General features: G+C 40.8%; 3 protein-coding genes across 6 annotated transcripts; 2 read left to right on the top strand and 1 right to left on the bottom strand.

Annotated features, from left to right (window-relative positions):
• Positions 1-267: 267 nt before the first annotated feature.
• On the top strand, positions 268-17,508 carry METTL9 (methyltransferase like 9). 2 transcript variants are annotated; one of them, XM_051782834.1, is made up of 5 exons: positions 268-728; positions 4,786-4,976; positions 7,149-7,358; positions 7,801-7,985; positions 16,861-17,508. In XM_051782834.1, the coding sequence occupies exons 1-5, from the start codon at positions 555-557 to the stop codon at positions 17,064-17,066; spliced, it is 966 nt and encodes a 321-aa protein (XP_051638794.1). In that variant the 5' UTR covers positions 268-554; the 3' UTR covers positions 17,067-17,508. The 2 variants fall into 2 exon arrangements, with proteins under 2 accessions (XP_051638794.1, XP_051638796.1); XM_051782836.1 differs by having other exon boundaries at positions 421-728; positions 16,864-17,508.
• On the bottom strand, positions 10,740-16,086 carry IGSF6 (immunoglobulin superfamily member 6). Of its 3 annotated transcripts, XM_051782855.1 has the most exons (6): positions 15,985-16,086; positions 14,579-14,929; positions 13,572-13,678; positions 12,908-12,961; positions 12,173-12,256; positions 10,740-11,815 (listed from the first exon to the last, which is right to left on the bottom strand). In XM_051782855.1, the coding sequence occupies exons 1-6, from the start codon at positions 16,049-16,051 to the stop codon at positions 11,777-11,779; spliced, it is 702 nt and encodes a 233-aa protein (XP_051638815.1). In that variant the 5' UTR covers positions 16,052-16,086; the 3' UTR covers positions 10,740-11,776. The 3 variants fall into 3 exon arrangements, with proteins under 3 accessions (XP_051638815.1, XP_051638806.1, XP_051638825.1); XM_051782846.1 differs by lacking the exon at positions 10,740-11,815 and having other exon boundaries at positions 11,855-12,256; XM_051782865.1 differs by lacking the exons at positions 10,740-11,815; positions 12,908-12,961 and having other exon boundaries at positions 11,855-12,256.
• A 4,857-nt stretch (positions 17,509-22,365) lies between the features above and the next one.
• Positions 22,366-58,205, top strand: OTOA (otoancorin). Its single transcript, XM_051782632.1, has 29 exons — positions 22,366-22,542; positions 22,870-22,898; positions 22,990-23,020; positions 23,114-23,141; positions 24,007-24,094; positions 24,973-25,104; positions 26,439-26,674; positions 26,857-26,960; positions 29,236-29,342; positions 29,789-29,928; positions 31,510-31,633; positions 31,998-32,213; positions 32,709-32,876; positions 33,192-33,332; positions 33,908-33,963; positions 34,344-34,461; positions 34,968-35,041; positions 35,617-35,752; positions 36,641-36,831; positions 38,264-38,357; positions 39,483-39,612; positions 42,019-42,206; positions 45,901-46,056; positions 47,462-47,604; positions 48,009-48,145; positions 49,122-49,219; positions 51,057-51,252; positions 52,418-52,507; positions 53,074-58,205. The coding sequence occupies exons 1-28, from the start codon at positions 22,464-22,466 to the stop codon at positions 52,483-52,485; spliced, it is 3,408 nt and encodes a 1,135-aa protein (XP_051638592.1). The 5' UTR covers positions 22,366-22,463; the 3' UTR covers positions 52,486-52,507; positions 53,074-58,205.
• The last annotated feature ends 565 nt before the right edge of the window (positions 58,206-58,770 follow it).

The raw sequence follows: 58,770 nt of genomic DNA, 5'->3' as shown, positions 1-58,770 counted from the left end.
TGGCACTCAGTGCCATGGTCTGGCTGACACGGTGGTGTTCGGACACAGGTTGGACTCGATGGTCCCGGAGCTCTCTTCCGACCGAATGGGTTCGGTGTTCCCGTGACTCCCTCTGCCCCGGCTCGGGGGGTCCCTGTCCCTCAGCCCCGCTCCCGCCGGGCCGCTCTGCGCAGGCGCACCGGGGTGACAGGGCGGCGCCGGGCACGTGCGCGAACCCCGCCAAGGGGCCGCCGCCGCCCGCGGTGCCCGGGGCGGGGAGGAGGGAGTGGCCCGGCCGAGCCTCCGCCGCCGCCAGCCCGCCCGGCCCCGCCCTGCCCGCTCCGGCTCGAAGGCGGCCCCGCCCGCCCGGCCATTGGCGAGGGAGGGAGAGAGAGAGAGGGAGGGAGCGGGTGCGCGCCAGGCCCCGGCGTGTCGCAGCGAAGGCGTCCGGGCGGGCCCCGCTGCCGCGGCGGCGCGTTCCGCGCGGAGCGTGTGCGCGGGCCCCGAGCGGAGCCGCCGCTGCCATGGAGCGGGGGGGCGGCGGCGCCGCGCGGGGCTGAGCGCGCCCCTTCCCCATGAGACGGTGGCTGTGCTGGCTGGGCTGCTACACCCTGCTCCTGTGGGTGCTCAGGAGGACGATGTGGGCTGGCCCTGCCCGCTACCTGCGGAGCCCTTTATCCAGGTCCCTCTACGTGAATATGATGGGCAGCCACCGCCAGCCAGCCCCGGGCGCCAGGGAGAATCACCAGGTACAGCCCCGGCGGCGGCCGGGCCGCCCTGCCCACCCCTGCCTCCCCTCAGCGCGGCGGGCGGGGGCGGCACAGGGACCCCCCGCCCCCGGGGAGCGCCGCGGGGCAGGGCCGGGGGTCCGGCGGGAGGGAGCGGCGGCGGGAGCGGGGACCCCGGTGCGGGCTGAGGGGGCTCCGGGCCGGGCAGCGCAGACAAAGAGAGGGAACTGCTCGGCGCTCCGGTGAGAAAGTTGCCGTGTGCCCCCCGTGTGGGACGCGCCCCGGGGCCCGCCGGCGGGGCGGGACCGGCGCTGCGGGGCCGCGGGGGGTCGGGGAGAGCCCGGCAGGGGAGCAGCGGTGGGTCGGGGCCAGAGCTGCTCCCGGGGGACTGCGGCCCCGGTGAGTGGATGTACCCCCGGTGAGTGGATGTACATCCCAGTGTGTGGGTGTACCCCCGGTGAGTGGATGTACATCCCAGTGTATGGATGTACCCCCCGGTCTGTCCCGCTGAGCCCCGTCAGAGGCTTCCGCGAAGTCTGCAGGTGGTGGTGTTGAGGGGGGTGGGTTTCTAATCACAGGGATGTTTGTCATCAGTACCGGTGTCTCTAGAGGAAAACAAAGTAGGGAACTGCAAAGCTCTCAGAGGCCTTGGAGCAGTAGGAGGTGGCAAACTGGGAATGAGTTATTGCAATGTGATCCGGCTGCAATAAAAGGTTAGGTGCTATATTTGGGCAGTGTAGGCACATGGGTCAGTACCTTGTGGAGAAGTCAGGGGCTATACCCTAGCAATTAAATGGTTGTGTGATAGATTTCATTTGGAATATATTCAAACCTGTTCTACATTTTGGCAAAATGCAACTGAAAATCTGAGAGGAGTTAGAGGGGCTAATAAAAACTTATTGGGGAAGGGAGATGGCAGCTTAATGTAGGTAATATATGCAGAACTGAGCTAACGAAGAAGACACAGCATGAACACTTGAGGACTGCTGTACAAAGGGTTTATTATGGTTATGCACCATAATTCTTCAAGCTGATCCATTACTACAGGTTCTTAATGCTCAGGGTGGGCATTGACATCCAGAATCTTACTGCTGAGGGAATGTATCACTGGGGTTTAATACATGTGTGGTTCATTCAGTGCATAAATACAAAGAGAAGTAGAATTTAGGTTTATGGAAAAAAACCTTCCTTCTGGCGAACAAAGAAAATCTGAGTCTTTTGTGTTGTTAAAAATTACTAGGAAGACAAGTCATCCAGGGAAATGTGTTATGGAGGTGATCATGTCATTCACAGGTAGATGGTCTGCAGTGGATAATCTCCATTTCTGATTTATTTGATCTAGATTTAAAATTTAGAGTATTGATTTTTTAGTACATTTAGTAAGATTTACGATTAGTGAGTTTGTGGGGTTACTCATAAGTAAGGATTGCAGCTTGAGACCCCTGGAACTTTGACTCTGCAATTTTACTGACTTAATTAGTTTTATGCGGATTATCTAAAAGAACTTGTTTGTCCTTTTACTAATATTAGGCAAGAGTTGTAAGAATTATAACTTTTATTATAACAAAAGTCTTAACACAACAGTCTGAAAAGATATGAGAGATTGATACTTTGTGTCATGAAACTAGTGGCCTTTCATATACTGTACATGAATGAAAACAAAAGCACTTTCTGTTCTGAGGAGATAGTTCCAGAGTTAAGCTCTTTTTCACCAGTTTTTTCATTTGAAATTTGTATTGGTTTTACCTTTTTTTTTTTTTTACTTACAGTTTGCTGTAATTTCTGTTACTTGTTAGGGTTGTATAGGTATTTGTCAATAACCTTATTGGCAAGATTAACCATGGAGAATTGTAGAATCATTGAATTCTTAAGGTTGGAAAAGAACTCCAAGATCATCAAGTTCAACCTTTGACCGAGTACCACCATGGCCACTAAACCATATCAAAATTAGAGGAAATCTGTGAATAAAGCCTAATTTCTGGAAAAAAGGTTATGTTAGGTGTCACCATCATCCTTCTGCCAGTGGTTATGTCAATATTTAGAGTTTTAAAGACCAGAATTGCAGGACTGTTGTTTTTCAGTGGAACTACAGGTGTCAGCTCAGTGCAGAAGTCCAGGCTGTATGAGCTCAGGTGCAGCATGTGTGTAGTCCTATTTCTTATGGAACAGAGCCTGTGTTTCCCAAAGCTTTGATAGCTGAGTGTGTTTTCTTCTGGATTGAAAATGGCAACACGTTGCAAAAGGCAAATCGTCTGAGCCACACCAAACCTGTTCAGTGTAGTGAGGCAGCGGCCTCATGAGTGCACCTGATGCACATCCCAGCCTGCTCTGCAGCTCCTTGGGATTGCTTGCTCCTGCCAGGCTCTTGAAATTTGCTTCTGAAGATGAATGGACAGAGTACCCAGGCTGCTGCTTTAGTGGTTTTTCATGACCCACTAAGGATTCCTTTTGGGAATCACTGGACTGTGCTGATTCATTTATCTAGTGCTGCACTGCAGTGAGAAAACACCTAAAGTGGTAAATCAGCACTCTGGGGGATCCCTGTGCCAGGTTCCATCATGTGGTACAGACTTGCTCAAAATCTGTGTTTTAGAGGAAAGGAGCACTCACTTGTGCTCTCTACAAGTGTGTTTGAAAGCACAGTCAAGAGGCTCATTCTGCCAGAAGTGCACCCATTATCCAGGTGGTTTTCAAAGTAAACCTGAGCAGGCACATGTTTGCTCCTCAGCTGAAGGGTCTGAACATCCCTTGCTACTTTGGGCCAGTGTTTGATGGAGCCCCTGTTCATGGATCTGGCACAATGACCTTGGTGCAGCTCCCTGCTCCCCTCTGCTTGCTGGCACTGCTGCTGTGAAGCAGCAGACACTGGAATAAGAATCCTGCCCCATTATTATTTGCATTACAGTAATGACTGGAAGTCCCACTGTGCTGAATGCTGTGTAAACCTGCATTAAGTGAACGTTCCTCTCCCAACAAGGCAAACAAATGTGAAGGGATCAGGATATGAGCACACATCTTCACAGTGCCTTAGGTGTTAAATCTAAGTTTTAGATTTAACTGGAGTTCCCCCAGCTGATTGTTTCTGCCCTTCCATGTGTATTTTTTCCAGGGTTCTGTTCAAACTCTCCATTTCTCTTTCGGATACTCACAACTCCCTGTCTGCACAATGAACTCTTACAGCCACATTAAGGAACATTATTGCAAGATCCAAGGGGGAGATAAGATGGTGTTGGCTGTAGGGAATAATTCTTGATTATAAGAAAAGAGACACAATGCCATTCTACAAGAAGGACTGACAATAACTCCACAGAAGTGTAGGAGAGTGAGAAATAATAGTGACCTTCCTAATTAAAATTGCATTTGAAACTTTAATAACTTTTGAATGTCAAGCTGAGGGGGCTTTAAGCTTGGCATTGCAACCTAGCAATGAGCAGCCTTTTGAATTTTATTATCAGTGCTGACATTCCAGAATGTTGCAGCATTGGAGGGGTTTGCTGGAGGTGCAAAAGGTGACCATGAGGGTCCTAAAATGTCAGAATTTCTGCAGGTTTGCCTTGTTTTGCAAGGTTTTAAAGAAGGAGTTTCATAGATAAAATTGTTTGAAAGACTTGTGGATTTGCTTGGTAAGTGAAAAACATAGTTCAGCTGTAAGACATACAAGCTGTGGTCTAATGTATATATTGGATTCTTCTTTCCTTGAAAAATATTTGAAGTGCACTTGCTGATCTCTCTTCAGAGGATGCCTAGGGAAAAGTCCTGCTTCATACTATTTTATCAGAGTGATGCTGTTCCCTAGAGGAGCTGTGTTTGCTTTCTAGGGAATTTATTTTATAGATTTCTTCAAAGTACAGGGTAACGATTAGGACAAAAATTAAAAGCAGTATTTTTTAGCAAGTAATTGGTCCTCCCTTCATTACAATTCTGAATTAATTTAATCCTGAAGTTTGTTGAGAAATCTGTAGCAAAAACTAAATTTTTATATTTAGGAAAATTGATACTAGATTTCCATGTATTAATTTTAACTACTTCTGGTTTTATCTTGCCGAACCTTTTAATGGTCCTTTATCTCTTTCTCCAGTGGTATGTCTGCAACACAGAACAGTTGTCTGAATCCCTTCAGCCCATTTTTGTCCAGAGTTACCTTGACCAAGGAACACAGATCTTCTTAAACAACAGCATTGAGAAGTCAGGCTGGCTGTTTATCCAGCTCTACCACTCCATTGTGTCCTCCAGTTTTAGCCTTTTTATGTCTAGAACATCTATCAATGGGTAAGTGAAAAGTTAATCTGGGGTAAATTACATACAGTTTGGATTTAGAGTTTTCAAATGTTCAGCCCTACCCCTTGATCTGTCAGCTTTTCAACGTGTGTACCTTTCCCTTTGTGGTCTCTCAGATGTGAAATGCCCTCTGTGCTCTTCATGCCCAGCCCTCTTAGCTGATGAACACCATGTCCAGGGGGGGCACAGGGGAGGTAATTGCAATTAATAAAAGACAGAGGACTCTAATTGTATTTTATAACAATTACTTGTATTAATTTCCCTCTGCTTTCTTCCCTTCCCACCTTGCCCTTTCCCTACTGCCGTGTTTGTATCAGTTGCTGTTGGGATTGTCCTTGGTGGTGGGTGTATCCAGTCAGTTCTGGATTGCACCTGAAACTTTTTCCTGGAGAGTGTGTGCATGCCCACTGCGAATCATGGCAGATTTCTGAACAGTGCAAAGTTGGCCAAGTGTTGAGTCTGGTGGCATTAATGTGGAATTCTGTCCTTTCTCTTGTTCTGTAAAACCATTCCACCTCAGTTTGTGTGAAAGCTGGACTTGAACAGATAACTTCTGATGCAGCACGTTTGACTGATGAAACATCAGGAAAGCAGGAAAACATAAGTTGATAAAACAATATTTTCTTATTCTTATTGCATCAGTCTCTCTTGTGGCTGAAGGGGAGTTTGGCTGTTCATGGGTGATTTAGGATTTTTTCCAAAGAAGTCAGTGCCTTTTTTTGCTTATGTCACCCCACTCAGACACATTTCACAGCTTATCTGTTATGAAGAATGCATTTTGTTACATTTAGGCAATTTCTCCACCATCCTCACCTCTGCACCTACTACATACTTCTGCACAGTCTGATATGATAGGAGCTGTCTGCTAAGGCTAGAAAAATAGACTTTTTTCTTATTTTCTACCCAGATGACTTTATGAGCTTCCCTGTGGTGTTCTTAGTTATGTGTAGCTTTATATAAAGGTTCCTTTGGTCTCTTCTTTCCTCTTCCATTTTTTTTTTCAAAGGCTCTTCAGGGCTTTGAATAACACCTCATAATGCTGTTAGGAATAATAGCTATGAGCCAATTATACAGTGTGGACTGACACAAGTGTGCTGCAAGGGGGCTCTACTTAAATTGGATGTGGTCTGTTTATTTTTATACATTTGATATCCTGCTTTAGTTTCTTCTATATGACTTTGCCTACTCTAACCTTTTTGTTGTTAGTTTCTTTGCTTTTTAGTAGAGTCAGTCTTTCCTAGGCCACCTCCTTTTCACAATTTTAATTCTTTGATTCTTTATATCTTTGTTTACCTTTTTTTTGTTTGCTTTTTTTCTCTGTTCATTGTCTTTAAGTTTAACCTGCTACCCAACAGTAGTTTAAAGAATGGTATTTATCTACCTGCAGTCTATTACTGACCAATTCTTTTTCCTCTCCTTGTTCTTGTAACTGTTTCATCATCTGAATTCTGCTCTGACAGCTGAAAGGTGTCACTGTGGAGTCTTCAAACAGTTGTGGGCGGGGATGTCATTGACTTGATCCATAAGGAATCCAACTGTCACCTCTACCCAATTCCTTAATGAGTTGCCTATTTTCTATTCCATGGCTTTTCATGTTGATCTGCAGCTAGCAGCAAAAGCATTGTAGAATAGAATTAAAAAAACCTCTTTTGCCCCTCCAGCAGTGTTACCCCCATCCTTTCTTTAAGTTTGTTCCCTGGCTTCCCTCCTAGTTCCACATCCTATTCCTTATTCATGGTGCATACGTCTGTGTCTGCAGCCATTTTATTTTCTCTGTTACTTCTCTTTTTTTTTTAAGGTTGGTGGCAGAGATTCAAAACTGCAAATGTAACAAATAAGGTTCAGCCTTTATCTCTTCTTCTCTTTCTCCCCCCCCTCCTCTTTTTTTTTAATGTGATCATTTCCTTGAGCTGCACCCCATGAGCTCTTCCTTACTTAATCAAATTCCTCCTGAAGTCTTAACCACTGTAACTGCATGTGGCTGAGTGTTTGATCTCTGACAAGTGCAAGGCAAGTTGAACTGGATTTAAAATTTATCTGAGCAGTGACCTTGTCTACTATTATGTTTGACTGTTTCCTGCCAAAGCACATTGTAAATTCCTTCATTGTCTGTCCTGTTAAAGTTTGTACAGAATTGGTCATTTCTCGTTTTTTACATTTCAGGCTGCTGGGAAGGGGCTCAATGTTTGTGTTCTCCCCAGAACAATTTCAAAGACTGCTTAAAATAAATCCCGACTGGAAATCCCACAGACTTCTTGATTTAGGGGCTGGGGATGGAGAAGTCACTAAAGTCATGAGTCCTCACTTTGAAGAAATCTATGCCACTGAACTGTCTGAAACGATGATATGGCAGCTTCAGAAGAAGAAATACAGGTATGGCACCAAATACTTCCTACATCCTTTATATCAGACATTACAGCAAAGTAATCTATTTGTAATATTTAATGAATGTTCAGTATTTTCACTCAGTTCTTTCATTGATTGCTATGGAAAAGGTTAATCTGTACAAAAGCAGGAAAACAAACACATCTGATGCTCCCTCTTACCAGTGGTGGTTTTGGTGTCCTTTATTGCCTGATGATTGTAAGGCAGTATAAAGGTTCACAGGGCTGGATATATAGCCATGCTGATCATTGATTTAGTTTTCTTTTCCAAAAGGCCAGAAGGGATCATGTCTGTCTCTTCTCATTGCCTCAGTGGCTGACCTTACCTGCACTGCCAGCACATCCATAGGGAATTTTGTCTTCAGTGGTTCTCTCTGAACTCAGCTGGTTTTGTTTAACAGACTATATCTCTTTCTCTTTCCTTTTTTTAGGGTGCTTGGTGTAAATGAATGGCAAAACACAGGATTTCAGTATGATGTTATCAGCTGTTTGAATTTGCTGGATCGCTGTGATCAACCACTGACTCTATTAAAGGATATTAGAAGTGTAGTGGAGCCAACCAAAGGCAGGGTCATTCTAGCACTGGTTCTGCCATTTCACCCCTATGTGGAAAATGGTAAGTACACAGATTAACAGTTACTTAGGCAACTAAAGAAAACTTCTGTAGGATATAGTATTTCAAATTAAATGTTTAATAAATAACATGCTCCTATTTTATTTTTTTTGTTTTACAAATAACTTGTACGGGGCATATTCAGAAGTATGAAATCATAGGTAAATAGGCCACATGATGTAAGCTGCTTACTTAATTCACCAGCATAATTGTTGGCACCAACAAAAAGCTTAAATACTGAAGTCACAGATCCTGTTCTGCAAGTTGCCACATTTCAGCTCTGTTGGAGTAATATGGGAAAACTGGTCTCTGATTAGGGCCTTTTAGCTAGAGGTAATCCCAGTTGTCTCTAGTGACCCACTGAGCAAACCCATCAGAACTGTCTAATGCTGAATAAAGCAGTTAGGACAAACTGTTTCAAGTGTTCCAGGTGAATCCCACCTAAAAATTCATTGGGAGAGAACGATCACTTTCCAACATGAACTCTCAAAGTAAAATATAGGCCCCTCCTAATACAAAGTATTGACCACTGTTAGTATTGTATTCATTGTGCTAGTAACAGGCATTAAAAAGTAAAATTCAGTGCCAGGACTCCATTATTTCCCCTAGTTACATTTTAAAGAAATACATGAGAGAGTTTCAAATGAACCTCTCCTTGTGACTAACCTTCAAAAGAGACCCGAAAATCTTCTTTGCATGCCTGTGATTGTGGATTTTGGTGGAGGCACCCTAAAGGTGGTTTGAATTCCAGAAGGCTGGTGTTCATCAGTCATTGTTTGGACTCTGGTTCTTCTTGAGTATTAAGACTTGTCTGTGGGAAGGCATGGATGCCCAGAAAATACAGAACTAATAATGTTCTGGCAATCACAAATGCATCAAACTGAATCTGCTGTTCTCTTTTTATATGTCAGGGGTATTTTGGTGGGAGAAGGGAGAAAAAACTTTTAAGTATAAAAAACAGTGCCATCAGATTAAGAAATACTATATGAAGAATACTATAAGTATTTAAGCTAATAATTTTGTAACTATTCTGAAAAGTAGTGTGTCTTATATTGGATTGAGGGGGTTCACTTATGCACCTGTACAGTATTTCAGGCATATTTGGGTACAACCTGTTGTTCCTGTCACGTGGAACAATATGACTTCCTTTTGTAGAAATTCTTTAAAATTCTAAATACCAGCAGTGTCCTTCTAGTGTTTCACGGGCATATTAGAAGCAGAAACTGAGAAATACTTTGGGTGGCTGTTTTGTTTGTGTGCCTTCAAAGCTTCAAAACACAATAGGGTTTTGCAATCACTACTGCACCCTGCACCTACTTCTCTGCATGTTGTTGGGTAACCCTGTGGCAGATCATGTACAACTCCCTGGCTCAACAGGGAGTGCTAAGGAAGAAACTATTCCAAGTCCCCTTGTATCCTACACTGGGAGGAGAATAGTGGTAAAATTTATAAATCCCAAGGGATTGGAAACCTGTTCTGTGATTGTTGAGCTTAGTCATTCCTACTTATTGAAAGCTGAAATACTCTTGTAAGATGTTTTGTAAACCAAAGTCATCATTTTATTCGTGGTGGTGACTTGTAGCAGATTAGTCACTTTGCTTAAGGCAGTTTTATTCCTTTAATATGTTCTGAAGCTTAAAAACATACTCAGTTTGTCTGTTTGCCGCTATTGTGGATATGGGCCCATATACACAATGCAAGTTAGCACAGACAAAAGTTACTGTCATTCCACAGATGCTTTCCCACTTAAGATCTATTTAACTGTAGTCTAAAAAAACAAGACACTGAACTGCCAAACTGTCTTCATGATGTACAAACAATTGTAGAATTTCAATATTTTCACTGAGCTGTTTTACTAGATGCATTTTAAAAAAATACAGGTATGTACATATGCTTTATATTTAATAATATTATACTTGGAACATTCAAAGAGGAGAGAATTTCATGGCTCAAGCAACTTCTTGTAGCAGCTAATTAAAAACAGCTTGGACCCTCATAGAGAACCATGAATTTTGTAGAGGGAGAACAAATTGAGAGGAGTTGGGGCAGGTAAGGTGCTTGGTCAGTGTATAAATCCATTTCTAGAAATGCAGAATTATTTTAATCAAAACGAGATATTTGGGTTATTACATGTAGTGTAATGGGATGGTAATGGTGGAAACTGTCTGTGTGAATCACATAAAACTTGCTTTAATAGAACAAAGCAAGGTGGAGGAGGAAGTAAAATACAGATCTGTGCTTACTGTTTCTGGAATTACAGTGACACCTAGAGTCCAGAGCAGCTTCATTGTAAATTCTCCCTGTGCCTTCTCAGCCTTATTTTCAACATGCAGAACAGCAGTAATGCAATTATTGCACATGTCTAAATTTGTCAGGAAAGCCTGGTGAATCAGAAGGTTTTAGACTAGTCACATAAGAACAAGTATTACAGCTTTACAGTTTTGACAGGTATCTCAGAGGGTCGTATAAGAATCCTTTGTATTTCCTAATATAGACATAATATTTACATAAAAAGTGATTACTACATAATATATGACTAGACTGGTTGAAGTTTCTCTAAAATAAAATGTCAGAGATCCCACACTTCAGAAGTAGTGAACACTACCAGCCTGGAAGTGTGAAATTTTCTTGTTGAACACATCAATGTCCTTGTGATTGATTGACAGGAATGAGAAGGCAAAGGCATGTTTTCCATCTTCCTGAAATATTTGCTATTAAATGGAGCTGGAAACACACAGTACTGTGGGAGATGGACCCTTGCTTTGTCTCAGTTGTCAGTTCTCATCTCGCTGAAGTGAGAAATCCACTTCATTCGTTAAACAAAGCCTTGCTTTATTTAAATTATGATAAAAGATGCAGCTGTTCCTTAGCAGGGAGAATGCCTGATCATATCAGATATCCTGTAGAAGTGCTGATTTTGTAGATTGGCTGGGTAGTAACTGCTAAAGAAGAAAAGGTACTATAAAAAAAGAAAAAAGTATCCTGCCTTTGACTGAGTAGCACAGTTCTGTTTTGTGCTTGTGTCCATATTGAACAGGCACAGAAAGGCAAAACTTGGTGCTCCAGGTAATCCTGACTTTGGATGGTGGGACTGGAAGAGGGAGATTTTTTGTCTAGCAAGTGAATTTTAGTATTGGAGAAGTAACCTTTCCACAATGACCGCTACTTTCCTTTCCTGGATAGCCTAGGAAGAAACTCCCATCCCAAATGAGCTTTACCATGATAGTACATGTGTTTATATAGTCATTTTTTTCTGCTTGCCTGTCTAACACAGGGTTTGCTCTGTTTAAGCTCTTGTTAAGGCTCTGCAGCTGTTGGTCTGTATATTTTACATCAATAACTATCACATTAACAGGACTAAACCCAGAGTTTCACCTATGAAACGAGTTTATTTTCTGTTGCTGTCAATTATCATACATCTTTCACAAGTGCTCGATTCATGTAAAAGGAATACATATAAGTTTATGTAAAAAGAAAACAAAGACACAGAATTAAATCTAAACTGAAAAAGGAGACTTTTCTGAAGCATCAGCAGTTGTCTTATGAGAGATGAACTCTTTTTTCCCCACGTTTTTCACTCCTGCAGAATGGACAATGGAATGTGTAACACAGGTGTAATGCACAGTGCCCTTGGGTTTGGTGATCTGTGTAGAAAATTCTCTCAAGAAAACCTTGCAGGGCAGTGTTCTTCACCTTCCTTTACAGCAAAGGAGGTCTGTGAAGAAGCTTCACTTCTTCACCTGCCCCTTTGCTTGCATAACAAACACCGAACAAATCTGAACTGCTGCACGTGCTCATCTGTTCTGGTAAACAGTGTCAGCTTCCAAGTCATCCTGAAGGAAAAATGCAGAAGTATTTCCTTACTGATGTGGATTTTTTTAATATAAAGGCAGAATTTCTTTTTTGAGGCAAACTCCATCTTGGCAAAATACAAATTTATGGCAGTTTCATTTTTAAATGTCTATGCATATATTTTATAAAGTATATATTATCATATATATGTATATATAAAAGTATATGTATGGTCATTTAGAATGCTTTATAGTGTCTTTGACTGTTTTACAGAATTCTTTTTTTGACCTTTATCAACTTGAAAAAAGAAAAGTCTATTTCCAGAGGACATAGAAATGGTATACTCTTAAAAAATCTTGGTTCCCTATAAATTTTGTTATTGGTGGGTAGCTACTTACAGGCTGTTGGCAGTGCTCAGCAAACCCCTGCTTTTGAAGTTCTTGGGCTATTGCTTGAAAAACTTTTCGTCCACTATTTATTTTCTGCAAATTATTAAAAGTATTTTATATTATTGCAACATTTTAAGTTGTGGGAAACATCTTTTTCTAGCTTTGATAGTCCTGCCTTTTTACCTGACTATATCTTTTGGAACATTACAAATAACACTCTACAAGCATATGGTTTGGCAGGCAGAAGAGTTTTAAATTACATGACTATTGCATTACTTAACATAGGTAAGGAAAGGAAAGATATGTAAGAAAACATACCTTCTTTAATGGGTATTTAAATGTATGGCTTCAGGTTTTTATTCAAGGATAAGTGGTAACAGAGATTCTTAATAGATTTGTTTTTAATACTTCTTTAAACAGACCATTTAAAGAAACAAAAAATTAATAGCAACACCTGTTATTTTCAGAAGTTTGAACAAAATTTACTTAAAGCCTCTGTGGTAGATGTGGCCTTTACACAGATTAACTTTATCATGTGTCCAGTGTGTTAAAAATAAATCAATTAATTAGTTAAATATAAGCTCATAAGTAGTTTTGTACAAATCTAAAGTGAAGCCTTAACAGCTTTGAATGTCTCTTTAACAGAATCATCAATTAATCACAAATTTGATGCCCAGTATACTTTAAAAAGACAGAAAAAAGAAGCTCTGAATGACAGACAGGGCAAAGGAAGTGGTAACATACACAGTTCTCTGTTCTTTGGTCTTTTCCACTTTTCTTCAGCAGCTTTGGTTTTAACTGGAGGGAAAATAAAAAACAAAACAGAAGAAGAGAAGCAAGGGGAACAGTTAAAAGTGTTGCCCTTCTACAGTGTCAGTTTGTAGATGAGTCATTCATTAGATCTGTTTATGTCATTGTAAAAATCAGAAGTTTTCACACGTGTGAAGCCTTTTTCAGCTTCTGGAAGTAGATACTGCAAATATTTTTGCTTTGAGTACAGTGGGACCTGCCTGAGACACAACTTGATTTTGACAGGAAATTTAAATTATTTTCCTTTTACTGGAAATTAATCCAGGGGATTGATGACTTAAAATGGTAATTCCTAGTTTTGGTTTTTGAGTGTGTTGATAATCTCCTGATTAATACTCTCAGGATAATTTTAACTTCAGAATACCTTTTCTTTTAGACACTTTACTGAAAAAAGAAAATGTGGTTGCTGTTGAGTCCAGTTATGTGCCACACAAGAGTTCCTAAATGTGTGCAGCACATGAACTTCAACCAACTACCTCTTTAAAACAACTATAAAAGTTATGAAATCCAGGAAGGTGTTTTTAATCTCCTTATGGAGATGTTAAAACTGCACAGATTTGCAAAATGAACAAAATGAGAAATACCACTCTGAGCCTACCTTGTAGACCACAAAGAAGGTGAACACAGTGGAGCTGTACACAAACAGCAAGGATGAGATGATGATCAGGAAGGTAAAGGCGAGTTTTCCATTGCTGTGCTGCTCTCCTGCTCCATTATGAACAGTGAGTGTTAGAATAAAGGACAGTTCTTCTGATTAATGTCATTTTCTTAAGATTCTGCATTCCACCCCCCTTCCTCTGAGCAGTTAAAAAACCTGATACTCATCAATATTTTTCTGGTTCATTTTTGGTCTAAATTCCTTCATGAGATCATTTTCCTTTTGTTTCCCCAGATGTTTGCAAGGGCAGTGGAGACCTGTTAGTTTTGATTATGAACCCTTTCTTTAGGGGTAGAGAGAGAATGGAATCCAGTTACCTCTGAGTAAAGCTCACAGACTTCTGTTCTGGAATTAAATTAGATAGAGGAAGGAACACAGAAAGCAATAATCCAGCTAGGTGTTTCTTTTTTTTTCTCTTTCTATATTTTAGCATGTAAAAGTGAAATGTACTTATTGAAGTCTCATCATTTTCTTAACCAGAAGGCAAGTGATACAAAGGTTTAGAACTAAAACCTTTGTCTCAAGTTGGGACAGTGAATCCCCAGGTCAGCCCCTGGTCTCTGTTGCACGTACGTCTTCTGAATATCCGTGTCTCTACTTCTCATTTTTCTGTTGACACTTCCTTTCTGATTGCCATTAAAACCTTTATGTAAGAGGCTGTAGAGTATGGTTAGACAGCAGCAGAACAAAACTTCTTCCTTTTGTGGAGTTCTAGCCATTTGCATCCTGTGACAGAACAGTCTAATTAGCAAACGAGGCTGAGATGCTTATTTGTAGAATGCCTTTGGTTTTACTATTAACATTTTAATATAGTCACACTACTCCTAATGGGTTTGTTGGTATTTCCATCTTAAATGTCATTCTTGAAAGTATAAATAGAAAGAGTGTTTAGAAAAGATAATTTATTTCTTCTAAGAAGCTTTGTTAAGAAGGAGTGAACAACTGACCTGTTTTCATTAGTACTGTTCCATCTCCTGTTTGTTTGGAACGGGGCGAATCTGAATCTGAGAAGGCAATTCCACAGATATAAACACCATTGTCTTCTACAGTCAGGTCTTTGATCTCAAGTGAAGTGTTGCTTTCTGATAAATGTACTTTGTACTTCTGGTGGTCTTTGCACGCAGGAGTACACAAATCCTGATGTGTGTGAGTTAAAAAGCGAAACCACAGAACGTCAGGTCGGGCCGGGGAACATCCAGAGGCAGAAAAAGCACATGTTAGGACCACGCTGCTCACGGGGGAGTCAACTTCCTGAAATCTGGGTTGTGTTACAGTGACTTGGCAGTTGTCTGTAACACCTGTTGAGAGGGAACAATTGGTGATGTGAGGGACAGTTAAAAAGCAAGGTACAATCTATGGTACAGAGCAGTTCTGCAGGGGTTTCTCTCTCTGCTATTCCTGATCCGAGTCAAGTAAGGCAACCTGATGGCAGGCAGTGGAAATGTCATAAATTGGAGCATTTATAATTTAGCAACTTCATAACATTGATTAGAATTCACAATAGTTCCTAGACATTCTGCCACTTCATCACATGTATTGACTCTGGATTTCTGAGGATAATAATAGTACTTGTTAGTTCTGACATTTAAAGATGTGTGCAGAGAAAACAGGAAGGTTATCAGAGAATTCTAATTAAGGAACTGAAAGGTAAAGTTCAATATGACTGGTCTGGGAGATTTTTTTAAGTCCTTATTGAAATCCATAATGTAAATACTGTTTCAGTATATTTAAATTTTATTCAGATAATTGGCATAGTTATTTAAACTATGGAATTAAGATTATTGCTCTGAAAATGAAGGTAGTAGCTTAATAGCATCCTTTTCCACTTGCAAAAAATAACAACTTAGAAGAAAAATAAACAGAAGTCTCTTAGTCCTGTTCATATACAATTTCTAAGCCTGTCCATGGTGAGCAGTCAGCATTGGCCCTTCATCATTTTGCTCACCAAATCCAAGCAGATTCAGTGTCTGTGACTTTCACGGGAATAAAATGAAACACTCGTTCTGTGTCAGATCAACATCAGAGCCTGCTGAGCTTCCCAAACCCTGCTCCCAAACAAACACAGTTGCACTGAGCTCAGGCTGCTGCTGGAGTGTTGTGAGCAGGGAAGGGCAGTAAGAATTGACTCAGAAATCACAGCTTACATGAGCATTTCAGACTTCTGGAAGAAAAAGCATTTGCTAGGAGTTGTTTAACTTGGAAGTTGTGTGAAGGTAGTAGAAGTTAACTTGATTCACAGAACTTTTCACTGCTCTTATTTTATAGCTCTGTTACAAATCATCACCACAAAATTCTCAGTCTTGTTTAACTGCTGTTACATGACAAAATGTAAGAAACTTAAAAGAAGTCTTACCAGCACCGTACAGAATCCAGTCAAACGCCAGCACTAGCACATTTTTTAGTTTGTTCAAAGGTGCCATTTCTTGTATCTCTCTGGAGATGATTCTACTTGAAGGAAGAGGAACTTAGGAAATGTTTGGAGTTGCAGAACTGTCTGAATCACAAGATGTAGAACTTCCTGTTTAGAAGGGTGTTTACTACTGCATTTAGTAAACTGGTTAAAAGTACAGAACCAACCAGAAAGCTTTTGGGTTTTGTGCATGACATTGCTTGGAAAATGAGGGAAGAATTTTAAGTTTTGAACTTCAGAGAGTCGTACCTATAATCCTTCAGATAATTTCACTGGATAGAACAAGTAGCATGTTTTCCAGCATGATGCAAGGTGCTTGGCTTTTTTATAGCTATGACCCTCAGCAGCCTTTACTGTGTCAGCTGGTAGGTGGCCAGTGGAGGCACAAAGATTCTGTAGCCATCCACTGTCATGTGGAGGAAGCTTCACAGCAAGTCATCATTTTCAACTTGCTGATTCTATTTACTGTAATTATCTGCAGCCACCTTTGGCCAGACAGTGGGCATAAAGAATGTTATAAACATGGAAAATAGCTTTATTAAATTGTCTGTCCATGTCTGCTGAACACCAGCCTCAGTAGTGGAAGGTACCTTTTACCCACTCTTGGCACTGCAAGTTAAAAATGTAACAAAAGATAACCTTGAGAAACTGCTGCTTTTGTACACTAGGAAAAAACTTGAACTGATCTTGCAACACGTCTGCAAGTGACTTGTCAGCCTCCTGTGGGGAGTGGCATGGAATATAATCAGTGTAATTATGCTTTCTGTAAGAAAAGGAAGTTTGCTTTATAACTGAAACAAAACTGTTCTGTTTCCTCAGTAGGTGGCAAGTGGGAAAAGCCCTCAGAAGTTCTGGAAATCAAAGGGCAGACTTGGGAAGAGCAGGTGAATAGCCTGCCAGAAGTTTTCAGTAAAGCTGGTTTTGCCATAGAGGCTTTCACCAGACTGCCATACCTGTGTGAAGGTGACATGTACAATGACTACTACGTGCTGGATGATGCTGTCTTCGTCCTCAAGCCAGTGTAAGGTGTCTGAAGTAAACCTCCAGAATCTAACCCAAGGAGCAGCCTCTGAAAGAGGGTTTTGATTTTATGGTTACTTAAAGGGAGGGAATTTTTGGGATTGCCATGCTAAATGAATACCGTGTAAGAAATTTAAAGGCCAAAATACTAATGTATTTCTTTGTAGTGTGATTGGGGGGGGGGGAAAGGTTGTTTTTTAAACAGACTCCTCCATTGAGAATTTCTTTTTTACTTGCTCTTAAACCAACAATGCATTCTGCAATCCAGCAGCAATGGGGGATATTTTTTTATATTTACCTGCAACAGGGATCAGATCCAAACAAAAGCAATATTCCTAATAATGGTGAAACTGATACAGTGTGAACTGTTAAAAAAATCAAGCGAAATCTGGCAATAAAGTTATCCATTCAGTTCAAGCCTTGTTGAATAAAAACTGTTAAAATGGATATTCTTCCATGCTAAGTTACTTTCTTACTGTCATTCTTCACGTTTTTAATCATGCTAATAAACTTTTTTGAGATGACTTTTGCATTAACTTTTGTGTTCATTTTTGTAACCACAGCCACACTTACCTGCAGCAACTGCTCTTTGTGTTGAGAATCAAGTTTGCAGCAGCAGCACCACCTTGCATTTGTTTAAACAGCATTTGATTATTTTTTGAAGGGATAACAGTCCACAAAAAATGTATCACTTTTGGTTGGGTTTCCTTCATGTTCTCTCAAGGCCTCATAAATTCTCATTGCTTTTGCATATGCCATCTTCCAGCTAAAGGGGTTACGATAGAACTTGCCAAAACTGCACTTTAAAATGATGGGTTTAATAAGAAGCTCTCTGAGCAAATTGTTCCCAAATGTTTTCAGCTCAAAAAACTTGCAGGCAGTTTCTTGCAAATTTTGTGAGTCTGTCTACCTCTGAGGATCAGGCCCTGGGGACTTGATTGGGAGGGTTTTGCTAGCTTGAGACATTTTCTTCAGGAGCACTAAACAAATGCTATTTTTTTAACATGTCTTGTTTTAAAAAACTGTTTAAAGTGGATAATTTCTGGCAGTTGGGATATAACCTTTAAAACAACAAGCAGCAGCAGAAATAGTACAGAGCTGGCAGCAGTATGTCTTGCAGTGCTTGGGCTATAAGTGTGAGAGAGCAGAGAAACCTCAGCTTTTATATCATCTGGTAAGTAAAGTAAGAACTAATTTATATTGCTTTTGAAGTCTAAAAAAGTTGTGTGTTGGGGTTGTTATAATTACTGGTGATCTTATGCCAGGTGGGATGCCATGAGTGTGTCATTTTAGGTTTGCCTTGGGCTGGCTTTGTCTGATGGTTAATGATTTCTGTTGCCAATTTATGAGCCTTTTATTCTCAATCATCTTTGTGGAGTAGTTGGTATTCTGTAGGATAGGGTGAGGGGGTTTTCAACAGTAATTCAGACTCAGTATTATTCTCATTTCAGGATGATGCTGTTGAATTTTTGCACATAGTACAATGAGATTTGTCTGTTGGGAAAATGAGCTATGTATGCTCTGGAGTGAATCCATTAATTTATCTTCTGTTCATCTTGTAATCACCTAGTAGTGGGAAAATGTTTTTTAATGTGTAATGAATTTAGCTTAAAGTAGCAAATACGTATTAAGACTTCTTAAAAGGTACTTAAGTGTTTTAATCCCACTGGTTAAAAATCACACAAGGGACTGCATTTCATGTCTCTCATCTTTTAGTCCTGTCACTTAAAACTTCAGTTTGTAACAGCTTTGAGAAGTTTTGGGACAGAAGGTGCAATGTAAATAGTAGGTTTTTGTTTTATTCTTTCTTATGGTCTACTTTGTTCACTCTATTTAAACAAGTATTCTTACACTTGAGATGGGGAATTAAAACACGAGCAGTAATGGAGAAAAGCTTTCTACGAGTAAGCCTAAATTCAGCAGGGTTAAAAACCTGCTTGGTCCTGTTGAATAAACAGAATAACTCTGAGGGGACTGTACCTACACCCGAATTTCTAAAGCCAGAGTTCCTTGTGAGGGAAGGAGAGCAGTGCAGCTCATTGTGTCAGGAAAGGGGCTTCCTTCTCCTTTCAGGCCTTGAGGGAGCGTTTGATGATCGCAGTTAATACCTGCTCACAGCCCGTGCAAAGAAACTCGAGTCCAGTAGTTCATTAAATTCCCCAAAATACTTTAAAACGTCATCTAAGGGGACAAGTGTTGCAATTCCAGTGTCCAAATTCATTACTCCCAGGTTTGGAGGTCCTGCCTTGTCCCTCTGCTGTTCCTCTCCTGCTGTGGGAGACAAGTGTGCGAGTTGTCCTTTGGTGGTGGTCTCACTAATGTGTGGTGTCTTGCCCTGGAGAGTAACTAAACTGTGTGTTCTGTCAAGGTGGCACTGGATGTGTTGCATCACAGGAAGAAGATGCTGTGCAAGGGTGTGATTTAGCCAGAAACTTTCAACACAAAGAACAACTTCGTCTCACGAAACCACAGCCCCCTTCTGCTGGGTGACCCCAGGTCAGTTCATGTTCTGCTCTGAGGAGCCCAGGGCCCCCTGCCCGTGCTTGGGGTGGGGAGATGAGGGGAGCAGGGCAGCACCAGCCCAGCCCTGGGTATCCCCACACAGCTCCTTGAGGTCTCTTCATCTCTGGAGGGGAAACAACCTCTCCTGCCTGCCGTGGGAGTCCCTGGCCCTCTGAGCCCCCCACAGAGGAGGTTTTTCCCCTCCCCTCTGGCTGAAGGCCGGTGCTGCTGGGCAGACACCTGGGGCGGTGCTGGCCCCTGTCCCTGCCCCTGCTCTCAGGGTCCCTGCCTGGAGCCGCCCAGCTCTTGGCACTGCTGGGAAGGAGGCGCACACAGCAGAGGCAGGTAAAGTGCTCCGGGGTCCTGGCTCTCCCCAAGAACCCACAGTCTCCTTCTCTTCTGCCCTCCTCTCTCTCCTTTTCCAGTCTGGACCCCTTGTGGGTTCCCTCACTGCATGTGGGGCTTTTTGTCAGAGGTGCTGAGAGCCCGGGTGCAGGGGTGGGCACTGGCAGTGCAAGGGTTTATCAGCAAGACTTGTGATTATGAGGTCAGCTTTCTGGTTATCCAGCTTCAGATAAGACAGCAACTGCATTGGAGAGGGTGATAAAATGTCTAGGATTTCTGTACATGGGAGAGCGGCTGTTTAGGGAGCAAGAGGAGAAGGCGGTCTGGGAGCTCCTTAAGGGTGACTCGTCAGAGATCTGATCACAGCATATGCAAGGAACAATCTCTGGGGAAATGCTGGATAGGATCTGCAAGAGATCCCCACAGAGCGATTTGGGATTGTCTGAAAGCCGCAGTGAACTGCAAACAGACTTAGTTTCACTGACAAAAGGAACTATTTCCCACAGATTGTCTTGCCAAGCAGGGCTGTTTCACAGCAGACTTTTTCCTGCACCTGCTGATTTGTCTGCCTGAATTAGTCAGGATGAAAAAGGCCTTTCCTTAGTATTTTATCTCTTTATATATTGAGTTATAATTGAAATACACTCCCGATTGAAGTGAATGAATTGGAATAAACAAATGAGGACTGACATTGGAAGCATGATTTAAACTATGCAGAGTAATCAAACCTAACTGCAAAATTAATAGGGCAGAGGCAGAAACAAATACAAGTAAGTTCATTGTGTAGGAAACCAGATATATCTGAATGAGAGACATGTACTGTGGTGCTCCCAAAAGAATAGCTGAAAAGGGTTTCAGTGTGTGTAAAAACAAGACAGAGGCGATAGTTCTTAAAGTCTAATGTTTAAATTTTTCATCATCTGTCAGTTTGAGTCACTTCTCTTACAAGACTGGAGTTAAGTATTTGCAACAGACTGAAGTATTGCTGGAGGCTGTTGAAAGAGGTTTTCATAAAAGAGCACCTTGATACATGAGATTAAACAATCCAAGAAAGGAGTTCGTATTTATCAAATGTTCAGATCTGTAACTCAAGCTGTGGCAGAGAACTTTGAAAAAAAAAAAAAAAAAAGAGAGCGAGAATGGATCCAAACTCAGCAACAAAAGGAAATGCAGAAATTCAGTGTGTTGCAGATAAACCTTTGAAATGAGGGAAAGGGAGAGAAAACCTAACAAAGTCATCTCAGGGTCAGAGCCAAGTTGGCCAGTGGGGCCCTCTGTGTCATTTGTTAAAATCAGTGACTAATCCCAGCTAAGGAGCCATGATCTGTGGAGTAGAGCATCATCCAATATCAGATTAATCAGTGGTTTTACCTGTGGGGGTGGTGACTCAGGGCTGAGCCGAGGGACAGGCTGAGGGTGCAGAGGCAGAAGATCCTCTCTGCAGTAGCTCAGTACCTTGTGGATTAAAGCAACTCACGGGCAGAGGGGATGTGGCTGCAGAAACTCCTGTGAGTGAGACCTGCTCAGTCTCAGCTTCCTTTCCATCCTGTGGCATTACTGCAGTGTGGATCCTTGTCCTGCAGGAACTAGACCCAAAGCAACATATTCATTTTGTTTAGGACAACTGTGAGACTGCCAGTTTGTGACACCCCAGTGAAAAGCTCTGGGTGTCCCCTTACTGCCCTTCCAGCTTATTTGTCTTTCAGAGATCTTTCTGCCACACAGCACAGAGCAGCAGGGATGGCAAGAGCTACTAAACCATCTACTTCTGTAAAACTGTGTCCGGGGTGATGGTGGGACATTGATGGTACACGTCTCCTGAGTGCAAGGACTACAGCTTTGATCCATCTAAATGAAGTGACATGGTCTTGCACTCAAATGTGTCACTCTCCCTCTGCTTCAAAAGAGCAGAAGGACAGTCTCTCCCTTTTTGCAGAGCTCTGGCAGCAGGGAAGGGGAGCTTTCCTTCCCCCTCCCTGCCTGGAGCACCCTGCAGTGACCAGGGGCAGGGACAGGGCCAGACCCCCCACCCTGTGAGTTCAGAGAGCTGCAGATGGAGGTCCCAGACCTGTCTGCAGGGATGGTGCAGGCACAGCCTGATGAGCTGGGAAAGGCTTAGGCTTGGAGCTTCATTATTTCCATTTTCACTCCCTCTATTTCTCTTCTATTTTATCTGATTTTAAAAGGATTTGTTTTCTTGCTTTAACAAACCTGCATTGAAGTAGTATTTAGCTGGAGTGTGACTTACTAAATAAATGGTGCTACCAGGAAGAAAATTAAACAAACCACTTGGTAAAAGGGAAATAAATCTGGCTGCACCTCCACACTTGGCATGTGTTTGCATAAAATATATCTCTATCCTGGAAAAAGATCTAAATTAAAAACTTGGGAGCAAACACTTTCGGAACGTTCTGATCTCTATCTGTACTCCACAGCATAGGCTGTCTCTGATTTATAGCTATGAAAGTTTGGGGTGAATATTGCCTTTTGACTCTGTTCTTTCTATTTTTCTTTTCAATCCAAATGTCTTTTGATTCTAATAAACACCAGAAGAAATGTCCAGACTTTTGAAGATATGTTTCTTGTTGATATCAGTGAATCATGCTGAGATTATTCACAGTCAGACCTCTGAAGGTAAGACCAGAATTCCTGTCTGAGGAGTGTATCTTGGGTGGAAAAAGCTGTGTAATAAATTAGGTGCAGCACTGTTTAGTAACTAGGACCAATTCAAATTCATGGAGCTATGCCACAAAGAATTTCACCAAGACTGATTATTATTTAATAGCCTTTTATTTTCACTGCTTTTCTGTAAATTAATTTGTTCAAAACCGTATTAAATGCTTGTAAATAAATTATAAATGTATATATAGTTTTGATCGCTGCATACAATACTTGTCCTTTTGTGTAACACAAATGATAAAACATTAAATTAACTTCTAGTAATGGGATAATCTCTTACAGATTTGCCTCCATTATTACACAAAGCTCTGGTAAGTATTTTTATTTGATCTTTCTATTAAAATTTTATATTATAATCTAAAAATAATAATTTATTACATATGTTTACAATTTTTTCCATAGGAGGAAATAATAACTGGGAAATATCTGAATGGTAATGTACAAAGTTGTTCCCACTTACACTTTTAAAATTAATTAAAACTCAATATCTCACCGTAACTTTTTATGTTCCATTTTTCATGTGCAGCCCTCCTTGATATACTTAATTTTCAAAGGTAATGTATTACTCTCAACAGCTTGATTTTTCAGTATTATCTTGCACTTCAGATATGATCTGTTTCATTTCCAGAGAAACTGGGACATTATGGATAGAATGACATTGCCACATATGATTACTTTGATTTAGATCTCCTGGGAGGAGCATTTCCTCTTAACACGGAAAAAGCTGTTTTTCACAAAAGAGGAAAAAAACCCCAACATGCACAGAATGAGGCTGAGGATAAATACCTGCTGCAGTTTTCAAAGTTCTGATAATTAACTTTGTTCATATGTGTCAGAATGGCTGCTTAAGGAAATTGAGTGCAGTTCCAGCTTTCTGTCCACCTCCCTCTTTCAGTCCTAATCCCTCCATCCTCCAGCTCCTGGTGCCTTTTGAATTATTTGCTAATTTTGTCTAAATTGGAAAGAGCTGTATAAGCCTCAAAAGCCATTCCACTCCTACATATTTTGAGAAAATCAGTGGCTGTGTAAAGAAGACACTGAAATTAATGACTCTGCTGAGGGAAAGGCAGCAGACCTTCCTGCCTGGGCTTTCTACAAGCAGAGAACAGGTGTAAGGGGTGCCAGGAAGCACATCCTGGAGATGGTACTAATGGCAGCACCCTGGAAAATTGAGATTATTGTGGGTCTTTGTGGAATTAGATGAAAAAAAACATAACTAATTAGTTCCATTCTTCATTGAACCATGTATTTTCATTGCATTAAATAGATCAACTATTACTCTGGTTAGGCCAAAAAGCTGAATACTCGTCTCATTATGGTGTTAGTAGCACTGCTTGTTTTTCTTTTTCACTCTTGTAATGTGCTATTTTCCATGTTATATTATTTTACTGGCATTTTTGGTCCTGTTTTCTGTTACAGTTCCAATGTCTGGACAGCAGATATGCTTACAAAAGTCATGGCATATTTTCATGCCCAGGAAGTTATGTTTACTCTTAGCAGCCTCCAGGTTTGTGACATTTAAAATGCATGAAAATTTTTATTCAAAAAGGAATTTAAAAAGCAACTTATCTCTGTAGCCAAAACTAGGCAGTCAATAATAGAGGTAACTAACACATCTAGAGTCTAGCAGCTAAATAAGAATAGGGTTTTTGGTCATCTTTTCCCCCTAAGATTGCAGGAGTATGCAGGGCAGAAATAATAATAACAATCTTTTTGCTTTTCCTCTGTCAGTATTTGTTGGTGGCAGTGCAAGTTAAGCAAAGGCAGCAATGAACTGCAACACAAATTCCAAACCAATTCTGAAATAATTCTGTCAGGAATTAGAAGGGATTTTACTCCAATCTGCTGCTAATGAGCCTTACAGAGCTTTCTGTTCCAACGTTATGATTCCCCTTGGATTTTTCAAAACAGACATGAGATTGTTAACTGGTAATGCAGGTTGATGTGAGAGAGAATATTTTTGGATTATGACCTGCTACAGACTTTTCCTCCCATCTAATTGCACATTTCCTTCCCTTTTTAAAGTAATAATAATACGCACACGTACCTGATTTTTTTTTTTTTAGCTCTTTAAAACTTTCATTTTCCCAACTCTGCTGTGTGAGGCAGAAAAGCTTTATTACTCTTGTTTTATGAAGTGAGAAACTGAGGCATCTTTGTTAAAAGGGTCCTTGGAGAGGACTTGTTCATGAAGCCAAGAATAGGGTTTGAAAATAACTGTCTTTCAGAATACATTTACATTATTTTTGTTTCCAGTTTGTGTGGAGAATAGTTAAGACAGTACAGGAGCTAAGCACTTAGTTCTCCTTGAGCACTTGAGTAAAAGGTGTCCCTAGAACAACAGTATGAGTTCCATATATATTACACTTATTTTCTGTACTTCAGATGTCCATACAAAGTTACCTGAAGAACCTTTTATACCAGCCTAGGCAACTACTGTCTGAATTTCAACAACTTGATCAGCAGCAGTTCCAAACTGCAATGAAGTATCTCTTCAACAGCAAGAAGGAGCATCTTGTAAGTCCCTTTGTGCTTGTGGAAAGGAAAAGCTGCAGTCAGTGGTTTGGATAAATGGGAGAGGGACAGACTGGGGGGCTCACAGGGGACACTGTGCAGTTATTTACCTGGCTCAGATTAGATTCCAGGAGCCCCTCTCCTTAGGTTAGACTTCATTTAATTCTTATTGTCTAAAAGTCTGCTGCCAAGTGCAAGTCATCCTTTGGATTTTTCACTGTCATCAGTAGAGAGAAACAGATCTCCAGAGAATGAATCATCTTCCTACTCTAATATCTAAGGTAGGTATGACCAGTTATTCTCAGGGAGTATGTTCTTCTTAAAAGTGACTGGAAAGAGAGCCAAGATGACTAAAGAAGGTGAAATTAGTAATTTTGTTAATTAATTATAGGAACATGTGAGCAAACTTTCGACATTTTGGAGGGGAGGCAGCATGACAGGATTTGCTGGTCTCTGTGGTGTGTTCCTGTGTGATCCATCTGAAAAGCCTCGCTCAGAGTCAGTGGGTGCCTCCCAGGGAGGATTGTCCCTGCAGAGGGGATCTCCAGTGCAGGTGGGATCACAGCCTGAGGTGTGAGAGCACTTGGATCTTCCCTGCTGCCCCTGGAAGGGCCTCCAGCCTGGGCATCGCTGAGGGGGTGGAGATTGACCTGGGAGAAAGGGAAAGCTCGTCCTCAGACACATGAGGTGACTGCCCAGAGCAAACACTGTATAATCCACTGTTCAAACAGTGGAGGGGCAGCTCCTGCTGCCAAAGCACACGGATCAGGTGTGCACTGAGCACTGGGAGCCAGGGCAGCAGAGCATGAGCCCTGTCAATAAACTGTAAATCACCAGGACTGTCAGCTCTGAACAGGCTGTCCTAGACACGTGACTTGTGAGGTGGCACCTGTGCTCAGGGAATCCCCAGAGTACTGTCTGACATTGCCCCATCTTCTGGAAGGGGTGTTTGCAGTAACAGCTGCAAGAGATACTGCATGGAAAAGGTCTGTTCTAGAGATGTCTATATATTAAATTATGCATGAAATGATACCTATTCAATTCCAATATCCCTTTATTTTTCAAGTAACTAATTCTTTCATGGGAACACACACTATAATTTCAGCCATTTCGGTTATTTTTCTGTTTTTCATTTTGATTTTATAAAAAAAACTCAAGCTGGTCTCTGCCCAATGCCAGAAAGGAATTATCTGAAGTAATGCAAATGGAGTGTTTTGCAGGAATTTTTCATGTGAACAGCACCATATTCTTTGTGGAATGGTCTCTGTCAGGCCTCAAAATGAACAATGTATTGAATTAATCAACGAGATGTTCTTATAACCCTTTGTTGCTTGCAGGAAACGGGAACTATTATTCTTGATTGGGATGAGACTAGAGAGAGAATTTTTCAAAGCCCAGGAGTAAACAGGACCTTGTTCCTTGTAACACTGGATAAATGCTTCCTGGCTCTGAGTGCTTTGGACTGTGTGGATATCCTAAGCCAGGTTTTGCACGTGTCAGCGGTGAACTATCTCCAACCTGATGTCATTGGGAGCCTCCCAGACATTCTGCTGGAGGATGCTTTCAGAAACCTGTAAGTCATTTGTTTTTCAGACACAATTAATATTATGTCATATTTGCTGGTCTCAGTCTGTTTTCCAGATACAGCTTCCTGCTTATGTGTTGCTGGTTATAAAATAATTTTTCCAGGTGGGTTTTTTTTTAAAAATAAAGAGTTAACTCATTAGTGAACTAACATGCCCTTGTGTCACTTAGATCATCATTATTCAAGGACCTCTATGACAAAACCTCAGCAAATACTCAGAGAGCTCTGTATGGCTGGATGAAGCAGATTCTACAGAAATCCTATAACAGGAGTGGTATGTTATGTACAAAGTATTTTCTCTTGCTTATCATAAAAAGGTCAGCAAAGGCCTATCCACTGTATTGAATTGTTTCCCAAATTTAACATGTCTGTTTAAGAGTAGCTGTCTAGAATACCTTTTCTTCAGAATACAGTAAATGTAATATATTTGTTACTCATGACAAATAGTTCCCCAAAGATGTTTGTTCTTGTAGAATAGAATCATTCAATTGTTAATGTTGGAAAAGACCTCTAAGATCATTGAGTCCAACCAATGGACTCTTCATCTCTTCTGCACAGAGCTATATTCAGTCTTTTTCTGGTACTCTGATCTTTTCTCTCTGTGCTTTTTCTAAGACTGAAATAGGATACAGTGGTCAGGTGCTCTGCCAAGGTGTGTTGTTCACTTCTGAACATCTATTCAGACTACAAAAACAGCTCTGGCTCAGGACACATTAGCCAATGCACTGCTTAAAAACAGAAGAAATGCAGGATGTTGTGAAAGCACATGGCACTGACTTGGTCAGAAAAGGGACTAGATAAAAACACAGTTAATTCATTCTGATTGTATGCATTTTACCACATCTGTTTGCCTGGTTAATGTGCCTTGAACGGCTGTGCCACAGCTGTGCCAGCACAGGACAGGCTTCACGAGGGGGCTCTGCAGCAGCACTGAACCATCAGAGCCACTGCCTGGCTTTCACTGAACATCCCAGCAGAGCTGTCCTGTGAGCATTTTAGACTTCTGGATGTGTGCATTCATCCCCTTTCCCTGGAAATCAAGGGCAAAATGCCCGTTTGCTTCAGTGGAGCTAAATTTGTCCCCTGGGTCTTCAGCTGTTTCAAAATATTGGGGGAAACCCATTAAGTCATAGAGAGGAAGTTGATGACACTGCTGTGTGGTGGTGTTACTGCCAGGGCATTGCTGGGGAAGCAAAGATGCAGAACTTGCCTGGTGATACTCAGCAGTCCTGGGAAAATCCCTCAGTGTCACCTTGGATTGTGTGTGGAGCATTAGTGAACCCTCAGGGTGTGGGAGATCACCCAGGGAGGGGCTGAGAGTGCCTCTCTTACCTCCTGGTTGCTGCTTCCCTGCCAAAAGCAGTGCAGGTGTGGTCAATCCACACCACAGGCCACAGCACAGAGGGCAGGACAGCAGAAGAGTCCTGCAATAGTGTGATTTGTTCACTTTCTGTGTGGGTAGCACTGGGACCACCTGGGAAAGGGGTCATTTCTGGGGGATCACACCTACCACAGTTGGTACCTGCAGCTCTGTTCTGCTAAAGGCCACAGGCAACGTCCTTAAATTGTGCTTGTTTTTCTTTAACTCTTCTGTCATGTCTTTCAACTCCTGTAATATCCCTGGTAATGGGAGGTGATATGCCTTTAAAAAACAGAGGCCTGACAGGTCTGCTGGGAGCATCATCTTGTCTCAGTTAAGGAGCTTAGATCTGTGTTTTCAAAAAAAGCACTAAATGGGGTCCTTCAGCTTCTGATAGATAAAGGGTGATGTTTTTTCAGATACTGAAAACTCTTCAAAGTGCCCTGATGATTTTATTCTAACAGAGTTGTGAGTATCAGCACTGCCAAGGAATGTGTTCAGAGGTATCACACGCTGAGCCATCCAAATTATGATACCTTGGAGAAAACAGTCTGTGGCTCAGAGTCCATAAATACTTTATTTCTCAGGGATATTTGGATCTTGACTTCATTTACAATCCTTGGGAGAATGTTACTAAATGAGTGCCATTTTTTTAACTGTTATGCAGTATTCTGTATTTTTTGCCAACCTATTTCCATAGAGGTATTTGAACCATTTTTCATTTTCTCTGTTATTGCTATTGCATATTGCTGAAATAAATGGCATCATCAATAATAATATGTGATATATAAAGTGTTACAAAGTATCATGCCTTCCTGATGTTCTTAAATAATATAATTGATTAGGGAAACTGAATTTAAAAAATACTGCTCCATATTTAATATTACTGGTTAAATTTTTCCTGTCCCACACTTTATCCATTTTCTATTTCGACAACATAAAACATTAATGTTTTTGTACAAGAAAATCTGAGACATTTGAAACACTATTTCATTTTCATTAAAAAATGTATGGGCTCATAAAAATGTGGGGCTAAAATGTAGCCAACAGAGGGAACCTGACTCTCTCTGCTTTTAGGATTTTTCAGATTGTTTTTGATTGTTTACCAGTAACAATATACTGGGTACAATATCTTTGAAAAGCAATAACTTTCTTAACATTGTAGTAAGTATTTATTTGTACAAAACAGACTTCAATGAATCAACTTCTTGGGTCAGTGCAGAAAGCTTATGGATTTTGGGAAGATTCATGGTCCATCTCCCATTAGAAGAAATTCTGAAAATTAGTCTCAGTGAAGTAAGTAACAAAGTGTGGTTGGATATGTCAATACAAAGTGATGTCAGCTACAAACAATATGAACACAAATGCAAACTAAAACATGAAAAAACTTTATATATTTTAATTAAAGAGAAAATACAAATGTATTATTTACAAATATTCTTTTATGTTTGGAATTTTAAAGTGCCTATAATTAATATATAATTATTTATCTGTATCAGTATTATGTGGCTTCTGCTGAAAGAGATCAATGATAGAAGCCCTCAGATTATTTGACAGTTTGGCAGAGAATTGCTCAAATCGCTCACTCAGCTTTGTCTTCAAAAATACCATGTTATCCAAATCTATCTTCTTCCTTTCTCTGCAACATGAATGGGGTCAATTAATTTAGTGTGTCAAACACAGATTTTATTGGATGCAATTGTTTCACAATGCTGCTGCATGGTTCTGTTTGTGCTGGTCAGATCAGACTGTTCATTAGCTACGACAACGCCACAAAGCAGCTGGACACAGTGTATGATATCACACCAGAGCTTGCACAGGCTTTCCTGGAGAGGATAAACTCGTCAGGATTTGATATGAGGAACACTTCAACCATCTACAGGCAAGACTGCTTTTTTTTTTTCTTTTATGGCTGTGTGTGGATGGAACGAATAAGTAAGGAGAAAAGAGAGGAGCAATAAGCAATATGGCACAGCTTTTCCCTTCCAGCAGGAAAATCTAGGCTGAAATCCAGCCCTGTTTAGCAACAGTGAAGAATTGCTACTTTATGATTTTTTGGAGGTGTGCCTAATTAGCTAATGCTTTGTCTCCTGCTGCACAGTGAGGAGATGCCTGTAGTATTAGTAGGAAGACGACAGCAGTATTTTTGGGAGCCGTCACATCATACAGTGCAGCAGTAAAACAAACTGAGATAGCAGGACATGAGTTGTCTTGGCTGTTTGGATCACAGAAGGTGGAGTTGTTCTGTGGAAATCATGTTACAGTTAGGACTGAAGGAGGAAATCTGCAGTCCTCCAGAACTGCAGGTGGTTTTTAATTGACATGGTTGTCACCAGAGAGGCCACAAAGTGAGGAGCTGTAAAGCCTGCCCTGCTGTCCTCTTTGTCCTGCAGGGCAGACATGAGCTATGCCTAAGTATGGGTGACTGTTAGGTGTGTAAGCAGGAAACTGCATTTTCAGGGCTGTCAAACCAGCACTGAACTAACTTTAATAAAAAACCAAAACAAACTGCTCTTACTCACAAAGAGGCAGAGAGTGTGAGCTGCTGCGAGGAAGCGCCGTGCTCCACATTTACATTCACACTGTCAGATCAGTGGATGTATTTAGTCCCAAGACACCACTGTCTGAAGTTATTTGTAGTCTCCTTGGGGGATACCTTGGAGTTTTAAACTAATGGAGAATATGCTTTATGGCTTCAGAGCTCCTGTCGTTGCTGCAGTGGAGCTCTGGCTTCCCTGAAGCATTGCTCACTGTCGGGGGTGTAAGCGAGAGGAGAATTATGCCCACGCTCTAAATTTCAGCGTCAGAAATCTTAGAAATGATTTTGTCACTCACAAGAGCTGCCACGTTCTCACAGAGGAGGGAAATGTCATGCTCCATAATCCTTAATATATTCCATTTTTACAACACACTTAGTTTATATTACTCATTTTAACCATACCGATGATTTAAATGCACTTTTACTTTTAAGAAGTAGTGTTATTCATTGTTGCTAATCCCAAAGGAGATGAAGAGCTCTTGGTGGGTATGCAGTAATGCATTGGAAGGTAATTATTTGTTATAAAAATGCTCTTACAGATGTTTCTTTGATTTGTATGTTGGTTTGATGATGTCCCATGAATTCAGATGGGCTGCTCAAGCAATATATTGTTATATCTCTAGCAGGTTGTTATTGAGGGAATAAAGGAAATAAAAGCCTTTCTGTGCTGCAGAATTTCACTGAGTTTGTGATAGTACTGCAGCAGTGTCCAGTGTTGATTTGGACATTATGGCCCAAACTCTACCTATGCCTCTTTGAATTGCTAAAAAATGGACTGCTGCAGAAAAACTGGGCTTTTGCCACATCTTCGAGGTTCTTGTTCTGTGTAAATTATGAAAGCAAAGACTAAGATTTTGCAGGGACCCTTTCCTAAGGGTCACACCTCCTATGTCAGAAGTCAGCTAATGTGTCTCTTCTCCATAGGCTGGGTTTATTGGTTTGCTTTTATGATGACCTGGAACAGATGGATGCAGCTGTGGCCCGGGCTTTACTTCACCAAATGATTAAATGCAATCAACTGAGAGGTTTCCAGGCTGAGGTTCACAAGGTGGGTGTGGTATTTATTCTTCTTGCTTAACCTAACTCTGAAAACAGAGGAGGAGGGACTTTCTTCTTGAATAAGAGAAAAAAAGAGTGAAAAATCACTGTGATCTAAGAAATAAGGGAAAATAGTTCTCAAGGATGCAAAGAATAGAAGTCCATTTTAGGTGCTCATTCTTTTGTCATTCTATTTCCTGCTGCTCCATATTCCTTTCACAACTGTGGTTCTATTTTTGAAATTTTATGAAGTGTGTGCTCACTGAATATTTGCCAGTGACTATTCCAGAGACTCCAGTTAGTGTTTTGGGTGATAGTGGAAATTGGTTCTTGGCAGGTTTTTATTTCCCATCTGCTCTTTTTGTTTGCTTTAGCTCAAATCCCAACTCCTGAACATTGCCATGCAAAACCAGACATTGAATGATACCCTTGGATCTCTGTCAGATGCTGTGGTCGGACTAACTTCAAGTCAGCTGGAATCTCTGTCACCTGAAGCAGTGCATAATGCTATTGCAACATTAAACCAAGTCTCTGGCTGGGCAAAGAGCCAAGTTATGATTTTATCCAGTAAATACCTCTCTTATGAAAAGGTACCTTGTGATAACAGCTTTCCTACCTCCTGTTTTTAAAAATGAAATGGCTTTTTCTCAACAATAACCATAGATTTTGAAAAGTTAGTGGTCTGAAAAATGTGTTTAAATCAAATAAAAACATCCAAGACTGTACCTCCCAAAGTAATTTTCTAGTGTAACAGAGAGAAGGAATGTTTGTATTTGGCAGTTGTGTATGTTATTTTGTGTATGTCACTGCCCTAAGCAGAATTTGCATGATCAGAGATCCCAGACTGTATATTCAAATACATAGTAATGGAAGGAATCAGGGTCCTGCCAAAGTTTCAGAAAAAGGACCTTCTGGGAAACTTCACACATTTGCTCTCTGGACAGACACAGAAAGTGCATCCCCAGGCAAGAAATGTATTAAGTGTTTGACAGTAATAGTTTTGATTTATTTATTGACTTCTGCTTTTAAATATATCTGCTGTCCTCCAGCCAGAAAACTTCCTGTTTGTGCTGTTCTCTCTGCAGGTGTTATCATTCCATAATGTCAGTCAAATGGGTGCTTTGGTAACAGGCATCAGCACCCAGTCCCTGTACAGCATGAACCCAGGGGAGCTCTCCCAGCTTATTCGAGGCACAACATCCCAGCACTTGTCTGACTTATCTCCTGCCCAACAACAAGGGATCCTCAGGAAGGTGATGATGAACTCCAGTGTATAGCAGGTTCTCTCTGCACAAGAGCACAGTCACCAGCTATGCAGAGCATGATTTAAAATGTTGCCACCGAATGTGTGCTTTAGCTCAGAGGTTAACATTTCCAGAGGATTTCTTCTGAACACCACGTGTGTTTGGAAGGCTCTCTCTTGCTTATTTCCGTTGCATTTTTAATACTGTCATGTTTTTCCTTTATCCTCTTAAGAGAAATATTACACAGAATAGAAAGAAGGGCAAATCCTGTAAATCTAAGCATCAGTTCTGAAATGCCATGTATTTCTGTGTTCCTCTTTTTAGATAGCTGCATCTGGAGATTTTTCTTCATCAGTCAAAGAGATACAAGGAGCTTTCTTTAAAGAAGTATCTCTTTCTGGTTTATGGAAGCAGACTGGATATAGTTCTTCAGCAATGAAAGAAAAAGAACTAAGAAGAAGCCAGGTAAAAATTCTTATGCAGTTCCCATTCCCCTGCAATTTAGTATGATGGAAGAACTGGAAAAGAAACACAGGTGAAAGGAAGGAACTGCCTCAAATATATCTTGACATAAACAACCAGAGGGATTTCAGAGCCTAGGCAGCATTATGAAACAAAGCTATGGAAAGGGAAGCATTAATATGCTGAGTTTAAGTCCCCAAGATTCTGCCATGTAAATTTTCTCTTTCCAGTACTGTATAATAGACATTTGCATATACAGTCAGCTCTTTGACTCTGTCCAGAGAGATGAAAGTTTGGATCAGATCATCTCCAGAGGTCCCCTCAAACCCAAGTTATTCAGTGTCTGTGGGCCATGGCCAGGTTTAACATCATCCCATAACACCAGTCAGCCATGTCTTGCCTTGTGAAGAAGAAATTCAGCACTGGATGCCAAACCTCTTGTGGTTGGCCAGGCTGGATCATAAAAGTGCCTGTAGAGTACATAAGAGAGCTAAGAGTACATAAACCTTGCAGTAGTCATTGTGTCTTACAACTGGATTAACTAAACTTAACTTTAAGTATGGTGGGTTTTATTTCAGGCTTTGTATCTGTATGAATTACTGTCTAAGAAAAACTATCCTGTTGACCTTCTAAGGTATGGATTATAGTCTCCTTTGAAATGGGGTTTTAAGACTAATGTTGTCATAAGAGCAACTTCAAGGTAAACCATGCGTGGTTATTTTGTACTGTCCTAAGTTTAGTCATTCCTGGATACCACAGGATAATTCACCTTCCTCATTAGAAAGGGTCTCCAAATCCAAAATCGGGCTCAAAGCATTGCAGAGGTTTGGCTATTTTAAGGCTTAGTTGGTATTTTTCAATTTGTTTGCAGTTTTACTTTCAATTTAGCCTTTCAATTACAAGAAACAGGAGAGAGAGGTGGCCAAGAAACTGTATCTTAGGGCAGGGTTGTGGGGAGCAAGGACTAGATCCTGCTTAAATATTCCAAAGATTGAAATTTGCTTTTCCTATCAGCACAGGACAGCTTGTGAAAGGAGTAACTTGTCAACTCATTGAAAGTATGGGCACAGACATATTTTTAAACAACTTTAAATTCTTTGAAATGAATCTTCATCTGCTTTCTCCATATCAGGTAAAACCAAAAGGACTTTGTCTAGATAAACATACTACCCAATATCCAAACTAGGTAAACTAGAATTTGGTTCATTCAATTTTCTTTTTACTTTCTTTTTTTTTTTTTTAATCTTATCTGTGTCAGCTTGTCTGTTAGCATATTTTATTTAAATCTTTTATGTGTGAATTTTTCTGTTATCATACTTCATTTTGACAATTTCATTTGCCACTTACAAATTGCAAGAAATTTCTACAGCCCTTCTGACTTGTTAATTCATGAGTAATCTGTTTGGAAATATATAGAAGTTTTGAAAACATATAAATGCTCTCATGCACCCAAATATAGGATGCTTCATCTCTGATGTCTAAAAAAAAACTCTAAAAAAAGCCAAAGAAAAATACTCTCTGAAGATAATATGCACAGTTTTATGTTTGCTAATTTATATGCTGCAATAAACAAGCCATGTTTTTATTCTTCCTCAAAATTGCCAGATGTTTAAGTTCCTAAATTTTTGTTGCTTTTAGGTTAATTGTTTAGCTTGGAAGTTTTGGAAGGTCTCCAATGCATCTATTCCTCCCTTCCTCTTACTGGTGCTTCCGTGAGTTACATCTTACTACATCTTAAGTTCTGAGCACTTCTTAAATTATCTCTTCAGTCCTAAGAAAATTGATGATTCAAAGAAATGGTAATTTATCAAAAGTGGTCACTGACTGTAGGCAAAGTCTCTGTCAAGTGAAAGTTGGTAATATTTGGTGTCTTTTAGTGTGACCTATTTTTGTCACAATTCTGGATTTTTACCCCCTAGGTTGTGAGATTTGTTTTCCTTATTTATTTAGGGTTTCTTTGAGAGTCGATATATAAGTCAAAACCACTGGGTGCTGCTGAAGCATATTGTTCTGTATGGTTAAAAACATTTCAGTGTGTTTTTAAGGCATTTTTCTAAGTTAGCAAAACTTTTCAGTGACAGCTTTTCTCCTTAGGGAAAACAAATGTACAAAAAGGGCGTTACAGTAAGGTGAGGATTAATTGCAACTTTTCTGGCCTGTCCAGTTTATGATTTTTCAAGTCCAGCTTTGTCTCTAAATGTTTGTGTCATCACTGATTTTATGGGTATGGTTATGGGTATGTGAAGGTCAGGTTTGCATTTTGAGACTCTTTGAATTCTTTCTGCAGTTCTGAGTACCTGGAGTTCGTTTCAGGCCCTTTGTGTGTCCCTTTCATTGAAAGTCTGGGGAAGACTGAAATGGACCTTTTGAATCCAGGCCATCATAAAAGGAATGCTGTCCTGCAAAAAGTACAGGAGTGCTTGGTGGGTATGGCTGGGAGGGGTCAGCAGTGGAGGAGACACCACGAGGATGGAGAGATTCACCTTCTACATAAGTTCTTGACTTACCCATCTGTATTCTTTTGGGTTTTTTTCGTGTACTGTTTCGATATTATTGTTCGCTGCCTGAGGAAACCTTTTTACAGCTTCCTTAAAAATTTTCCTTGACTCCATCCACGTTACAAAGTGTTCTCATGAAATGTCGTTGCTGACCACAGATAACTGGCCAGGACAGCCTGGAGCTGACCAGTTTGCAGCTGGAGCTGTTCCCCTGGCTCCCAGCAGTGCCAGTCCTGCAGAGCTGTGCGTGGCACAGGAGGCTCTGTGGGAGAGGTGTTGCTACCAAGAGGATTTGGGACTTCTGCTGTCAGGGGGCTGCAGCACTCACCAGCTTTTAAGGGAAACTTATTCTTTGATGTAGCTGTGAATATTCTTGTCCTTACACATACTACCAGCTGTATAATCCCTGGTGTTTTGGCAGCTGCTTGAGAAACCCCTCAGAGCTCAGCCTTCTGACAGCAAGAGCTTGGGGCCCCTTTGCTGCCAGGGGCCAGGTGAGGGCTGTGCTGCCAGGCAGAGCTGCACCACCTCTGCAGGTGTGGGGGGGGTCACATTTTCTATGTGTGCTTCATTATGGAATAAAGAATAATGAGAGCCCTGAGAAGTGCTTATCAAATATCACCAATTGCAGTGCTAAAAGCAAAAAATATAAGGCAGTCTAAGCAGAAATCATAGATGAAGTTGCCAGTGCAAACTGTTGTGTCTTTGTTCCTTAAAGGGTCACAGAACTTAAATGAGTTGTGATGCAGCTGAGTGATGCAGGGCAAGAGCCAAGGTTAGCTCTGCCAACAGGGTAAATGCTTCTCGTTTCAGAACGGCTCTGTGGCTGATGAATATGATGTTGACCTACTTGGAAATCTAATCTGCCACTTACCTCCAGCCTTTCTGCAAGGCAGAGTGTCCCTGAAGGCAATGGCAACAGCCCTCCATCAATTCAAACTCTGCCAACAGCTCAGCCACGAGCAGAAGACTGAAATTAAATACAAACTCCTTGAGTTATATGGGTAAGGTATTAAATACGCCACTTTGCTCTTGCTGATGCTCAGGCCATGCAGATACCAAGCATTTGCTTTGCCCAGATGAACTGCAGTGAAAACAGCACAAAGCAGCTTCTGTCACTGGCCAAGCTTGGGGGCTTGTCCACTAGAATGACATTTCTGTTCTTGTGTGTAACGTGATAGGTGTGGAACAAAATACAACCCCAGGGACACCATGCATGACTCAAGTCCCAGAGGAAAAGGAGAGAAAGTGTAAGGAGGGGCAGGCAAACAGGCTCACTGGCCTGGCAAGAGAAAGGGTGTTACAGGCAAAGAATGGCCCAGGAATGCAAAGAATGGGAAGATGGAAGTGGGATACTCAGTGTGAGAAGACAAGTGAAGAAGACTGCAAGCATTGTGGCAATAGGAGAGAGCTAGAGAAGAAGCAGAGGGGTATAAATTCAACCATCTGAAGCAAAAAACTGGGCAGCATGTTGGGTGTCACTTGGGTGTCACTAATGGCTCTGATTAGGAGGGCGATTGGAACCACACTATGTATCAGTCCTGCAAGGGACAAAGCCATCCTCTGTCTGGCAAGAATACACTGTTTATCTCTTACACTGTCTCTTAGAAGTATCTTGCATTTGAAAAGAGAGACAGTGCATAGTTTCTAACCATCCCCTCAGACCCAAAGGCTGTCACTTGATCCACCTAATCATGTTAGATGCTCGTTCAGCTTCCTCCTAAGTCAGCATTTTCCTGGTGGTAGAATAGAAATATCTTCCACCAGATCCCATCCCTGCATTGATCTTGATACAGATCGATTTTATTGAATCATGGCACACTGTGCTAAATAAGATTTTACTTTATTTTGTATCGGGTTTTTTTGAAAATATTTGTCCAGTCAAACATCCTCCTAGTGGAGCAACAAAGCAAATAAAGTTTTCTGTGAGAACATGAGCTAGTAACAGATTTGTTACTGTGTTCTATAGGCTCTTCCAGGCTGAAAATTACTTATCCAAGTGCTTTATTGTCACCCACCAAGTGGGTTGACTAACATTTGTCAGCTCTGTATGATGCTTCTCTTTTGATACCATTTTGCACGTTACTGCTGCTGCAGTATGAACCTGACAGAAAATGGTAAATTTTCTTTCAAAAAAAGAATTATTTCTCCTTGCTTGAACACTGTAATGCAGAAAACACTATGGCTGTTGAGGGAGAGCTCCATTACTGCTGCATTTGAAGGCTTTCTCTGAGTGTATTGAGAGTTCCCTAATGCCCTTTATATCACAGAGAGATGAGAAAATGGAAAATGATGCTAATAACAATGAATCATCATGTTGGCATGGAAATGTCTGTGTTTCCTATATGATAAAGTATGATAAAAACTCTGAAGTTTTAGTATCATTTTGATTGTAAACATTCTTCATTAATATAATTTTTCAAAATATTTCTTCAGCTCCTCAAACAACTGGACAGCAGCAACAACATTAGATGTTGGACCATTCATAGCTCTTCTGTCAAAGGAGGAATTAAATGTCCTTGCTGAAAAGGTATGCTTTTGTTATAACTTTTAAATTCATAAAAGATGTTAAAATTTGAATTTGTGAATGTCACAATGCAATCCAAATCATATAATCTGAATGCTAAACCAGGTAAATAATTCTCCTGGCAAGGAACCCTGTGTTAATGTTTCACATGTTCTTGACTCCATCAAAAATTTCTGATATTTCTTCTTGAGGGTAATGTCAGTATAAAGGATTATTTGCACGTGAACAGTGATAATTGTACATTGTCACATAGAAAAAATGGGTCATTTATAGTGACACAGACTCATTTTTAGTACTTTACACCTTGCAGTTTTGTTTCCTCCATTCCCTTGCCTTCCAACCATAAAAGTTACATTTCTTATCCTGTTATTAATGGAATCATATGGATCAAATTAGCATTTACTCACATGGCCCTTTGCCCCAGGGCCAGTGTAGCACATGAATGATAACTGATGGACTCAGCATTGCACTTTGGAGTCTCTTTGCCCTCTTTAGTTCCTACAAGCTTAAAATTTTTATGTATAGGAGTAAACTATACTGGAATGAGGAATTCATTCTTCAGCAGAAATATGTGAGCACAGTCAGCAACTTTTCCACTGGAGGTAAAACTTATAATTGACCAAATAGAACAGGACTCTTCAAAGGAAAGGAAGGTGTCCAGCAGGGTGGAGGAAAGAGCTCAAAAAAAGCCTGAAGAAGGCAAACAGGTCAAAGTTATTTCTCATCATTTAGTTGGGTCCCTATCCTCAATTCTTACACTTGTCTGGCAAATTTAAGACAAACAAAATAAAGCCCATACAGAATAGTGAAATTCATTGTTCCAGGAGGGTCTGGACACAAACTCCAATCAGGCAGTGCTCAGGTGTTGCCAGAAACTGAGAGAGCATCCAAGAGAGAGAATCACTCAGAATTTGCTTTGTTTCTAATTTTTTCCCCTCAAATGTATGCTGTTGACCTTTCAGTAGCAGCCAATTTACTCTCTTCTGAAACATCTGCACAATAGGAAGGAGGCTGAGCTGTAACTAACCCCTGATTTGCTAAGGTCTGCACAAGTCTTTCTCTGCCAAATTGGTTTGTTTTAAAAGGGAGAAAGAAGACTTATTTCTTTTTTTTTTTTTCCATTTGAAGTTCCCAGACATCATTTTACAAATAGCAAAGACAATTGGACCAGTTTCTTCAGCTGAAGAGCTTTTATCAACTGTGTTTCAGTCTGTCTCCAATGCCACTGCCAACACCCCCTCATCTCTCACCACGCCTGGTCAGTATTTGCCTGGTATCTCTGTAAAGTGCCTGGTTCACAGTGGGGCCATTTGGGGCTGTGGTGGTGCAATTCAAACAGACTTTGTTTCACTTTGTCACCAAATGCATTCTGAGAAGCTGAATAATAAAAAAGAAAGCATTGAGTAACCTAAAGAGTTTCAGACTTTTAGCAAAAGCAGTGAGAGTCTTCATTCTGTTGCCCGTAGTTGTATGATTGCTGAAATACTTAATTTCATTACAGGATTGCATGATTAGGCATCTCCTGGAATGATTCTGAGTGCACAAAGGAAAAAAGATGAATTATTTGAATTAGAGGGTTTTGTTTATTTTTACTTTTTTTGCTTATTTTTACTTTCCTTTGTAATCTAAGTAAAAATCCTCAAATTAAAAACCTGTGAAGGTGACAAGTTACCCCTGTGCCAAAAGATTGCACGTAGTTAATCCTTTGCCAGACATGAGCATATGGTGACTCGTCTGTTCCTAGAGCTGACAGTGGTGGCACTGTGTTTTTTCTGTCCAAATGGACAAAGTTTGTTATCATCTAAAAGGTATTTTAATTAGCAACCACACTAATCTATCAGAATCTCTGGTGACAAGTGGATCATTTTCTTTGGATAAGGTACATGATCTGGCTATATTCCTAAATAATATGTATTCTTTCTCTTACCTGAAATACTTGGGAGCTAATACTAATAACAGTAGCAATTACCAGTGACAGAGTTCTTACATCCATGTCCACATCAAGATAAAAACAAAGGTAGTGCTTGAGGCAGGATGGAACATGCAAGGCAAAGCTTTGAAATTGTGTGTCCAGAGTGCTACCAGAGAGCAGTGCCAGTGCTGGAGAAAGAATTCAAGTTTCTCACCACAAGCACTGAGATGTTATAATATATAGATGTTTTTCATCAAACTAAAGTTATATCAAAAGGAAGACTGAAGTAGCATGACATCCAGGAAGCAAAGTCAGAAGTCTAATCAGTGTTTCCCTCTGTGGTCACACCAATGTACCCGGTGTGTTACAAATAATAAAATCAACGGTTTGTCCGAGGACACGAAGTCTCAGGTTTTCATGACCTGGGGAAGGGAGCTGCAGTGGGCCTGGATAGGCAGTATTTATGTGAGAAAAGCTGACCTTTTGCAGCAGGGGAAAGGGAAACAGGGCAGCTGCACAAGAGGGAGGTGTAAAGGGAGAGCAGAACATCAGCTGGTACAGTGGGAGCTGAACTGCATTTTCGTTTGCTCAACAGATTCAGTCTTTTCAGTGTTCTATCCACTGCTGCAGCTTCCTTTGATGCAAATAAATCCCTCCTCTGCCTCCTTTCAAAGTACAAATCTACTTTGTACATCCTCGCTTTAATTTATTTGTCTGGGGGAGCTCAGCTCAGGCACAGCATCTGTGAAATTCATGCTTTTTACTGGTAATGGCCGTATCTGAAGACATGTAGGGATTATTTGGTTTAGATAATTATTTAATAAGGTTTTCCTAAATGAGTGACAGGAGAGAGAGAGAGCAGTAAACAACCACATTAGGATTCTAATTTCTGCTTTCCATCAACATTAGAGGTAGATTATGCCAACAAAGACCAGGATTTGTTAAAATACACAATGGAAACTGTCTGGTTTGATCGTGCATAGGGCCAGAACCTGCCTGTAAATAAGATTTCTAAAGGCAGTTTGTCTGTCCAAACAGTTCTGTGGTGAGTGAACAGCCCTCTCCAGATCCTGACATTTTAACAACAGGCTTTGACATAAAGAACAAGCAACTGTGCTTCTCTGACACATCCAGCTCCTGTCTGCACCTTGTTTAAATGTCAGGCAAGTCTTACAAGACATACATCTTTGTCAGGGCGTTTCAGAGTAAAAGCACCTCTCCTGTTACACTGCTGGTGGATTCACTGTTGGAATGTGGAGTTCATTCAGCTGCAGCAGTTTTTGGTGAATTTTTGGAGGCTTCCACGAGGGTCATCCCAAGGATTTGCATTTCACTCTTACTGAAGCAAGGCCCCGTTTTACCTCAGAATAAGCCTGGGTTTTGATGCCTTTAAGGAATTAGACTTGAAAGAAACTTGCACTATACTGGTTATTCTCATTGCAAATGTCCAGAATTTAGTTTTATTCTGCCATCCTGCATTGTAACTGTTCTGAAATACGTGTCTGCTGTTATTTTCTTGTCCAGCCTTTGGAGTGTAAAGAATATAATCAATTTCTTGCAAGTTAGGCAAATTCTAGTTTTATATCCAGGACATTAGGAATGTAAGTATTTTTTAAAATATTTCATTACAAAACAATCAATTTATCAATATCACATCATAGTCTGACTCTCTCTTATATATCTATATTGGTTCAATTTATTTTCTTCAGTCTCCTTGAAGAAAACTCTTGCTATTTGACTTTTTTTTTCCAGATTGCCTGGGAACCAGAGTTCCTTCTTCAGACGAAATAATTAAATTAGCAGAAGCAAATATCTTCTGGTCAGATCAGGAACTGAAATGCATGGACCCAGGGACTTTTGACAAAAATGTGGAACTTCTTGGGACTGTCTCAGGTTTTAACAACTCCCAGCTTACTGCCTTGAAGGAAAAAGCCAAGCAGGTAACTATCCTGTCTGTGAAGGGAAATTAAATCTGTAATTTGATTTGTTCTTATTGAACTATGCAGTTCTAAAATAACTGTGCTATGTCAATGTCACTGCTGCTGCAAGAATATCTATGGTTTATTGGAAAAATAATATGAGATGGTGATAGAAGACTATTGCTGTTGCTTCAGAGTCAACAGGCAAGTAGTTCTGAGCTATTGGCAGCTGGAAAAGTTAAATGTTTTTACTTTTGAATTAGTTTTCTGTTTGTTCCTCACTTTTGTTTCATAAATGAAAAATCAGCAAGCAGCACTAGGGGCTGTTGATTGCCCTGCTGGGAGTTCAGCTTGGCATGTTAAACTGTCTACATCAGTGTTAAATATAGCTTACAGTGGTGTAAAACCAAACTGACTGAAAGAGACTGCTTTTAGCTGAATAAAGCTCATTCTCCCACCTTCTTGTCACAGGCAGGGACAGACAGACCCATCTGTGGGAAATTTTAGGGAGAAAAAAGACCCCAACTGCATTTAGTCTGTCTTTCCTGGGAGTGCACTCGGGACGGGGCTGTGCTGGGGGCAGGTCAGCAGTGTCTGTGTCTGGGGCACAGCACCAGCACAGTGTCTGGGCTCTGAGCAGCCCTGCCTTGGCCTGCTGTGGGCTGGGGAAGAAGTCAGAGCTCGCTCCATGCCTGTTGTTGATGTTGCACTTCTCCCTGGGGGTGACCAGGAAAAGCCTCAGGGTGCAGTAAGACAAGTTGTTTTGGTCGCAGGAGACCCAGAGGTGAAGAGGTTACCATCCCCAGCCTGTCTTCAGCTTCCTGTCACCAGCATCTGCTGGAGGTTATCTGCTCTCTGCTTCCATCTCTTCATGGCCACTCTGTAATCCCCTTCTGTCAAAATGATCCAACATTTTAAAAGTCCTTTTTAGGTTCCATCAGATCATTCTGACAGAATGAGGTTGGGGAGCATCTACAAGTGCAGTTGGCTGCAAGTAGTACAAGTGCAGAGGCTTGGAGGTCTTGAGGGATGTGACCTCTGGAGGAAAGCAGGAGCAGGGGACAACTCCTTAAACCAGCAGCTGCAGCCACAGCAGTGGAGCTGAAAATGGACTTTGGGTAGGTAAGGCCAACAATGCAATTTTTAGCAGTGAAGCTCAGCTTTTAAAGCACCAGAACTGTAGGTGCTTGAAGAGAAGTGGCACTGACCAGATTCCCAAAGCAGATGGTGACTCTGCAGTTGTGTCTCTGCTGCCTTGCTGCAGTAGGACAACAGGCATCAAATGCATCCTTCTCAGAAAGCTTCCCTCTGTCAGCACAGACATGTGTGTAGAAAAAGGGGAAAAAATGTAATCCCAGAAGGAAATTAAAAAAGTGTTCCACTGAGATAGTGGGAACTAAAATATTTTACAGCACTGCAACATATTGGTGTATTTACAGAGTGGTATCTGTTGTAGGGAAATTGCCAGCAAGGTTAATACCCTCTCATTCTGGCTCTATTCAGTTCAAAGGTACACAGAGCTGTAGGGCACTAAATGGAATTATATTCTGTGTGTGAGTGTTTGTAAGACAGATTGCTTTTAGGCTAAGGCACACTCCCTATATATTAATTTGCAAAATGCAACATGGTGTTACACTGAACGTGAAGCATCAGAAATCAGACAGTACAGGCAAAGCTCTTTGAAATTATGTGCTGTTATGTTATTAACTAAAGGGCATCTTTGATTAAAGGTTTCATTAAGCCTGCTTTAATTTCTTCTAAATTGATTGATTTCCCCTAAAAGAAAATGCATACTCTACTCATTGTTCCAAACTAATACAAGAAGTCTAGATATCAGATTGTGTCTTAATGAAAGTAGGAAGCTTAGCTCACTTGTAAGTGGAAGGTCTCCCAGCTATGCAATAGTGACAGATGTATGGATCTGTGGTGCCCAGGTGAATGAGGACAAAGGAGTGTTTCAGTTTCATGTGTTGTGTTATTTATATTGCTATACCTGAGAATTTACCCAGCACTGTCAGATAATACTATTTATGAAGTACTTCAAACTCTGCAGTTGATGACCTAGATCAGGACAGAGACACAGGACATTTTTTCCTGCATGTGTTTCCTGTATCTCTTCAGCTAGAGAATTAGGAGCTTTAAAATTGGGCTAGAGCTTTTTACTGTCTATTTTCTTTGGAAGGGATTGACATTTCCCAGGCTTAGATCCTTTGTGTGTTTCTTTATGACATCGTAAAAACAACATAAAAGGTCTGTGGAAACTCAGTTGGGAGGTGCAGGTCCAGCAACGTGACTCTTAAACAAATCCTTAACCTGAGGGTCACAGTTGGGAAAAGCACCTCGGCAGCCCTGATATGCACCTTGGTATGAACAGCAGAGAGTCTGCACCTCTGTGTAAGGAGTACTTAATTCCAGAGATTCAGATTCCAGAGCCCTGCTTCTATATTTTATGGAGGTTGTACAAATTCATAAGTATCTGGAGGTGCAAACACTTTTTAGTAGGCAACTGCAGATAGTCTTCAGCAAGTCCTTATTAGCTCTGTCCTTTCTAATTTTTTGGACAAAACTTAAATTGTAGCTGTCCTGAAAATGGAGTAAATATTTTCATGAATCAGACAGCATGAACCACCAGCTTAGCCCAGCATTGGGCTTTTAGTTTTTATTTTCTAAGTGAAGTTAGAAGCACAGTCTTGTACTAGAAAACTGTCATGTATTGACTGACATAAAGGAGAGTTGCTGAAATACATGAGAACTTTAAAGTGAGCTTTTTTTTTTCTTTTTTAAATTATGCCTGTCTTGTTCAAGTCAATTCCTCCAGCCAAAACCCAGTGTCTTTTTCTGTAAAGGCAATTGGCCACATCCGGAGAGACACTGACCACCGACTACTGTCTTCTGTCATTGCCAACTAAATGTAACTGATAGTTCTGGCCTCTGAAAGTTCAGTTCTTGATGGACTTTTTGTATTCTTTATTCAGGCAGACCTTTTCTGAAATCAAAATTTCCTTAGGGTTGATCTGTGACAGCTTTTCAATCACTGCAACTTTACCGCAGATGAAGTTAAAAGCAGGGGAACCTGTCCATTTAAATACATTGGTACTGATTTGGAAGAGACCCTGCTTATTTCTTTCATTTTTCACAAAGCTTTATAAGTTTAACTGTATCTGTACAATCACATTTAAGTTATTTTTTATTTTAATGTTGTATGAACACAAGTGAGAAATCAGAACTTTAGGAACTGGCTATTTATCTGTATTACCCAATTCTCCACTTTGATTTCTGCTTTCTTTGTCAGTGACTGAGCCGTGGTGACTGGTCACAAAAGCAATTTAAAGTCAGTTCCCCGGAGTGACTGCAGCTGGGTAGAAGCCTGGGTAGTCCAGATACTGCTTTTGTGGTAGCAGTGTAACAGTGTGGATCTAGGCACAGATTCCCATTTTTAATGGGTTTAGTGGTTTTGCTCCTACAGCCACACTTCCAGCAGTCCCTGTTCTGACTTATCAACAAGGCCAAGCTGTAAAAATTGCAGCATTTTTAGATAAACTAAGCATAATTGGTGTAGAACCTCAAAAACCTTCACAATACCTAAGCTCTGCTTTTTGTGTGCAACGAGGAATACTACAGGTTTTGTGACTTTTTAAAACAAGGGGTTTGAGAATGCTGTATAGAGAAGAAGACTCCTAATGGCCTAACAGACATTAATTAATCTCTTCTAAAGGTTTGGGGGTTGCTGCCTGACTGGAAGAGTTACCACATTGTTTCCCTGGGCCGCATTGCTCTGGCCCTCACTGAGCACGAAATCCAGGAGCTGGATTTGCATTCCATCGACACTGTTTCTGTACTTAGTCAGCAAACAGAGTGGACTCTTACCCAGGTAAGTATCTTATTGAATGTACTCCCGGTGAAGGGCTCTGGCTTCACACCCTTTGGGACTGAAGTCCTGGAATGGCCTAGGAAACAGATCCAGGGACCCACACTGCTCCCTGCTGCTCTCCTGCAGCTGGGACCCTGGTGGAAGTGGGCAGGTAGGTCAGCACTGGTGTCTGCCTGGTGCTGGCTGCCCTGGTGAGGTGGCCAAGAGGACATCAATCACTGTTAACTGGGGTGCTGACGAGTGTGTTCTTTAGCACTTGCCCACTAAGTAGTAGAAAGAGGTCAGCAGCTCCTCTCACACTGGCCCTGGAACAGACACTACAGCTGGGAGACACCAGTCCTTCCTAACTAAAGTAACCACTGCAGAGGTGGTGTGCTCTCAACCCCAGCAACCATTGCTCTAGATCCTGTTATTAGCAAATATACTCCTCTCATCTTTCTTTCCTCGAATTCTAGTTATGTCAATGGAACTTTCACAGTAAGAATTAAAAGCTTTTATTTGTATATGCAATTAGCAGCAGCAGATTTCTGACTTTGTGGCCCTTACCATCAGGGTTCTGTGGTTGCACAGTGGCAGTTTTGGCAGAATATCACAAATCTGTTTAATAGATTCTTGTTCTGAAGAGCATCAGAGCATTCCTTCCCGAAGGAAGCACTTGGGAGGATTTTATACAATATCAGTTTTCTTTTGAAGTTTCCTGCTGTCAGTAAGAATAGCTGGTTAAGGGATCCTGCCTACCTTCAGTTGTCTAAAAGTCAGGCAGCTACTTTAAGCTACTCATTTGAGGTTCAGCATTGTGGATAGATAAGGAAATCTTGGAAGATGCTTGTTTCTTCCACTGACTTTGGAGGATGCCTTTGGCTTGAGCTAGACTCACAGTTTTTAAATGGTTTAGGACAAGCACAGTTCTAAATTACTTTGGCTTGCAAAGGCACTTTGATACCAACATCCCATTCATATCTGAAAATTAATCTTAAAGAGAGGTCACCACCTATATATGACACTTAAATAAGACAAGGCAACCTGAATATTAAAACAAATAAAAACTACATATTGATCCCATTAGTATTGTATGTTTTCTTCTAGCAATTTAACTGATTTGGGCATTTCTGCTGGCAATCCAATGCCCATTTCTTCTGGTGTAGGGTTTCCTTGTGACCTGGCAGAGGAGGTACAGAGTGTTTTCACACCATTTGTAGTTGGGAAGTGGTTGTGTAACAGTGCCCTGTTTAAGTGTCACATATAGGTGGTGACAGTGCTCCTCCTGAAGGCCGTGGCCATACATTGGGGAGGCTCAGGATATATATTTATGCTCCAGAGCTTCTGGGAAGCTCTGAAGCTTCTAATAACAAAACCTTCCATTCTATTTACTCTGTTCATGCTTACTGTCTCACTGCTTTTGTAGGCAAGATCTATTTTGGAAGGGTTTCTAGAAGACTCTGGCCAGACCATCAGCACACTGAAAAGCTTTGATTTAGTTGGATTAGGAGCTATTCTCTGTGCTTTGAACTCCACAGAAATCATGTCCATAAGGACTGCTGAATTCAGGTACCACACTTTATACTTAATGAAATATTTATTAGTGTCTCTATTGATAAAATTTATTGTCCCATTTCTGTTCTGTCAAGATTTTCAGAGCCCAAAGGACACCATTTTACATTTTAAATGTTTTTAGAAAGGCAATAACTGTTATGGAAAGCGTACAGCAATTGTTTAAAACATGTTCTATTTTAGGTTCCCTCTGCCATTTATATCCCACTATTTAAATATTGCATTGAGAAATCCAGGATTTTGCTTAAAGCCTTAAACTTTTGTATGCAATTTGTGCACATATATTTTAAATTGACAATTGGGTTCAACAGTCATCTTACAGCAGACTATGCATATTCCAGGCATATTTAGCACTGCATGTTGACTGCAGCATGTAATTTTGCCCTTGTTGCCTTTTGCAGTGCTGCAGTTGCAAGAATTGGCCTGTTGGTTTGTAGCACCCCTGTTCTGAGGCAGTTTAAGAAGATGACAGAATCTGTGTTTGGTGCTGCTACCAGCTGGAATGGCTCTGTCTTACAGGAAATTGGTGCTATAGCAGGTAACAAAATTCAGGCTCCAGATGGTGTTGGTTGTGAAGTCTTGTTATTCAGCTTTAAGAGACAGGTTCACATAGCAGTGAATTTTTCTAGACTGGCAAAAGACATTTCTTCCAGAGAGGAGTCACCTGCAGGGATGGACATCCAGCAATTTCACTGGCAATAAGGAAAAGTTGTGGTATTCTCCATAGGGTTCTCTCTCATCCAGCCAAACTGACCTTGGGAAGCACAGCCTGAAGTCTCTTGGGTCCTGTAAGTTGGAAGGGGTAAATCAAAGAAGGCAAAACCAACCAGGATTCCAGAGACACTCTTTGTGCACCAGGCTGCTACAGGAGTGGCTGCACTGGGTCGGAGCAGTGCTGACACAGCATCCTGCCTCCAACAGGGGAAAGAATGGGCTGCCCAGGGAACAGCAAAAGGGCAGGACTGGCCTGCAGTGACACTTCTCCAGAGTGCTCTCACAGCCTTGGAGGCTCCCTGAGCCAGGGGTCACACACCATTTTGTTCATGGATTTGTTTCCCTGTGATCGTTTAACTGCACATTGAACTCCCATAAATTTTAGCATCCCCGATGTCTGTGGCAATGATTCCACACTGGAACTACCTAATGGCTGAAGAAGTAGCTCCCAGTGCATGATTATACTCCCTAATCTTGCATCAGAAGGGGCTGTAACAAACATTCACTAATAACACTGTTTATTATTTTATTGACTTTAATCATTCTCTTTTCCAAGATAAAATAACTTGGGTAGAGCACATTCCATACAATGGTTAAGGTCAGATGATCTGTAATGTTGAAAGATAATGAAAAACAAACAAACAAACAAAAAGAGAACCAGTCTCTCTCTCTATAACGCCCTGTAATAAACTACTTATTAGATATTTTGTATAAATGCTTAAAACTTGTATTAGCTTAAAAAATAAATCTAATAAAAAGAACATTAACTGAGTTTTGTTCCTATGGTTTGGGTTTTCTAGGTGGTTTGAATGAGGATGAATTAAAAGCTTTTGATAAAACCTTGATGCCGTATTTCCAGCCAGCAGCAGTGAGACATATACCTCCTGAAATTTTCCAAGTAAGAGCTCTGTTATGAAGAAGTGACTAAATTTCTATCATTTTTACTCTACTATAAATAAACTGCTGCACTGATTTATAGGTTTTGGGTTTCAGCAAAAATTTCTCTATGGTCTGTTAAGTGAGAGACCATCAAGGATCTGAAACATTAACTTTGAGCTGTATCACCTGTACTTGTGATGAAATATGCTGGACAAGCTTTATTTATTATTCAGAATGCATCCCAAAGAAAAAGCAGGGAACAGACTCTCTTTTTAGCAGTATCGTATTAAAATCTGGGTTTTCTTCTCTGTTTATTAACATTTGCAAGGGTGCTATAACAGCTACAAATTTCTCTGCTGAGTGTGTAAGAGCTGTTTTATTAACCTAAAATCTGGCAGCATTCCACTGAGTTAGCTCTGACAAAACAGATTGTACAGACAGATACAGATCGGAAAGGAATTACATCTAATTACAGCAGTTCTGAATGTGGACCAGAAATTAGAACAGGGATCTTGAGATCATTGCCCCAGACTTTATTTGACTTAGTGACAAGATTAATATTCTGCCTAGGCTGGTCTCTCTCAGATGCTCAGGCAAGCAATGTACTTATGGGCAGATGAGCTAAACAGATAGTTAACTGTGTCAGCTCCCATAAAAGAGAAAAACTCCTTGAACACTGACTGTTCTGCACAGCACCACTGACAGTTTAGATAAGCCTGAAATGCCCTCAGTGAAACTATTTCTTTGAAAAACAGATCTATAGCATCTTGTAGAGTTTCCATCAAATAGCAGAGATTTCTGTTTGTGAGAGTGGTAATGATACTACAAAAAGTGCTTAACAAATAACAGGGCACCTTTTTGGAAGAGTTTTCTGTGTTTGAAAGACTCAAAGCAGATTTTGGTTTCACTCAGGTTTTGTATGGCTTCCTTTTGCAGCTGTATATATTATTCAGATTTTTATTAATGAAAAATTGCATTGTATTATGGACTTTAACTGAGTTAAAAGGAAGCTCAATTCAAAATCGGACCTGTAAGTATTGACATGAATTTGCTCAGTTTAAACGAGCTCACCTTTGGCAGACAATGAAAAATGGGCAAGGATTTGCTCCATCATCTGACCTACTTGGAAGGGGAATTTTGTCTTCCCAAAGTAGAACCTGGATGCAGAATTGTTGCAGGAAAGAAGGCTTGTTGTGTAGGAGGGTTAAAATGCTTATGACTGCAGAATGTTAACTAGAAGCAAAGCAATCCAGCATGCCCAATAATGCAAACTGGGTAATTGCTATGTGATATAATTACTGTAAGATTATGATTGCCATGTTTAATTTTTAAATTTAATATGACCAAACTGGGAAGATTTTCAATCTAAAAGAGAAAATTGGATAATGAGATTAAAGCATGGGGGTTTTTCATCTCATTGCTCTACTGCTAACTATAATGAAAGGTCAAATGTCGGTTCAAGTGAGGTTGCTCAGGAGCAGATGTAAGAGGAAGCAAATGAAAACACAAGAGGATGCACAATGCCATCAGTCTTTGAGCAAAATCAGAAAAGAAATGGCTGGAAAATTAAACTCCAACAAAATATTGAAGAAATGTCCAATACAGTGCTGGCATAGAAAGCTTCTCAGGCTGTCAGCTCCCAGCATCAAAGAGAAAAGTGAAGGATAGATGAGTGGTCAGGGAAGTAAATGAATACAGAGGATTTTTTTAAGCTCTATTGAGCTCTTTTATAGCAACACAATGTTGAAGGCTACTGTCCCTCATTCCAAATGCAAGACTGTGCTGACTTCTGATTCCTTACCTGCCTTCTATAACTGACAGCCTAAACCAGTTTTTCTGTCTTTTATTCCTCCCAGGCACTGTCCCCAGAACAAATAGCAAACCTGGGCCCTGAAAATGCCGCCATGGTTACGGGATCACAGCGGGAGCATCTGGATGCATCACAGCTCCAGAGCCTGAGGCTGGCGCTGGACGGAGCCAGGACCAGCCCCCCCGAGGCACAGAGCAGTGCAGGATCATCCACCCAGGAGGTGCAAACCCCAGCTCCAAGTGGTGAGTGGAGTCTCTCCCTCCTCCTGCTCAGGGGAAGGGCACACACCAGTGGGGTGTCTCAGCATCCAGCAGGGCCAGACCTCTGTTGTGAAGGTGGGTTACAGGGAGTTTACTAATCAGCTTTTTCAGTCATGCCTCAAACCAGAGGCCTGACCAAGACAAACAGCCAGGACATTGTTGGACTTACCCAGAGCACGAGGTAATGGAGGAAGGCTGTCAGGTAGCATTAGCAGCTCTCTGCTGCTGGTAGCATTACACTGTGCTAAGCACTAACTTGTGTAAAATGGAGTCTGAAACAGTGAGCTTTTCCCTCTCCTTCCTTCCCATATTCTTTGCCTAAATTTAAGGCAGGACTCTCTGTCTCTGGCCTTCAGGGCACAACCTTTACCTGCAGCACAACATGGTTTGCAGAGCTGCAAGTGGGAAAGGAGGTAGCACTGGGGTGGATTAGCATCTTTATCCAGACTCTAGGACCCACTGAACGTTTTTTCCTGCTGTTCCCATCCTATTTGAAATTAAAGCCTATTAGCACCTGTGCTTCAGAGGTTTAACCTCTTACTTCTCCATATTGCAGTTTATACAGGGCAAGTTACACTGTTTAATGGGTGTGTTACAGTGAGGGAGAGTGTGGAGAGTGTGCACATAGCCAAGCCAAGGCTGAGAAATTATCCCTGTCAGACAGCAAATATTGTTGTTTCCTGTGACACCAGTGAGACATAAGCTGTTGAAGAAGAGAGAGGGAAGCTGAAGTGCTAAAACAGGAGTGAGGAGAAATAAATTCCTATGATGCCCTTGCTGGAATTAGAGCAGAGCTTCCCGGAAGCACCTGGAAGGTGCTCTCAGCCCAGCTCCCTCCCACGAGTGACCTGTTCCTCCTGGAGATATGCCAAAGGGAGGAGTTTCCTGGGTAAAAACAACCTGAGTTCTTGAGCTTTTTGTTCACTGTTGCTGTCTCTAGAGTACCACCCTATGAAATGCTTCTTTTTGGAGCTGTGGATGTTAAACTGGAAGTTGCAGTTCTGGCCAGTGATGTCTTTTGAGCAGCTGAATGCAATGAGGATTCAGCTGGTGGAATTTACTGCACCTCTTTGGGGTGGTGTAGATAGGACTGTACCAGACCTGAACTTTAGCGTGACACTAAGACATAATGGTTTCTGCCTTCCAGGTGCTCCTTGTTTGAGCAGCTCTGGCATCTGGTTGTGTGCTGTGCTTACACTGAGCCTGCCTTTCTGAACCCACGATTGTGAATCTGGAGGTAAGTTATATTTTCAGTAAGAGGTAACTTTAGAACAGAAGTATCATTCACCTGTAACAGTGAAGGGAGGACTGTGGGACCCTCTTCTTGCTTTGAATACAGAGATAACAATGTCTGAATGATTTTTCTGTATTACAAAGGTGTCTTGTACCTCCGTTAGACTATCTCTGAATCTAATCAAGGGCAAAGCACTTTATCTTATCTTTATTGTAAAGCCAAACATAACAAAAGTATATTTAAAAGTATATTGGTGGTAACACCAATCCATTACTGCATTGTTACTTGGCACGTGTTCTTGGTATTAATCTGGTTTGCCTGCTCCAGTCTATTTATAAAACTTTATTCCACAACCACTTCGATAATCTCCATTTAAAAGAATGTTGCCATTAACTTTCATTGGATTTTAACATTTTGACATGCTAAATTCTAATGAGAGCACTGGTGGGCTTAAGTTAGAGATTCCAAATAAACAAACTAAATGCTTAAGTATTCTAACTTAGTCTTTAAGCCTGCAAAGCAAGGTATGTCAAAAGACTTAATATTTTTCTTTGGTTTTTGATTTTCAGAGTCCTGGAGCTTACAACAGATATGCTAGAGAAAAAGAGTTTCAGCTCAGCATGAACAGTAGAGTCAAGAGGCTCTGAGACTTCTGAGTGTAAAGTGATTAATTTTTTAAAAGCAACACACTCATCTGCCATCATGCTGAGAATTATCTCCCTTCCATACCTTTACCATTAGCAAGTAACTCAGTATCCCTCCAAATACTTCAAATTTCAAAACTGAAATGGTCTATCTGCCTCATGAGAAAATCAGTGAAAAATAAGATTATGTGTGGGGAAGGAACCTGAATGACCTGGGGGCAAGTAACAGGGGACTGCTATTTGGAGGCTTATGTCTGGTACCCAGTGCTTTTTACATGGGCTAATTTGTCCACTCTGTTGTACCAATCTGTTGGGTTTTCTTCTTCTACTTCAAGTGTACATTCCCTGGACAGGGGCGATCCTTCTGTGTGATGTAGTAGAAACTGCACTAAAAGTTACTACTATTGCAATAAAATAACTTCTGGGCTGCTGGTTTAAATCTTGCTCAGATAAGAAGTGATAACACGTTTTTAGAATTTAAGCACCTGCACCTGTAGTTCCCCATGGCTGTTTGTGTTCGACACAGAACTGGTGACACTGAGGGCATTGGCAATATATTAGTATTTCATGTGAAAAAATGCACCATGGAAACCTGCTTGTGTTCATCAAGAGACAGTCCTTTCACTTCAGGCAGGGTTGAAGTGTACATCTGGGAATGCTAAGGGAAAACTGTGCACTGGGTCTACATACTACTAAGACTGTCAAGCTTCTGCATGTAAACATACATTTTGATGCTGCTCATCATGATTTTATGCCAAGAATTCATGGTACAGTTTTCCATTTTGCCATTTAAAAAGTCTTTATCTTTTATAGATTAAAGAAGGCAATACATAGACTGAAAAGTTTAGCTTTTTTACTCAGGGCTGTACTGCAGTAAATGCCTTTCCAGCTGTTATTTGTGCTTCTTTGTGGCAAAAATTACGTCTGGATTCTCAACCCTGAAAGCATAACTGAAGTTTTGCTGAGATGGGGAAGCAATAGGAGTGGGCTGAGAGGGAGAGCTTCAGGGAAGAGTCTTGCTGCTTTGCTGCTGCTGGGGAAGGTGAATGTGAGCTGATGCTGCTGTTGGGAATAACAGTTCCCACCACAGTCCCATAGATTCTGTAATTCCTGCAGCAGCAGGAGCCAACCTGATTTTCAGGGCTTTGTTATTGGCAAAGTAGGAGTGAGAGCATGGCCATTTTCACCCCTCCTCTCCCTCTCCCCCTTCAGCAATCTGCTGCCTTTGCCTGTAACCAGCCCTGTCAGGTGTGACATGATGTTACACATAATACTACAAGCTTTAGTTCTGCATTTTATAAGCAAAGAACTCTTGATTGTTGCAAACTGCCTGGCACCTTTTTCTCTAATGCTAATGGTAAGATTCCAGCTTTTCCCACCGTGTTTCCTTTTCTGCATGTGAACAGTAGATTGCAACATTTATTTAAATAGAAAGAAATTTGTTTTATCAATCCCAGCAAATACTTGTGAATGCCCACTAAAACTGAAAAATACTTCAGTGGGTCAAAGACCTTATAAAGATTTATCTGTGTTTTCACATTAAAAATTTCCACCTCACTTATATGTGAAAGTACCAAAAGGTTGTTTGATTTCTAGAAATTGCCTGACTTGAATTCTGTGTGCTCTTCAGTGAAGATGCAGGAGAGTGTTTTCATGTCAAGATGACAGTCAGCATTTCCAGTTCAGCTGCCTAAGTCAGATACGTGCCTTAGCTATAGCAAGCACTTCAAAAATCTGTATGAGCTGAAAAGGATCTTCTTCTGTCAATAAAATGTACCTGGGAGTGATTCCGTCTGCAATCATGGGAGTCAGAGTTTAGCTTTTAATTGGAGCAGGAGTGAGCTCTTTGTTTTGTGCCATCTGTGCTGTAATTTCTTTCAAGCACAAGTGCTTTTAAATAGCTGAACTCCTTGATTACTTATATATTTTATTAAATTAATAATTCTGTTAAGAACTTTGGCATTGCATTTGGTTGAAGACGCATCTATTTCTTACAAGAGTAGTGTAGGAGGGGTAAATGGGGAGCACCCACTTAATGTCCTTATTTCATGGTGAGATTACAAATCCTATTTGGTTCATGAGATGGTGTGAGCATCTTGGATGGCAAGTATTTTAGAAAAGGAATTTTACTCTTGCCAATGAGTAAAGGTGACTGATGGAAAAGCCCATTCTACAAAATCTGTGTTTCATGATACGCCTCCCTCAAAACTGTTGAAACTGAATTTCTGTGGGAAGAATAGATGGAAAGGAGAGAGAGGCATGGAGAGCACTAGTATGCATGGTATGTAATCCATGTATGTAATCTGCTATCCATTCACAATCCAGCACACTCCCATGGCTAAGAGGAAAATGAAACATGTACGCTTTCCTTTTTATTCCTGTGAAACAAACCACAGAACCCCTTCATGCAGATATCCATTATCCACAGGATCCAGTCATGTGGATCTGTCCCCTGTGCAGATGTATATCACATACAACATGCATGTGATCACTTTTACTGCAGTGCATTCATGGGAAAAATGTCTCAGAGTCCCTCTCTTTTCCCATGATCAGGATTTGGGGGAAGAATATACTAAAGAGAAATGTTGTATAAAGATTTCTTTGACTCTTAAAGAAATGTTGCTGTTTGTTGTAGATGTGGGTAACGTTTGTTTAAACCAAGCTTAATTTTTCCTATATTCTTTCTAGTTCTTTTAGTTCTTTGAGAATGAAAAAAAGTAATCAGATTTGGTCATAAATCTGCTGTTGAATATATATCATGACAATAACTTTACTTACTCCAGTCCACTTGTGACTCCTCTGATGGTTGCTGGGCAGTGCTGTACATACTGTGAGATGTCCATCCAACTCTTCACAGCCTGACCTAACTCTGGTGTAGGCCTGGCTCTTCTGGGTGTTGTGAGCCATGTGACAGGTGCCCCTGTCTGCCAGTATGTACAAGGAGGTATTTAATTTAATTCCTTTGATTGGAATTAAGAGGTTAACAGATGGGAAGAAATACTGTGTTGGCTGATTATTTCAGTGCCTGATACCTTTATAGTCAGAATTGTGTTTAGAAAAAAGAGGGGGACTACTGGTTCTGGATCATCAGTAGGGAAAATATCTCTGTGACTTGGTACTGAGGCAAATGCCACATTTGTGGTATCTTTAAAATCCCTGAAGGTGAAAAAACAACTACCCATCCCCAGTGTCTGAAAACTGTCTCTGTTAAAGCTGGCATTATGGCTGTTGTCAGGTTTTGTACAGTATATGGAATGTTTCACTCCCAGTGATCCCAATCTGTCACATCAGAGCTAACCAGCTCTTCAGGGTGAGGCTCTAAAGATTCTGCTTCAAAAAAAAAAAAAAAGGAAAGGCACCCTTCCTTAATTTTAAGAAGCTCTTTTTACCTCTGTATAATCTGCTCAATTATGTACTGCATTATGGCAGATTTAGCTTATCAATTGACTGCTGCCCCCAGGGACCATCCCCACCTCATTTATTTTCCAGTAACACAAATTGCAGCCCCATCATATTGGACTGGGACCTTTTCAGAGTCCCACTGACTGCCCACCTTGGAGCAGATGCGAGACATGCCCCAAGGTGTGCCAGCCAAACCCACCTGGGGCTAGGGGAGAGGTCTGACTCGCTCCAAGGACACTCAGAAATAAGCAAGGAATCCAACAGTCGCCTGGAATGTGTCACTTGAGCAGGTAACTGGCTGTAGAGCACGTGCTGGTATTTTGGCTCGTGCTGTGTTGTGGTTATAGACACCACATGCTGCTTCCCAGTGGGGCAGTGCCAATTCCAGCACGGCAGCCGAGGAACGGAATCATCAAAGCGCAGCACCTTGTTTCCCTGTGGTAGCTCGGCTTCCTTTGAAGGAGAAATCAAATTTCAAATAGTCTCTTCCTCTTTTTCTTCCTCAAAAAAGGCTGATATTTAAGGCGGATACACAACTTAAAGCAATGTGGTCCCTTTATCTCAGTGAAAAGGTTTAAATATTTTTTATAAATTTGTGGGAGGGGTTGAGTTTTGCTTTGGTGGTTTTTGGTTTGGTTTGGTTTTTAAGTAAGACCTGTAAGCAAGGAACTAAGCAGAGCTAAGAACCTTATAGTCCTGATTAGTAAAATATTCTCAGCCATGTATGATGTTGGACAGCCTTGGGCACTGCTTACTCCAGTGCTGTTGAGGTGAGGGATTTGACTTCCCTTTCCTACCCAGGTACCCATAATTTCATATTTTAATAAGGTGTCTGATGCAGTATCAGGCTATCTTTCCATATCTGTATACACAGTCCTTAAACAGAGAAATTATAAGACTAACTCATATACCCCACCTGACATCAGGACATGTAGCAGTTTTCTACCGTAGGATATTTTTATAAAAATTCACATCTAGTTCTTTAATTGTACCCAGAAATAGATAGTCACCAAATGTATTACATTTTTTCTGCAATGAGTAGAAAGCAGCCAATGTCCATCTGTCTCTTCCTGCCCCTTTCTGTTCAGCATCATTCTGCTTTTCCAATCCAGATTAATGAGAGGATTTTCTTGCCCTCATGATGCAGGAACACAGGCATGTGCAGAGCTCGCAGTCCAAGTGACTATACATTGAAGCATTAAATGGAGGAATTGTGATTGCTGGTTTTCTTGCTTTATGCTGACAGCAGCATAACATTTATCTTATAATGTTTTAGCTGGTATTAATTAGCCTTAGAAATACTTAACATCTCCCTTAATATCTGTGGTCTTTGGGAGATAAGGAGGAAAGAAAAGAAGGCAAGAGTAAAATCATATAGGAGAAATATGAAAGCAGTGGAAAAGGCTAATAGTCACAAATACACTTTTTGTGTACTTCTAGTACTCCTTTCCCCAATATCTGTTAACTGTTGTATATAGAAATTAACTGTATTGATTTATCAAAGAATAGCCATTGCATTAAAATCATGTGTTGGTTTGATGCACAAGCTGCCTTAGGTCATCTTTAATTGGGGCCTGACATGTTTCAATATTTAATCAGATGTCAGAAAACAACTTAGATCACAAACAAGTTCCGAATATATCCTGCATGAATTGAGAAGGGGGTTGAGAGAGAATGGATGTCAGCTCTCTGCCTTTAATGTATCTATTAAAATAGATTCCAGATACGCATCTGTCAGTGTTTTTATTAGCTACTTTTATGTCAGTATTCATCCTTTCAGAAGTGTTTAGATCTGAGGTATTAAATGTACATATTTCAATCAAGCCTGTGTCAAACAGTCTATACCACAGACCTGGGGAGTTCTGCCAAACGCTGTTGCCTTCAGTGCAAATTCTCCAGGTACTGGATTTGGGTTCCTAACACATGTCCTCAAATGGGCAACTCACTGGTAGTTACATCAAACATTATTTGATGCCAAAAAATATTCAATATCTGTTTAGGATAATTAGTCCATTAGAGTTCAAATCTATTAAACTTTTCAAATGAACTCTTCTCTTAGGGCATTAGAAGTGTAAGATAAGAAGTACTATGGAGCTTGTCAAGGAGTTGTACTGCTGTACTTGTACACACAGTGATGTAAGAGGACAGGCTTTGATTCTTAATCTCTGAAAATAAGTAAATTTGTTTCTGTCACACTGTGGGTACTTATTAAAAAAGATA

This window comes from Manacus candei, unplaced genomic scaffold (assembly GCF_025592945.1).
Source record: "Manacus candei isolate 608988 ecotype Guabito, Panama unplaced genomic scaffold, ASM2559294v1 h1tg000002l, whole genome shotgun sequence".
Classification (NCBI taxonomy): Eukaryota; Metazoa; Chordata; class Aves; order Passeriformes; family Pipridae; genus Manacus; species Manacus candei.
This window is presented reverse-complemented; position numbering and strand designations above follow the sequence as displayed.

Excerpts from the sequence above, each read along its gene's own strand:
- METTL9 (XM_051782834.1), top strand. The coding sequence starts at position 555 with ATGAGACGGTGGCTGTGCTGGCTGGGCTGCTACACCCTGCTCCTGTGG. Across the intron at positions 4,977-7,148 it reads TCTAGAACATCTATCAATGG|GCTGCTGGGAAGGGGCTCAA; the intron begins GTAAGTGAAAAG and ends TTTACATTTCAG. Across the intron at positions 7,986-16,860 it reads TCACCCCTATGTGGAAAATG|TAGGTGGCAAGTGGGAAAAG; the intron begins GTAAGTACACAG and ends CTGTTTCCTCAG.
- IGSF6 (XM_051782846.1), bottom strand. The coding sequence starts at position 16,051 with ATGGCACCTTTGAACAAACTAAAAAATGTGCTAGTGCTGGCGTTTGAC. Across the intron at positions 12,962-13,571 it reads CCTTCTTTGTGGTCTACAAG|TTAAAACCAAAGCTGCTGAA; the intron begins GTAGGCTCAGAG and ends TTTTCCCTCCAG. Across the intron at positions 12,257-12,907 it reads ACCAAAGAACAGAGAACTGT|AAAATAAATAGTGGACGAAA; the intron begins GTATGTTACCAC and ends AATAATTTGCAG.
- OTOA (XM_051782632.1), top strand. The coding sequence starts at position 22,464 with ATGTCCAGACTTTTGAAGATATGTTTCTTGTTGATATCAGTGAATCAT. Across the intron at positions 29,929-31,509 it reads AACACTTCAACCATCTACAG|GCTGGGTTTATTGGTTTGCT; the intron begins GCAAGACTGCTT and ends TCTTCTCCATAG. Across the intron at positions 32,877-33,191 it reads AACAAGGGATCCTCAGGAAG|ATAGCTGCATCTGGAGATTT; the intron begins GTGATGATGAAC and ends TCCTCTTTTTAG.